Genomic DNA, 72089 nt, shown 5'->3' with positions numbered 1-72089 from the left:
GTCCGTTTCTTGACTGAATTATTTGTCCTTAGGTGTTGAGTTTGATAAGATCTTTATAAATTTGGCTACTAGCCCTTTAACTGATAGGACTTTTGCAAATATCTTCTCCCATTCTGTAGGTTGTCTTCTGGTTTTATCAACTGTTTGCTGTGCAAAAGCTTTTTATCTTGATGACATCCCAATATTTCATTTTTGCCTTTGTATCCCTTGCCTTTGGAGATGTGTCTAGCAAGAAGTTGCTGCAGTTAAGGTCAAAGAGGTTTTGCTGCCTGTGTTCTCCTCAAGGATTTTGATGGGTTTCTGTCTCACATTTCTCACTAGGTTGTTCATCCATTTTGGGTCTGTTTTTGTGTATGATGTAATAAAATGGTCCAGTTTCATTCTTCTGTATGTGGCTGTCCAATTTTAACAACACCATTTGTTGAAGAGACTCTCTTTTTTTCCTTTGGATATTCCTTCCTACTTTGTCACAGATTAGTTGACCATAGAGTTGAGGCTCTCTATTCTGTTCCACTGATGCATGTCTCTTTTTGTGCCTGTACCATACTGTCTTGATGATTATAGCTTTGTAATATAGCTTGAAGTCTGGAATTGTGATACAACCAGGTTTGTTTACTTTTTCAACATTAAAGTTTGGCTATTTGGGGTCTTTTCTGGTTCCATACAGATTTTAGGATTATTTGTTCCACCTTTGTGAAAAATGTTAATGGTATTTTGATAGGGATTGCATTGAATGTGTAGATTGCTCTAGGTAGCATAGACATTTTCACGATATTTGTTCTTCCAATCCATGAGCATGGAACGTTTTTCCATTTCTTTGTGTCTTCCTCAATTTGTATCATAAGTGTTCTATAGTTTTCAGAGTACAGATCCTTTACCTCTTTGGTTAGGTTTATTCCTAGGTATCTTATGGCTTAGGGGCAATTGTAAATAGGATTGAGTCCTTAAGTTCTCTTCCTTCTCTCTCATTCTTAGTGTATAGAAATGCAACTGATTTCTGTGCATTGATTTTATATCCTGCAACTTTTCTGAATTGCTATATGAGTTCTAGCAATTTTTGGGTGGAGTCTTTTGGGTTTTCCACATAGACTATCATGTCATCTGTGAAGAGTGAGAGTTTGACTTCTTCTTTGTCACTTAGGATGCCTTTTATTTCCTTTTGTTGTCTCATTGCTGAGGCTAGGGCTTCTAGTATTATGTTGAACAACAGTGGTGAGAGTGGACATCCCTGTTGTGTTCCTGACCTTAGGAAAAAGCACTCACTTTTTCCCCATTGAAAATGATACCGCTGTTGGCTTTTCATAAATGGCTTTTAGGATATTGAGGTATGTTCCCTCTATCCCTACCCTGTGGAGAGTTTTAATCCAGAAAGAATGCTGTATTTTATCAAATGCTTTTTCTGCATCAATTGAGAGGATCATATGGTTTTTGTCCTTTCTTTTATTTATGCAGTGTATTTCATTGATTGATTTGCAGATTTTGAGCCACACTTGCAGCCCAGGAATAAAACCCACTTGGTCATGGTGAATAATCCTTTAAATATACTGTTGTATCCTATTGGTGAGAATCTTGGTGAGAATTTTGGCATCCAAGTTCATCAGGAATATTAGTCTGTAATTCCTACTATTTGGTGGGGTCTTTGCCTGGTTTGGGGATCAGTGTAATACTGGTCCCATAGAATGAGTTTGGAAGTTTTCCTTCCATTTCTATTTTTTGATACAGCTTCAGAAAAATAGGTATTAATTCTTTGTTCAGTGTTTGGTAGAATTCCCCTGGGAAGCCATCTGGCCCTGGACTCTTGTTTTTTGGGAGTTTTTTGATTACTGCTTCAATTTCCTTGCTGGTTATGGGTCTGTTCAGGTTTTCTATTTCTTCCTGGTTCAGTTTTGGTAGTTTATACTTTTCTAGGAATGCATCCATTTCTTCTAGATTGCCCAATTTGTTGGCATATAGTTGCTCATAATATGTTCTTATAATTTTCTGTATTTCTTCTGTTCATTGTGATCTCTCTACTTTCATTCATGATTTTATTTATTTGGATCTTTTCTCTTTTCTTTTTGATAAGTCTGGTTAGGGGTTTATCAATCTTATTAATTCCTTCAAGAAAACAGCTCCTAGTTTCGTTGATCTGTTCTACTGTTCTTTTGGTTTCTATTTCATTGATTTCTACTCTGATCTTTATTATGTCTCTTCTCCTGCTGGGTTTAGTCTTTGTTTGCTGTTCTTTCTCCAGTTTCTTTAGGTGTAAGGTTAGGTTGTGTATTTGAGACCTTCTTGTTTCTTGAGAAAATCTTGTATTGCTACATACTTCCCTCTTAGGACCATCTTTGCTGCATCCCAAAGGTTTTGAACAGTAGCGTTTTCATGTTCATTTGTTTCCATGAATTTTTTAAATTCTTCTTTAATTTCCTGGTTAACCTATTCATTCTTTAGTAGGATGCTTTTTAACCTCCATGTGTTTGGGTTCCCTCCAAATTTCCACTTGTGAAATTTGTTCAAGTTTCAAAACATTGTGGTATGAAAATATGCAGGGAATAATCCCAATTTTTGGTACTGGTGGAGACCTGACTGTGACCCAGTATGTGATCTCTTCTGGAGAAAGTTCCATGTGCACTTAAGAAGAATGTGTATTCTGTTGCTTTAAGATGGAATGCTCTGAATATGTCTGTGAAGTCCATCTGGTCCAATGTGTCATTAAAGCCATTGTTTCCTTGTTGATCATCTTAGATGATCTGTCCATTGCAGTGAATGGGGTGTTAAATTCCTTTACTATTATTGTATTATTATCAATGTCTTTCTTTAATTTTGTTATTAATTGGTTTACATAATTGCCTGCTTCCATGTTAGGGGCTTAAATATTTACAATTGTTAGATCTTCTTGTTGGATGGACCCTTTAATTGTGATATAGTGCCCTTCTTCATCTCTTATTACAGTCTTTGGTTCAAAATCTAATTTGTCTGACATAAAGATTGTTACCCCAGCTTTTTTTGATGTCCATTAGCATGATAAATATTTCATCACCCCTCACTTTCAATCTGTAGTTGTCTTTGGGTCTAAAATGAGTCTCTTGCAGACAGCATATCGATGAGTCTTCCTTTTTTTAATCCAATCTGATACCCTGTGTCTTTTGATTGGAGCATTTGTCCCATTTACATTCAGAGTAACTATTTAAAGGTATGAATTTAGTGAAATTGTATTATGAAGTCACTGTTTCTGTATATTTTCTCTGTTCCTTTCTGGTCTAAGTTACTTTTGGGCTCTCTCTTTGCTTATAGGATCCCCTTTAATATATCTGGCAGGGCTGATTTAGTGATCACAAATTCTTTTAGTTTCTCTTTGTCCTGGAAGCTCTTTATCTCTCCTTCCATTCTGAATGACAGCCTTGCTGGTTAAAGTATTCTTGGCTGCATACTTTTCTCATTTAGTACCCTGAATATATCATGCTAGTCCTTTCTGGCCTGGCAGGTCTCTGTGAATAGATCTGTTGCCAGCCTTATGTCTCTACCCTTGTAGGTTAAGGACCTCCTGTCCTGAACTGCTTTCAGGATTTTCACTTTGTCTCTGAAATTTGCAAACTTCACTATTCTGTGCCTCCTGGACTTGAATGCCTGTTTCCTGTCGCAGATTAGGGAAGTTCTCAGCTATGATTTGTTCAAATGTACCTTCTGCCTCTCTATCTTTTCTCTTCTTCTGGGACCCTAATTATTCTAATATTGTTTTGCTTTATGATATCACTTATCTCAAATTCTCCCCTTGTGATTCAGTAGTTGTTTATCTCTCTTTTTCTCAGCTTCTAACTCTCCACCATTTTGTCTTTTATATCACTAATTCTCTCTTTTGCCTCTTTATCCTAGCAGTTAGAAACTCCATTTTTGTTTGCATCTCATTTATAGCCTGTTTGATTTCAACCTGATTAGATTTTAGTTCTTTTATTTCCCCAGAAAAGGATTCTCTAGTGTCTTCTATGCATTTTTTCAAGCCCAGCTAGTGTTTTTATAATTGTCATTCTGAACTCTAGTTCTGACATCATAGTGATTAAGTCCCTGACAGTCAGTACTTCCTCTTGTTCTCTTTTTTGGGTGAGTTATTCCATCTGTCATTCTGTCCAAAGAAGAATAGATGAACAAAAGAACAAAAGACTAAAGTAGCAACAATGACCCCAGAGAAATATACACTAAGCATATCAGAAGAGACCAGAAACCAAAGAGGAAAAAAAAAAAGAGAGAATATAATCAGACAGGTGAACAGAACGGTGCAATACTCTAGATCCTGAGTGTATTTTGGTCTGTTTGTTAGAAGAAACTAGATTCCAAAATTGTGAAGAAAGAAAAACTTACACACACACACACACACACACACACACACACACACACACACACACACACATAAATAAAACTAAATACAATGAAAGGATAAAATGTAACTGTAAAAATGAAAAATTAAAAAAGAGTTGAGTAACTATGAAATTAGTTGAAAAGGAAAAAAAATTGAAAGATTAAAGAATCATGGGAAAAAGCCATAAATTCTATATACTATTTTCCCCTAGAGCTGGTGTTTTGCAGTTCTGTGTGATTGGTGAACTTGGTATTAGCAGGATGTTCTTGCTGATCTTTTGGGGGAGTGGTCTTTTGCACTAATTCTCTGGTGCCTTTCCCCAGGCAGAATTGCACCCTCCTGGCCAGGGGGTGGAGCTTAATGGAGGAGGGTCTGGATTGCTCTAGGTAGCTTTTCTTTTCTTTTTTTTTTAATTTTATTATGTTATGTTAGTCACCATACAATATATCATTAAAAGAAGGGCCATATGCACCCCAATGTTCATAGCAGCAGTGTCCACAGTAGACAAACTGTGGAAAGAGTGGAGATGCCCTTCAACAGATGAGTGGATGAAGAAGGTATGGTCCATATATACAATGGAATATTACTCAACCTTTAGAAAGGATGAATACCCAACTTTTACATCAACATGGATGGGACTAGAGGAGATTATGCTAAGTGAAATAAGTCAAGCAGAGAAAGTCAATTATACGGTTTCGCTTATTTGTGGAACATAAGGAATAGCATGGAGGACATTAGGAGAAGGAAGGGAAAAATGAAGGGGAAGAAATCGGAGGGAGAGATGAACCATGAGAGACGATGGACTCTGAGAAACAAACAGAGGGTTTTAGAGGGGAAGGGTGTGGGGGGATGGTTTAGACCACATCAGAAACTAATGATGCTCTATGTAGCTTTTGTTCCCTGAAAGCTTTCATTGACGCTTTGGGTGATGGAAATGAAAATGAAAATTGTGGCCTCCCAATATCCAGCCCTGCCTCTTGCTGGGCCTGTGCTCAGAAAGAGGTTGCCAGACTGTGCTATAGTTCAGTTTATGGCAACACCAAGCTGAAATCCCTCTCCTTGTCTCTCTGTTTGTGTCTGGCTTCCCTGTTTTGATGCTTGGGAACTTTGTTGCACTCAGCCATCCCTGTTCTTTCTGTGACCCCAGGGATCCTGAGACCTCACTCTCCCACCTGGGATTCTGCTCCACTTTGACACCCGAACACATTTTAGGCAGGGACATCCCTCACTGGAGCAGACTTTTAAAAGTCCTGATTTTCCACTCTGCTGCTATATCTCTTTCTGGTAGCTAGCTTATGGAGGCTCCCTCCCCCCATGGTTTATCTTCGGATATATTGTCTCAGATTCACTTCTCTGCACCTCCTATCTAGCAAAATTGGTCGCTTTTCCATTTATAGAATTGGAGCAATTCTTTTCTTAGATGTCAGCTTGGGTTCACAGGTGAATGATTTGGTAGCTATCTAGCTGAATTCCAGGGACCACATGAAACTAGGGTCCCCTATTCTGCCATCTTTCTCCTACCATGTGTATTACCCTTTTCAACATTCCACAAAGGGCCCTTTTGGGAGTTACTTTGGCAATACTCTAATATCTCCTTTCTCTTTTAAAGTAGTCAGGAGTTTACATTTAGGTCCATGTTTTATCTCAAAAATTTTCATGGCATTTTCAGGTATAAAACGGCACTACAATCAGAGAAAAGAAATTTGATATGGCCCTTTTTTTGCACTCCAAGTAATAAATGTTGATATTTTAACTAATTAATTTAGTATTTTAACCTTAACTCTTCAAAATCCTGAAACTTTGGACATTGTTCCAGTTGTGACTCATCCATTTTTCCCCATTTTATACTTAAAGGGTGAAACAATATTTTTAGAAAGTCACTAGCACCATCTACTGTTTGGATTTGGAACTATTTTTAAATATTTAAAACTATTGTTCCAAAAATATATGCAAGAAAAAAAAAAGTTTCACTATAATTGCTAGAGATTTGGAATTTACAATGATCAAAAGTGATTTGGAATTTAAACAAATAGAAAATTTAAATGGTAAGTGGAATATAAAGTTTAGAGTCTGGATTCATCAACACACACACACACACACACACACACACACACACACACACACGAAAACATTTATTTGGATATAAGGGATTACACAAAAATAAACCACTAATAAAATGTAATTGCTTTCTTTTTTTAAGTGATTATTTTCAGGGATCCAAAGGAAAAAGAGAAAATCATATCAACCAAAACCATGTGTATATAGTTTTCTGGAATGGTTTTGAGATTCTGGGATTTCATGGTTCAGTAAAAATTTTTTCCTTAATTATACTAATATAAGGTTTTCAACTTTTAACTTTGCTTATTAAAATCATTATAATTATAATTGACTATTATTATCATATTACACACATAAGAAGTGATAGAATTTTAAAATAAAAAACAGTCCATTTAAAAATGTAATCTGGTTAGCATTAGGAAATTATCCATATATTGTCCTTATTTTTCTCATTTTGTTGGACTGGCACTGGTCAAATAATAAACTTTTATTTGGAAGCAACCATTTTACAGCATCCCAGACAAATATCAAATAATAAATTGCAAGAAGAGAGAAGAGTTAGGCTATGACATTTTATAGACATTGTAAGAGAACTTTCACCTTCTGGGATTGGGAAGAGCAATTCCTTTCCTTTCATGATATTTTCCCCCTGTTACTTAGTAAGTTTGGCATCAAACAGATCTAGAAGTACATAATAAAAATAAATGTTAAACAATCAATAACATTAAAATTCAACATATTGAAGAGGAGAAAATATTTGCAAATCATATATCTGATATGGGGTTAATATCGAAAATATATTTAAAACTCATACAGCTGAAGAGCAAAAATATAAAAATATATATAATTTAAAAATGGGCAGAGGATTTAAATACATACTTTTCCAAAGAAGACACTCAGGTGACCAATATGTATATAAGATGCTCAACATCACTAATCATCAGGGAAATGCACATCAAAACCACAATGAGATATCATTTCACACCTGTTTGAATGGCTATTACCAAAAAGACAAAAAATAATAAGCATTGGTAAGAATGGAGAAAAAGGAATCCTTGTGCATTGTTGGTAGGAAGGTAAATTGGTGAAGCCACTATAGAAAACAATATGAAGTTTCCTTAAAAAATTAAAAATAGAACTACCATCTGATCCAGCAATTTCACCTCTGGGTATTTATTGCCCCCACCACCAAAAAAAAAATGATGACACTAACTCAAAAAGATATTTACACCCTCATGTTCACTGCAACATTGTTTACAATAGCCAAGATATGGTCATAAGTGTCTGTGATGGATGAATAAAGAAACTGTTGCATGTATATGCAATGGAAAATTATTCAGCCATAAAAAGAATATACTTGCCATTTGCAACTACATAGATAGACCTTGAGGGCATTATGCTACGTGAAATAAATCAGAGAAAGGCAATACCATATAATCTCACTTATATGAAGAATCTAAAAATTAAAAAAAAAAGTCCATAGATACAGAGAACAGTTAAGTGATTGCCAGAGGTGGGAGGTGGGGGATGAGCCAAATGGGTGAAGAGAGTTAAAAAGGTACAAACTTCCAGTAATAAAGTAAGTTCTGGGGATGTAATGAAGAGCATGGCAACTATAGTTAATAACACTCTATTGCATATGTGAAAGTTGCTAAGAGAATAGATCTTAAAAGTTCTCATCACAAGAAATATATATATATATATATTTGTATGGTGATGGATGTTAACTAGACCTATTGTGGTCTTCATTTTGCAATGTATACAAATATCAAATTATTATGTTGTACACCTGAAACAGATACAATGTTGTATGTCAATTATACCTGCATAAAAGTTACATTAAAAATAACAAACCAACAACTGAGAACAATAAAAAAAGAAAAGTACAGGCATCTAGAGCTCATTAGCTATCAGAAATATTAATATTGCAAAACAGAAAGTATATTAATAAAGTGATTTATTGGAAAAATATTAAGCGAAGTAGCAGCAGTTAAATATATGTTCAATGATCAAAAATATTCTGAGCTAAACAAGTGCTTCCTTGTTTTTTATTGACACAACTAAAATTTTTGTTAAAAGAAATGACCATTTTTATGTGGTTCAATGTGTGACCCAAGTGGATTTTCACTAAATCTTCTGGCCTTGAAGGTATATTTTCATCAGATTCTACCATGTTATAAATTAAATCTGTGGTTTTTAGTGTCCTAGAAAAATGTGATAGTATTCCAAAAACAAAGATAAACTGAATAAAGAAGAAAGGCAGCTACTCTAGAGAAAAGTGGTTATGAAAAAGGCACAGAATAAAAATCTTTGCCAGTAAGTTTAATTACCTAAATGATCTGTAACAGATATTTTCAAATGGACTAACCTGATTCTTGTAATATACCAATATAAGTTCTCATAGTAAACAGTTTTGGGGCACCTGGGTGGCTCAGTCATTTGAGCATCCAGTTCTTGGTTTCAGTTCAGGTCATGATCTCATGAGTCAGGGGATTGAGCTTTGTGTTGTTCTTGTCACTCAGCAGGGGGTCTGCTTGAAGATTCTCTCCTTCTGCCCCTTCCCCCATTTGCTCTCTCTCTCTCTCTCTCTCTCAAATACATAAATAAATATTTTTTAAAAGTCTGAGTTTTGGGTTTGGTACTATTAATTATTTCCTTACCATGATTAATAGTTACTACAGAATGGCTAAAATTAACAACACAAGAAACAACAGGTGTTGGCAAGGAAGCAAAGAAAGGAGACCCCTCTTGCACTGTTGGTAGGGATGCCAACTGGTACAGCCACTCTGGAGAAGACTATGGAGGTTCCTCAAAAAGTTAAATATAGAACTACCCTATAATCCACCAATTGCACTACTAGGTTTTTACTTAAAGGATACAAAAATACTGATTCAAAGGGGTACATGCCCCCTGATGTTTATAGCAACATTATGAACAATAACCAAACTATGGAGATAGCCCAAATCCCATTGATTGATGAATGGATAAAGAACAGGTGGTATATATACACAATGGAATATTATTCAGCCATCAAAAAGAATGAAATCTTGCCATTTACAATGATGTTGATAGAGCTACAGTGTATTATGCTAAACAAAATAAGTCAATCAGAGAAATACAAATACTATATGATCTCACTCATATGTGGAATTGAAGAAAAAAAAGACGAACATATGGGAAGGGGAAAAAGGAGAGAGGGGAAACAATCCATAAGAGACTCTTAATGATAGAGAACAAACTGAGGATTGATGGGGGAAGTGGTATGGGGGATAGGATCAATGGGTGATGGGTATTAAGGAGGGCACTTGTTGTAAATGATGAATCACTAAATTCTCTTGAAACAAACAAAAAACCTTAAAAATTTTAAAACAATAAAAAATCATAAAAATATAATGTGAGAGACATGTGACTCTTCTTTTCACTTGAACACTTAGAGGCCATTGTAGGGTTATTTATTGGTTTAATTTTCAATATTGTTTTATCTTAGTAAATAGGGAGGCCTAAGTTGAAGGAGAAAGATGAAGGGATGGCCAGTGAGTAAAGCAGTCAGAACACACACAACCTTTTTTTTTTTTTTTTATTACAGTTGACACACAATGTTGTATTAGTTTCAGGTGTACAACATAATGATTTAACAAGTTTATACATTATGCTATGTTCACCACAAGTGTAGCTATCATCTGTCCCCATATTGCTATTATAATATTATTTACTGTATTCCCTATTCTGTGCCTTTTATTCCCATGCCTTACTCATTCCATAAATGGAAGCCTGTATCCCCTTATTCCCCTTCACCTGTTTTGCCCTTATCCCATCTCCCCTCCCCTTTGGAAGTTACCAGTTTGTTCTATTTATAAGTCTGATTCTGCTTTTTGTTTGTTTGTTTGTTCATTTTTTTGAATTTTGGATTCCCCTTATGAGTGAAATCATATGGAATTTTTTTCTCAATCTTATTTCACTTAGCATAATACCCTCTAGGTCCATCCATGTTGTCTCAAGTGGCACAATCCTGTCCTGTCCTTTTTATGGCTGTGTAATATTTCATTGTGTGTATATACCATTTCTTCCTCATCCATTTGTCTATTGTTGGACACTTGGGTTGCTTCCATTTCTTGGTTATTCTAAATAATGCTGCAATAAAGCAGAGGTCCATATATTTTTTAAATTAGAGTTTTCATTTTCTTTGGGTAAATACCCAATAGTGGAATCATTGGATCGTATGGTATTTCTATTTTAAATTTTTGGAGGAAACTGCCTCCAAAACACTGTTTTCCACAGTGACTATACCAGTTTACATTGACTTAATGTAACTGGTAAGTGTAGGAGTGTTCCTTTTTATACACATCTTTGTCAACACTTCTTATTTCTTTTCTTTTTGATTTTAGCAATTTTAACAGGTGCAAGGTGGTACCTGATTGAATTTTTTATTTACATTTTCCTGATGATTATTTATGTTGATTATCTTTTCATGAGAAGACAATATTATGTTTGCTGTTTTATATGGGTGCAGTTCATGGAGCCCCAAAACAATTAAAATAGTAATAGCAAAGATCACAGATCACATATCACCATAACATATACAATAATAATGAAAATGTTTGAAATATCAAGAGAATTGACAAAATGTGACACAAAGACATGAAATGAGCAAATGTTGGAAAAATTTTGCTGATAGACTTGCTCGACACATGGTTGCACAAACTCCAATTTATAAAATCTGCAATATCTGCAAAGTGCAAAAAAGTGAAGCACAATAAAACAATGCATGTCTGTACCTAGAGTAGTCAAATTCATAGAGACAGAAAGTAAAATGGTGGTTTCCAGGGAAAAGAGGTAAGGGGATATGGAATTAATGTTTTTTTTTATGATCCCATTTTTACTTTATTTTTTATTTTTATTTTTTATTAATTTTATTTTGTTATGTTAGTCACCATACATTGACTCATTAGTTTTTGATGTAGTGTTCCATGATTCATTGTTTGGATACAACACCCAGTGCTCCATTCAGTACGCGTCCTCTTTAATACCCATCACCAGGCTAACACATACCCCCGCTCCCCTCCCCTCTAAAACCTTCAGGTTGTTTCTCAGAGTCCACAGTGTCTCATGGCTCTCCCTCTCCGATTTCCCCCCCTTCATTTTTCCCTTCCTACATTCTTCTTTATTTTTTTTTAAACATATAAGGTATTATTTGTTTCAGAGGTACAGGTCTGTGATTTTTCAGTCTTACACAATTCACAGTATTCAACATAGCACATACCCTCCCCAATGTCCATCACCCAGCACCCCCAACCATCCCACACCCCACCACTCCAGCAACCCTCAGTTTGTTTCCCGAGATTGAGTCTCTTATGGTTTTTCTCCCTCTCTGGTTTAATTTGTTTCATTTTTCCCTCCCTTCCCCTATGATCCTCTGTCTTGTTTTTCAAATTCCTCATATCAGTGAGATCATATGATATTTGTCTTTCTCTGATTGACTTATTTCTCTTAGCATAATACACTCTACTTCTATCCACGTCATTGCAAATGGCAAGATTTTGGTTTTTTGATGGCTGCATAATATTCCATTGTATATATACCACATCTTCTTTATCCATTCATCTGTCGATGGACATCTTGGCACTTTCCATATTTTGGCTATTGTGGACATTGCTGCTATAAATATTGGGGTACCCGTACCCCTTCAGGTCACTACATTTGTATCTTTGGGGATATATACCCAGTAGCGCAATTGCTGGGTCATAGGGTAGCTCTATTTTCAACTTTTTGAGGAACCTCCATACTGTTTTCCAGAGTGGCTGCACCAGCTTGCATTCCCACCAAAGGTGTAGGACGGTTCCCCTTTCTCCACATCCTCGCCAACATCTGTCGTTTCCTGAGCAATTAATTTTAGTCATTCAGACTGGTGTGAGGTGGTATCTCATTGAAGTTTGCTTTGGATTTCCCTGATGCCGAGTGATGTTGAGCAATTTTTCATGTGTCTGTTGGCCATTTGGATGTCTTCTCTGGAAAAATGTCTGTTCCTGTCTTCTGCCCATTTCTTCATTGGATTATTTGTTCTTTGGGTGATGAGTTTGATAAGTTCTTTATAGATTTTGGATACTAGCCCTTTATCTGATATGTCATTTGCAAATATCTTCTCCCATTCTGTCAGTTGTCTTTTGGTTTTATTGACTGTTTCCTTTGCTGTGCAAAAGCTTTTTATCTTGATGAATAGTTCATTTTTGCCCGTGCTTCCATTGCCTTTGGCAATGTGTCTAGGAAGAAGTTCCTGTGGCTGAGGTCGAAGAGGTTGCTGCCTGTGATCTCCTCAAGGATTTTGATGGATTCCTCTCTCACATTTAGGCCTTTCTTCCATTTTGAGTATCTTTTTGTGTGTGGTATAAGGAAATGGTCCAGTTTCATTCTTCTGCATGTGGCTGTCCAATTTTCCCAACACCATTTGTTGAAGAGACTGTCTTTTTTTCCATTGGACATTCTTTCCTGCTTTGTCAAAGATTAGTTGACCATAGAGTTGACGGTCCATTTCTGGGCTCTCTATCCTGTTCCACTGATCTATGTGTCTGTTTTGTGCCAGTACCTTACTGTCTTGATGATGACAGCTTTGTAATAGAGCTGGAAGTCTGGAATTGTGATGCCACCAGCTTCGTTTTTCTTTTTCAACATTCCTCTGGCTATTCAGGGTCTTTTCTGGTTTCATACAAATTTTAGGATTATTTGTTCCATTTCTTTGAAAAAAGTGGGTGGTATTTTGATAGGGATTGCATTAAATGTGTAGATTGCTCTAGGTAGCATAGACATTTTCACAAAATTTTTTCTTCCAATCCATGAGCATGGAACGTTTTTCCATTCATTTGTGTCCTCCTCAAATTCTTTCATGAGTATTCTATAGTTTTATGAGTACAAATTCTTTGCCTCTTTGGTTAGATTTATTCCTAGGTACCTTACGATTTTGGGTGCAATTGTAAATGGGATCGACTCCTTAATATCTCTTTCTTCAGTCTTGTTGTTGGTGTATAGGAATGCCACGGATTTCTGTGCATTGATTTTATATCCTGCCACTTTACTGAATTCCTGTATGAGTTCTAGCAGTTTTGGGGTAGAATCTGTTGGGTTTTCCACATAAAGTACCCTATCATCTGCAAAGAGTGAGTTTCACTTCTTTGCTGATTCGATGCCTTTGATTTCTTTTTGTTGTCTGATTGCTGAGGCTAGGACTTCTAGTACTATGTTGAATAACAGTGGTGATAGTGGACATCCCTGCTGTGTTCCTGACCTTAGGGGGGAAACCTCTCAGTTTTTCCCCATTGAGAATGATATTTGCTGCCGGTTTTTCAAAAATGGACTTTATGATATTGAGGTATGTACCCTCTATCCCTACACTCTGCAGAGATTTAATCTAGAAAGGATGCTGTACTTTGTCAAATGCTTTTTCTGCATCTATTGAGAGGATCATATGGTTCTTGTTCTTTTATTAATGTATTGTATCACATTGTTTGATTTGTGGATGTTGAATGAACCTTGCAGCCCAGGGATAAATCCCACTTGGTCGTGGTGAATAATCCTTGTAATGTACCCTTAGATTCTATTGGTTAGTATTTTGGTGAGAATTTTTGCAGCCATATTCATCAAGGATAATGGTCTGTAATTCTCCTTTTGATGGGGTCTTTGTCTGATTTTGGGATCAAGGTAATGGTGGCCTCATAAAATGAGTTTGGAAGTTTTCTTTCCATTTCTATTTTTTGGAACAGTTTCAGAAGAATAGGTATTAATTCTTCTTTAAATGTTTGGTAAAATCCCGTGGGAAGTCATCTGGCCCTGGACTTTTGTTTGTTGGGAGATTTTAATGACTGCTTCTATTTCCTTTGATTATAGGTCTGTTCAGATGTTCTATTTCTTCCTGGTCCAGTTTTGGTAGTTGATACATCTCTAGGAATGCATCCATTTCTTCCAGATTATCTAATTTGCTGGCGTATAATTTCTCATAATATGTTCTTATAAGTCTTTGTATTTCTTTAGTGTTGGTTGTGATCTCTGCTCTTTCATTCATGATTTTATTTATTTGGGTCATTTCTCTTTTCTTTTTGATAAGTCTGGCCAGGGGTTTATCAATCTTATTAATTCTTTCAAAGAACCAGCTCCTGCTTTCGTTGATCTGTTCTACTGTTCTTTTGATTTCTATTTCATTGATTTCTGTTCTGATCTTTATTATTTCTCTTCTCCTGCTTGGTTTAGGCTTTATTTGCTGTTTTTTTCTCCAGCTTCTTTAGGTGTAGGGTTAGGTTGTGTATTTGAGATATTCTTGTTTCTTGAGAAAGTCTTATATTGTTATATACTTTCCTCTTAGGACTGCCTTTGCTGTATCCCAAAGATTTTCAATGGTTATGTTTTCATTTTCATTTGTTTCCCTGAATTTTTTAAATTCTTCTTTAATTTCCTGGTTGACCCATTCATTCTTTAGTAGGATGCTCTTTAGCCTCCATGTATTTGAGTTCTTTCCGACTTTCCTCTTGTGACTGAGTTCTAGTTTCAAAGCATTGTGGTCTGAAAATATGTAGGGAATGATCCCAATTTTTGGTACTGGCTGAGACGTGATTTGTTGACCTAGGATGTGATCTATTCTGGAAAATGTTCCATGGGCACTAGAGAAGAATGTGTATTCCGTTGCTTTGGGATGGAATGTTCTGAATATATCTGTGAAGTCCATTTGGTCCAGTGTGTCATTGAAAGTCTTTATTTCCTTATTGATCTTTTATTTAGATGATCTGTCCATTTCAGTGACAGGGGTTTTAAAGTCTCCCACTATTATTGTATTGTTGTCGATGTGTTTCTGTGCTTTTGTTATTAATTGGCTTATATACTTGACTGCTCCCATGTTAGGGGCATAGATATTTACAATTTTAGATCTTCTTGTTGGATAGACCTTTAAGTAAGATAGAGTGTCCTTCCTCATCTCTTATTATAGTCTTTGGTTTAAAATCTATTTTGTCTGATATAAGGATTGCCACCCCAGCTTTATTTTGATGTCCATTAGTATGGTAAATTGTTTTCCATCCCCTCACTTTCAATCTGGGGGTGTCCTGTGTCTAAAATGAGTCTCTTGCAGACAGCATATCGACCGGTCTTGTTTTTTTTTTATCCAATCTGATAGCCTGTGTCTCTTGATTGGGGCATTTAGCCCATTTACATTCAGGGTACCTATTGAAAGATAAGAACTTAGTGCCATTATATTGCCTATAAGGTGACTGTTACTGTATATTGTCTGTGTTCCTTTCTGGTCTATGTTACTTTTTGGCTCTCTCTTTGCTTAGAGGACCCTTTTCAATATTTCTTAGTTTTGTGTTTGCTAATTCCTTTAGTTTTTGTTTGTCCTGGAAGCTTTTTCTCTCTCCTCTTTTCAATGACAGCCTAGCTGGAGATAGTATTCTTGGCTGCATATTTTTCTCATTTAGTGCTCTGAAGATATCATGCCAGTCCTTTCTGGCCTGCCAGGTCTCTGTGGATAGGTCTGTTGCCAATCTAATGTTTCTACCATTGTAGGTTAAGGATCTCTTCTCACGAGCTGCTCCCAGGATTTTCTTTTTGTCTCTGAGACTCATAAGTTTTATTATTAGATGTCGGGGTGTTGACCTATTTTTATTGATTTTAAGGGGGGTTCTCTGTGCTTCCTGGATTTTGATACCTATTTCCTTCCCCAAATTACGGAAGTTCTCTCCTATAATTTGCTCCAGTACAGCTTCTGCCCCCCTCTCTCTTCTTCTGCTGGGATCCCAATTATTCTAATATTGTTTCATCTTATGGTATTGCTTATCTCTCAGATTCTGCCCTCGTGATCCAGTAGTTGTTTATCTCTCTTTTTCTCAGTTTCTTTATTTTCCATCATTTGGTCTTCTATATCACTAATTCTCTCTTCTGCCTCATTTATCCTAGCAGTTAGAGCTTCCATTTTTGATTGCTCCTCATTAATAACCTTTTTGATTTCGACGTGGTTAGATTTTAGTTCTTTTATTTCTCCAGAAGGGGTTTCTTTAAAATCTTCCATTCTTTTTCAAGCCCAGCTAGTATCTTTAAAATCATCATTCTGAACTCTAGTTCTGACATCTTACTAATGTCCGTATTGATTGGTCCCTGGCAGTTGGTACTGCCTCTTGTTCTTTTTTTTTTTTTAGGTGATTTTTTCCGTCTTGTCATTTTGTCCAGAGGAGAATAGATGAATAAGAGAACAAAATACTAACAGGGTAACAACGTCCCCAGAAAAATATACACTAAACAAATTAAAAGAGTCCTGAAACTGGGGAAAAAGAAAGGGAAAGAAAGAAAAAAGTAAAATTAAAAGAAAAAGATAAAAACAGACCAAAAAATAAATCCAGAATATGATCAAATATGATCAGGTTGGTGCATAGATCAGTGCCACACACTAGATTTTGTGCGTATTTTGGTCTGTTAGAAGAAAGTATCTCCCAAAATTTTAAAGAAAGAAAAACTTATATATGTACAAAAATAAAGTTAAATATGATGAAGGGTTGGAATATGACTAAAAAGATGAAAATTATAAAAGATTTTAGAAAAGGAATTAATAAGGTAAGAATTTGGTTGAAAAAAGAAAGAAGAAAAAAATTTAAAAACCAAAAAAATAAAAGGGGGGGAGAGAGTGTGATCAGGGGAGACTAGAACAAAGCCTTACCCTAGAGATTTAGGGTATATTTGGGTCTGTTAGAAGAAACTGTATCCAAAAATTTTAAAGAGAGAAAAATTTATATATGTACAAAAAAATATGTTTAACTACAATGGAGGGATAGAATATGACTCTAAAAATGAAAATCAAAAATGTTTTAAAAAAGAATTGATGAGTTGTTTGAAATAGGGAAGAAGAAAAATTCAAAACAATAGAAAAAGAAAAAAATAAAGAAAATTAAAAAATTAACTTTGAAAGACTAAAGAATCTTGGGGAAAAAAACCATGAACTCTAAGTGCTGTATTCCCCTAGTGCTGGAGTTCTGCTGTTCTCCTTGATAGGTAAACTTGGTCATTGCTAGCTGTTCTTGCTGATCTTCTGGGGGAGGGGCCTGTTGCCGTGGTTCCCAAATGTCTTTGCCAGAGGTGGAATTGCCCCGCCCTTGTCAGGGGCCAGGCTAGTTAATCTGCTCGGGTTTGCTCTCGGGAGCTTTTGTTCCCTGCAAGCTTTCCCTACAGCTTTGGAGGACGAGATGAAAATGGTGGCCTCCCAATCTCTGCTCCACAGGAGCCGAGAACTCGGGGCCCCACTCCTCAGTGAGCCCACAGAGAAAAGCAGTCAATCACTCCTGTTTCCCAGGTCTCTGGCCTCACTCTGTGCTCACCCGGCCTGTGACCGAGTGTTTCTATCTCTGGCACACGACCCCATTTGGAGTCTCCAAACGAAGCAGATTCCTGCATTGTGCTCCTGTGCCACTCCTCCCGAGGGAGGAAGGGGAGTCTCCCAGATCTGCCTCTTGTTGGGCCCCTGCCTACGATCACAGTTTATGGCAACCTCGAGCTGACAGCCCACTTCTCGGCTTGGTCTTTACAGCCACCTTCCCCGCTCCAATAACTGGGAGCTCTGCCACACTCAGGCACCCCCGGTCTTTCTGTGACCCTGTGGGTCCTGAGACCACACTGTCCCAGCGAGGGTTCCACCGCCCACTTAGCCACTGGAGCAATGTCCCTCAGGGAGAAGGCTTCTAAAAGTTCCTATTTTGTGCTCCACTGCTATATCACTTGCCAGTAGTTGGCTGAGGAGGCTCCCTTCCCCTATTATTGCCTCGGATTAATTTCTCCACACGTCCTACCTTTCAGCAAGTGGTCACTTTTCTGTTCATAGAGTTGCTGCTATTCTTTTCTTCATTATCCTGTTGAGTTTGTAGGTGTTCAGAATGGTTTGATACCTATCTAGCTGAATTCCTGGGGCCAGACAAAATTTAGGTCTTCTACTGCTCTGCCATCTTGCTCCTCCTCCAGGATTATTGTTTAATGGGTATAGAATTTCAGTATAGAGAGATGGAAAATTTCTGGATGTTGATTGTGATGATGACTGCAGAACAATGTGAATATATTTAATACTACTTAAATATACACTTTAAAATTGTGAAGAAATGATAAACAAACTCCCTTGATGATTCTGAAACAAACAGGTGTTTAGGAATCACTGTTCTAAAGTTATCACTCTCAAATCCCATCTCCTCAGAAACTTAACTGCAGAGTGGAAGATCCTGAAAAGTAGCAGGAGTGAGAGTGTTAGTAGTGTAATGTGAAAGAAAGACCTCTTTTGCCACCAAAGACTCAAAGGAATACCTTCTGTCAGAGCCACTGGGTGTTCTAAAAGTCGTTGGTGAAGAGGCTATCTCAAAGGGAATGAAAATTGACATTCGATGTTCTGCAGCAGTGGTCAGATCTGACAGATGCTATTTTGGATTTCCTTATGAAAGCCATTTGCTATTTCCAACTCTATGGTTCCTGGTTTGGGCCTGAAGCATTCTCTGAAAAGGTAGTATATGGCTTGGGTACAGAATTGTCTACTAACGATTTTGAAATCCAAACAGTGACCTCTCTGCCAATAGCAAAGTATTTTCTCTAATGTTAAATACCCTCCTCTTTAAATTATTGTCTAACACACATAAACTAGAAAAGCTTTTAACTCTAATCAAAAAATTTTGCTTCAAATGTTTTGACAAAGACGTAACACAAGATAAAACAGTGAGGACAAATTTAGGTTGTTGTTGTTGTTTTTTAATTAAAACACTGCCTAGAGCATTCTAATTTAAATAATCCATCAACAAGTTTAGCTAGCACCAAGAGCTATCCTCAGGCAACTCTATAGTCATAAATGCAATTTTATTTCACCTCATCTCTTTTTCTGATTTTTCTTCTTTTTGAGTACTCCAACCCCATCTGTTTCATTAGTACCTACTATTTAGAATGCCTTCAAGTTTCATAACATTGTGGTTGGAAAATATACTATCTTTTTTATTTTATTTTATTAATTTTTTATTTGTTAAGGCCTGCTTTGTGACCCAGTATGTGATCTATGCTGGAGAATGTTCCATGTACACTCAAACAGAATGTTTATTCTGCTGCTTTAGGATGAAATGTTCTGAGTATATCTGTTAAGTCCGTCTGGGCCAGTGTATCATTCAAAGCCATTGTTTCCTTGTTGATTTTCTGCTTAAATGATCTGTCCATTGATGTAAGTGGGGTGTTAAAGTCCCCTACTGTTATTTTATTTGTACCAATTAGTTATTTTATGTTTGTTACTAATTGAGTTATATATTTGGGTGCTCCCAGGTTGCAGGCATAAATATTTGCATCTGCTAGATCTTCTTGTTGGATAGACCCCTTTATTATGATATAGTTCCCTTCTTCATCCTTTTTACAGTCTTTGGTTTAAAGTTTAGTTTATCCAATAAAAGTATGGCTACTTCAGCTCCTGTTTGATGTCCATTAGATAAACTGTTCTCCATCCCCTCACCTTCCATCTGCAGTTGTCTTTAGGTCTAAAATGAGTCACTTGTAGGCATTATATAGACGGGTCTTGTTTTTTAATCCATTCTGACACCCTATGTCTTTTCATTGGAGCACTTAGTTCATTTACATTCTGAGTGATTATTGATAGATATGAATTTAATGTCATTGTAGATATGAATTTAATGTCATTGTATTACTCGTTATATTGTTGTTTCTGGAGATTTTTTTCTTTCCTTTCTAGTCTTTGTTGCTTTTGGTCTTTCTTTCCCATTCAAAGAGTCCCCTTTGGGTGCCTGGGTGGCTCAGTTGGTTAAGCGACTGCCTTCGGCTCAGGTCATGATCCTGGAGTCCCAGGATCGAGTCCCACGTTGGGCTCCCTGCTCAGCAGGGAGTCTGCTTCTCCCTCTGACCTTCCTTCCTGTCATGCTCTTTCTCTACCATTCTCTCTCCCTCAATAAATAAATAAATAAATAAATAAATAAATAAATAAATAAAAGAGTCCCCTTTAATATATCCTGCAGGGCTGATTAGTGGTCATGACCTCCTTTAGTTTTTGTTTGTCTGGACAACTGTTTATCTCTCCTTCTATTCTCAATGACAGCCTCTCTGGATAAAATATTCTTGGCTGCATACTTTTTCCCACTCAGCACATTGAATATATCATGCCACTTTCTTTAGGCTTGCCAGGTTTCTGTGGAAAGATCTGCTGCTAACCTGATTTGTCTTCCCTTATAAGTTAGGGATTTCTTTCCCCTACTGCTTTTAAGATTTTTTTCTTATCTTTGTATTTTGCCCAATTTTACCACTATATGTCTTGGTGTTAGCCTGCTTTTGATGATATTCATAAGAGTTCTCTGTGCATATTGGATTTGGGTGTCTGTTTCTTTCCCCAGGTTAGGAAATTTTTCAGCTATAATTTCCTCAAATATGCCTTCTGCCCCTTTTTTCCTTTCTTCTTGTTCTGGGACTCCTATGATATGAATGTTATTAGTTTTGATGGAGTCACTGAGTTCCCTAAGTCTACATTCATGATCCATTATTTTTCTTTCCTCTTATATTCAGCTTTATTATTTTCCACAATTTTATCTTCTGTATCATCTATTCATTCCTCTGCTTCTTCCATACTTGTGCTCATTACAACCAGTCAGTTTTGTATCTTGGTTATAGCATTTTTTTTTTTTTGGCCTGCCTACTTTTTAGGCCTTTTATCTCTGTGGTAAGGGACTCCCTGGTGTCCTCTATGCTTTTCTCAAGTCAAGATAGTATCCTTATAATTGTTGCTTTAAATTCTGGATCAGGCATATTACTTATATGTGTTTTTATTAGATCGCTGACCATGACCTTTTCTTGTTCTTTCTTTGGGATGAATTCCTCCATCTTAGCATTTTGTCTAAGTCTCTGTCTCTTCTGTGTTAGGAAAGTCTGTTATGTTTCCTGCTCCTGAGAGTAATGGCTTTATTAAGAAGAGATCATATACTGTCTAGGGCCTAGCACTTCAGGAAGTGTCTCTGGTGTATACTGTGTGCACTCTGCTGCTGTGTTTTGGCTGCTCTTTCCCTCAGTTGTGTCCTCTGCAGTTTCTCCTTGTCTGTAATGGGAGTGTTTGGACCTTGCCCAGTGTGTGGCAAGTTTTAACTAGGTGTGTTTTGGTCTGCTTGTTAAAAGAGGCCATATCCTATTTCCACTAGAGCAGAAGCTTTGCAACACTCCATGGTCAGTAGATGGTATGTGCAGGGGGTTTGTTCTAGTCTTCTGGGATAGGGTCCCTCTGCTGCTCTTGCTGTCAGGCACACTTGCCCTAGTTAAAAATCAGCTACAGATCATGAGGGGGGCTTGGGGGCTTGGAGGATTGTCATAAGGGGCTCAAACCTCTCCAGTGTGAACACTGCACTGCTCATTGAAATGTCTCCATGCTGATGGGTGGGGGATAAAAAGACATCACTCAACTCTCTTGTCCCCGACAAGGGGAGTTTATACTGCTGCTGTCCAAAAAGCCCTCACAGAAGAGCAATCTCCTCTCACATTTTCCAGGCATCCCTCAGATCCCTGCCTTCACACTGTCTGTGTCTGGGCCATCTGTGCCCTGGTGGCACAGTGCTCCCATGTTTTATTTCAGGCACACCAGCTGAGTTTCAAACCTCCAAGTCTTAGGGACATGGGGCAGACCTGCGCTGGTCCTCTGGGGTCGGGTCTTGCTGCACTGGGGTTGGTCCCCAGTTTGTCCCAGAAGGGCAGTTGCACGAATGCACAAGCGCTCAGTTTATAGTAAAGGGCAGGAAAAAGGTGGTGTTAAGGTTGGCTTATCCCAGCAGGTGTTTCTGCCCCTATGCTAATGAGCAAGGCAGTGCAATAGTGTCTGCTAGCCCTTTTGTCCCTTGAGAGGCAGTTCTGCCTCCCCTTAATGCACTTCAAGAAGGGAACTGTTTCTCCCATTGCAACCCGTGGAATCTCCAGACTACACTGTCCATTCCTGGGTCTCTGTCCTCCTACACAGGAGCACTGCCATGCCTACCAGGCTCCATACCGGCCATGGCAAGAATTTCTAAAACTTCAGTCTTTCAGCTCTTTTGCTTGTAAAAACTCATGATAACCAGCCCCTCTCATTTTCCCAATCAATGGTTTGGGGGAAGTGTTTTTCTTGTGCAATCCCCTGTGCACTGTTCTCTCTCTCTCTTCCCCCCGCCACCCCGTGTGTGTGTGTGTGTGTGTGTGTGTGTGTGTGTGTGTGTGTGTGTGTGTGTGTGTGTGTGTGTGTCTTCTCTCCATGATCAGGGCTCCATCCCCTCCACAGCACCCAGGATTCCTTTCTCCCAGAAATCATGTCACCACACCTCCTACCTACCACAATGTGGCCTCTTTTCTCTCTCTAGTTATGCAATTTGTTCTCTTGGTCCTCAGATCAATTTCTTGGCTGTACGGAATGATTTGGTATTTCTTTAGCTGTGTTCGAGGGATGAGGGAAGCATAGGGTCCCCCTGCTACTCTGCCATCTTAACTCCTCCCCTCAAATTTTTTATTTTAATCCCAGTTAGTTAACATATTGTGCAATATTAGTTTTGGGTGTACAATACAATGATTCAACACTTCCATACATCACCCTGTGCTCATTACAAGTGCTCTCCTTAACCCCTATCATCTATTTAACCCATCCCTTCCCCCAGACTGATAACTGTCGGTCTGTTCTCTATAGTTAAGAGTCTGTTTCTTGGTTTGCTCTCTCTTTCTTTTCCTTTTCCATTTGCTTGTTTGTTTTGTTTCTTAAATTCCACATATGAGTGAAGTCATATGAAGTTTATCACTCTCTGACTGACTTACCTCACTTAGCATAATCCTCTCTATCTCCATCTATGCCTTTGCAAATGGCTAGATTTCATTCTTTTTTGTGTCTGAATAATATTCTATTGTATATATATGTCACATCTTCTTTTTTCATTCATTAGTTGAAAGACACTTGGGTTGTTTCCATAATTTGGCTACTCTAGATAATGCTGCTATACATATCCAGGTGCATGTACCCTTTTGAATTGGTATTATTGTATTCGTTAGGTAAATGCCTACTAGTAGGATTGATGGATCTTAGGGTACTTCTATTTTTAACTTTTTGAGGAACCTCCATACTGTTTTCCACAGTGGCTGTAAGAAGTCACATTCCACCAACAGTGGAATGTGACCATTCCACCAACAGTGCACATCCTCACCAACACCTGCTTTTTCTTATATTCTTGATTTTAACCATTCTAAATGGTGTGAGGTGATATCCCATTTTAGTTTTCTTTTTCATTTCCCTGATGGTAAGTGATGATAAACATATTTTCATGTGTCTGTTGGTCATCTGTATGTCTTCATTTCTTTGGAGAAATGTCTGTTCAAGTTTTCTGCCCATTTTTAAATCAGATTCTCTTTTTTTTTGCATTGAGTTTTGTAATTTCTTTACATATTTTGGATACTAACACTTTATTGGATATGTCATTTGCAAATATCTTTTCCCATTCAGTAGTTTGCCTTTTAGAAGCTTTTTACTGTGATGTAGTACCAATAGTTTTTGCTTTTCTTTCCCTTGCCTCTGGAGACATATCTGGGAAAAAAGTCACTATGGCCAGCATCAGAGAAGGTACTGCCTGTGTTCTATTATATGATTTTTATGGTTTTGGTTCTCACATAAAGGTCTTTCATCCATTTTGAATTTATTTTTGTGTATGGTGTAAAAAGGTGATCCAGTTTCATTCTTTTGCATGTGGATGTCCAGTTTTCCCAACACCATTTGTTGAAGAGACTCTATTTTTCCCATTGGATATTCTTTCCTGATTTGTTGAAGATTAATTTACCATATACTTGTGGGTTCATTTTTGGGTTTTCTATTCTGTTCTAATGATCCATGTGTCTCTTTTGGTGCCAGTACCATACTGTTTTGATCACTATAACTTTGTAATGTAACTTGAAGTCTGGAATTGTGATATCTCCACATTTGCTTTTCTTTTTCAAGATTGCTTTGGCTATTTGGGGTCTTTTGTGGTTTCATAAAGATTTTAGGATTGTTTGTTTTAACCCTTTGAAAAATGCCATTGGTATTTTGATAGGGATTGCATCAAATGTGTGGATTGATTCGTGTAGAATCAATATTTTAAAAAATATTTGTTCTTCCAATCCACAAGCATGGAATGTCTTTCCATTCTTTTGTGTCAACTTCAAGTTCTTTCATCAGTGTTTTATACTTTTCAGAGTACAAGTTTTTCTCCTTTTTTGGTGATATACTACTAAGTATTTCTGGTGAAATTGTAAATTTGATTGATTCCTTAATTTCTCTTTCTGCTGCTTCATTATTGGTGTATAGAAATGCAACAGATTTCTGTACATTGATTTTGTATCCTGCAATTTTACTGAATTCGTTTCTCAGTTTCAGCAGGTTTTATTGGAATCTTTTAGGTTTTTTATTTGTAGAGTATCATGTCATCTGCAAATAATTAAAGTTTGACTTTTTCTTTGCCAATTTAGATACCTTTTATTGCTTTTTGTTGTCCAATTTCTGTGGCTAGGACTTCCAGTACCATGTTGAATAAAAGTACTGAGAATGAACATGCTTGTCTTGTTCCTGACCTTGGGGAAATGGGAAATTTTCCCCATTGAGGATGATGTGAATTGGGGGGATTTTCATATATCACCTTTATTATGTTGAGGTATTTTTCCTCTAAACCCACTTTGTTGAGGGTTTTTATCATGAATGGATGTTTTACCTTGTCAAATGCTTTTTCTGAATCTTTTAAAAAGATCATATCGTGCTTATCCTATTTTTTTATTAATGTAGTGTATCACATTGATTTGCTAATATGGAACCACATTTGCAGCCCAGGAATAAGTCCCACTTGATCATGTGAATGTTTTTTAAAATTTATTCTTGGATTTGGATTGCTAGTATTTTGTCAAGCATTTTTGTATCTGTGTTCATCACAGATATTGGCCTGTAGTTCTGTTTTTGTTGTATCTTTATCTGATTTTAGTATCAGGGTAATGCTGGAATCATAGAAAGAGTTTGGAAGTTTTCCTTCCATTTCTATTTTTGGAATAGTTTGAGAAGAATAGGTATGAACTCTTTAAATGTTTGGTAGAATTCCCCTCTGAAGCCATCTGGCCCTGGACTTTTGTGTGTCCAGAGATTTTTTATTATGGATTCAGTTTCTTTGCCAGTAATATGTATGTTAAAATTTTCTGTTTTCAGTTTTGGTAGTTTATATTTATGTAGGAATTTATCCATTTCTTCCAGGTTTTCCAATTTGTTGGCATGTAGTTTTTCATAATATTCTCTTATAATTGTTTGTATTTCTGTGGTGTTGGTTGTTATTTCTCCTCTCTCATTTGTGATTTTATTTACTGAGTATTTTCTCTTTTTTTCTTGATAAGTCTGGCTAGAGGTTTATTAATTTTATTGATTTTTTCCAAAGAATCAGCTCCTGGTTCATTGATCTATTCTATTTCTTTTTGAGTTTCAATATCATTTATTTCTGCTGTAATCTTTATTATTTCCTTCCTTCTACTGGATTTTGGTTTTGTTTTTTGTTCTTTTCTTAGCTCCTTTTAAGTGTAAGTTTAGGTTGTTTATTTGAGATTTTTCTTTCTTCTTGCAGTAGTCCTTTAGTGCTATAAACTTCCCCCATGAGAACCACTTTTGCCTCATCCCAGAGATTTTGGACCATTATGTTTCATTTTCATTTGTTTCCATGTACTTATTTTATTTCTTCTCTGATTTCCTGGATGACCCATTCATTGTTTATTAACATGCTGTTTAATGTCCATGTGTTTGTGGTCTTTCTAGATTTTCTCTTGTGGTTGACTTCTAGTTTCATTGTGCTGTGGTCAGAAAAAGGTGCATGGTATGACTTCAATCTTTTTGTTTTTGTTGAGGCCTGTTTGTGACCTAATATGTTATGTATCTTGGAGAGTGTCCCATGCCCACTTAAAAGGAATTGTGTATTCTGTGGTTTTAGGATGGAATATTCTGAATATATCTGTTAAGTCCAACTGGTCCTGTGTGTCATTCAAAGAAATGTTTCCTTGGTTTATTTTCTGTTTAGATGATGTGACCATCATTGTAGCTGAGGTGGTAAAGTCCCCTACTATTATTGTGTTTTGGTTAATTCCTTTATGTTTGTAATAATTATTTTATATATTTGGGTGCTTTCATGCTGGGTAAATAAATATTTACAAATGTTATATCTTCTTGTTGGGTTGTCCACTTTATGGTTATATACTTCCCTTTGTCCCCTATTACAGTCTTTGTTGTCAAGTATACCTTGTATGATATTAGTGTTGCTACTCCAACTGCTTTTTGACATCCATTTTCATGATAAAGTTTTGCCCCCCCCTTTCAATCTGCAGATATCTTTAGGTCTAAAATGAGCCTCCTATATGTAGCACATACATAGGTTTTTTTTTTTTTCAATCATTTCTGACAGCCTATGTGTTTTGATTGGATAGTTTATTCCATTTACAGTCAAAGTAATTGTTGATAGCTGTGTATTTATTGCCATTTTATTACTTGTTTTGTGGTTGTTTTTGGAGATTTTCTCTGATCCTTTCTTGTCTTTCTGTTTCATGTTTTGCTGGTTTTCTTTAGTGATATTTTTGGATTTCTTTCTCATTATTTGCAAATTTATTAGTGGTATTTGATATATGATTTCCATTAGCTTTATATATAACGTCTGCTTACAGCAGTCTACATTAAGTTGATTGTTGTTGATGTTTGATTTCATTCTATACTCCTCTCATCCCCATGTCTTAGGTACATGTTGTTGTATTTTATATCGTTTTATTTTGTGAGTTTCTTGACTGATTTTTTCAGAAATATTAATTTTTACTGCTTTTGTCTGTGCTATCTTTATACTGTCACTTTTGTTCTGTCCTTTCTACTCAAAGAGTCCCCCTTTTAATATTTCTTGCAGGACTGGTTTAGTGGTCGCAAATTCCTGTAGTTTTTTTGTCAGGGAAACTCTTTATTTCTCCTTCTATTCTCAATTATAGCCTTGCTAGATATAATATTCTTGGGTATAGATTTTTCCCATTTAGCACTTTGAATATATCATGCCACTTTCTTCTAGCTTCCCAGGTTTCTGTTGAGAAATCTCCAGCTAGCCTTATGGGTTTTGTCTGGTAAGTTACTGGCTTGTTTTCATGCCCTTAAGACTTGTTTCTTTATCAGTATATTTTGCAAATTTAATTACAGTATATCTTGGTATTGGCCTGTTATGTTGATTTTGATGGGTGTTCTTTGTGCCTCCTGTATCTTGATGTCTCTTTCCTTCCCCAGATCAAGGACGTTTTCAGCTATTATTTTGTCAAATAAATTTTCTGCCCCTTTTTCGTTTTCTTCTTCTTCTGGGACTCATATAATACGAATGCTACTACATGTGATGGGGTCACTGAGTTCCCCAAGTGTATTCTTAATTTGCATAATTCTTTTCTTTCTTTTGTTAAGCTTTATTACTTTCCATTACTTTGTCTTGTAGTTCATTAATTCATTCCTCTGCTGTTCATTGCATCAAGCTTGTTTACAAGCTCGTTTATTACACTCATCATCTTTGATTGATTTTTAACATTTTATCTCCGTGATTTGGGTCTCATTTATGTCTTCTATTATTTTTCTCAAGCTCAGTAAGTATCCTTATTACTGTTGCTTTAAATTTGCCATCAGGCATGTTACTTATATCTCTTTCAGTTAATTATCTGGCTATGGCCTTATCTTGTTCTTTCATTTGAGATAAATTCCTCCATCTTGGCATTTTGTCTAAGTCTCTGCCCTCTACTGTGTGTTGGGAAAGCCAGTTTTATCTCTTGCTCCAAAAGTAATGGCCTTGTGAGGAAGTGGTCCTGTAATACCCAGGGCCTGGAGTTTCAGCTTGTGTCTCTGGTATGTGCTGCCTGCACTCTGCTATTGTGTTCTAGGTGCTCTATCCTTCAGGCCAGTCATCTGCAGAGGTTCTTTGCCTGCTGTGGGCAGTGTTTGGTCCCTGGCCTGAAAGTGGTGAGTTTTAACTATGTGTCTTCTGGTCTGCTTGTGAAATGAGAACTTTCACCACCTCCACTGGAACAGAGGTCGGGCAAAGCTTTCTGGTCAGAAGACAGAGTGTGGGTAGGAGTTTCTGCTGGTCTTTTGGAGAAGAAGCCCACCTTGCTGGGACTGAGGCAAACCTGACTGAGATGGGCATTTCCACTGGAGCACAGTAGGGTGGGGTTTGTTGTATAGAAGTTATGCAGCCAGTGTTGACTCTGTGCTGTTTCCCACAAGTGCCTCTGTGTTTATGCTGAGGTGTATAGAAGGAAAATTGTGCAGCTAGCTCATTTGTTCCTGGAGAGGTGTCTCCATGAAAGATACCTCTCACGGACATGCTTCAAGAAGAGTGGATAATCTCCCCACTCTTTGACCCAGGCTTTCTTCAGATCATTGTTTCTGTGCTGTCTGTCTCCAGGACTTTACCTGCCTTCTCTCAGGAGCAGTGCAGCACTTTCCAGGCTCTATGCCAGCCAAGCCCCACTGACCTTCAAAACTCCAGGCTTTAAGTCCCAGTGGTTGCAAGAAATCACAAAAGCTCAGCCCCTCTTGTATTTCAAGCCAATGGCTTTGGGGAAACATTCTTCTTGTACATTTCCCTGTGTGCTCCTCTCTCTCTTGTCCTTCTCCATGACGATGACTTCCTACTCTCCACAGCATCCATGATCCATGTCTCCCCTAAACTACATCTTCATACTCCATACCTTCTTTAAAGTAGCCTCTCCTCTCCCTTTAGTTGTGGAGTTTGTTCTGTCAGTCTTCAGGTCTATTTCTGTTGTATTTAGGATGATTTGATAGTTATCTAGTTGTGTTTGTGGGATGAGGCAAACCTAAGGTCCTCCTACTCCACCACCATCTTCCTACTCTTGAGATTGTTTTCTTAATTATATTTCAAATAGTCCTTTATTAGTGTAAGTAAACACACTGGTTTTTATATGTTGAATCTTTATTCAACAACTTTGCTAAGTTCATTCATTATTTTGGTGGAGTCTTTATGATTTTTTGTTCAGAAAGCCATGTCATCTGAAAACATAATTTTTTCATCTTACTTTCCAATCTGAATGCTTTTTATTTCTTTTTCATGCCTACTTGCTGTGGTTAAGACTTGCATTACTGTGATAAATAAGATAAATAGGTAAGAGTGGTCATCCTTGTCTTGTACCTGATGTTAGAAGAAAAGCTTTTAAATTTTCATTATTGAGTATGATTATACTTGTGGCCTTGTCGTATATCACTTTCATTATCTCGAGGTACACTCCTTCTAAACCTAATTTTTTAAGCATTTTTATCATCAAAGGGTGTGTATTTTGTCAAATGCTTTTTCTGCATTTATTGATATGAGACATATCACTTTTACTGATTTGTGTAATGAACCTTCCTTGCATCCCAGGGAGAAACCCCATTTGAGCATGATGTATGATTCTTTTCATGTACTCTTGAAATTAGTTTGCTAGGATTTTGTTGAGGATTTTTGAATCTGTATTCATCAAGGTTATTGGTCTGTAATTTTCTTTTTATGTCCTTTTCTGGCTTCATTGTCATGGTAATGCTGGCCTCATAAAATGAGTTTGGAAGTTTTCCTTCATCTTCAATATTTTAGAAGAATTTAAGAAGTATTGTTATTAATTCTTTATATGCTAGGTAGAATCCACCTGTGAATCTATCTGGTCTCAGGCTTTTATTTATAAGGACATTTTTTTTGGATATTAATTAAACTTTAATGAAACATTCCAATTCAAATCAGATCAAAAATCAAGAAGCAAAGAGAAAGGGGACCAGGCCTGTGAGTAAAAATAAAACACTTTGAAATTATAGTTGACCCTTGACCCACATATTTGAAATGTGTGGGTGTACTTATGTGCATATTTTTTTCAATAAGTATACATAGAGTAGTATAAATGTATTTTCTCCTCCTTATGACTTTCTTAATAACATTTTCTTTTCTCTAGCTTACTTTATTGTAAGAATAGAGTATAGAATACATATAACATAAAAATATGTGTTAGTCAAATGTTTATGTTATCGGTGAGGCTTTTAGTCAACAGTAGTCTATTAGTTAAGTTTTGGAGAGTCAAAAGCTATAAATGGATTTTTGGCTACATAGGGGGTTGGTGTCCTACCCCCTGTGTCTGTTCAAGGGTCAACTACATATCCAACATGAAGCAGACTGGTCTCAAGTCCCTTGACATGTTTAGTGTTTGATCCTTCTGGTCAAATATATTGTCCAATATTTGCTTTATTTATATTTCAATTGACTTTTTAATACTTAGAATTTTTCTTTTATTTAATTTCCTTTTAGTTAACATACAGTGTAATATTAGTTTCATGTGTACAATATAGTGATTCAACACTTCCATACAAAACCTGGTGCTCATCACATGTGCACTTCTGTAAGGAGATTTTTGGTTATTGATTCTCCTTCCTTTTAATTAGTCTTTTCAGATTTTCTGTTACTTCATGAGTCATTCTTGGTAAGTTGTATGTTTCTAGGATTTTTCCATGTCTTCTAATTTATCTAATTTTTTGGTGTATAATTGTTCATTATAGTCCGTTATGATTTTTTGTATTACTGTGATGTAAGTTGAAATGTCTTCTCTTTCATTTGTAATTTTATTAATTTGAATATTTTTGTAATTATTTTTGTTAGAGATTAGTAAATTTTGTTTATCCTTTGAAAAGCCAATTCTTAGTCTCATTGATCTTTTGTATTGTCTTTCCTTGTCTGTTTCATTTATTTCTTCTCTAGTATTTATTATTCTTCTCCTTCTGCTGACTTTGGGCTTAGTTTGTTCTTTTTCTAATTTATTGAGGTGGAAGGTAAGGTTATTTATTTGAAGCTTTCCTTTTCTCATAATGTAGGGATTTATCAATACAAAATTATCTCTCAAAATTATTTTAACTGCATCCCATAAGCTTTGGTATGTTGTTTCCATTTTCATTTGTCCAAGATATTATTTTGATCTGCTTTTTGATTTTTTTCCCTTTGGCTCATTGGTTATTCAGGAATGTGTTAATTCTACCTATCTGTGAATTTTCCAGCTTTCTGTCATTTATTGATTTATGGTTTCATACCATTGTGCATAGAAAAGATACTGGATATAATTTCAATCTTCTTAAATTCATTAAGACTTGTTTTGTGACCCAAAATATGATTTATCTTTAAGAAGAATGGGTATTCTGCTGCTGTTGTATAAAATGTTCTATATGTGTGTGTGTGTGTGTGTGTGTGTGTGTGTGTGTGTGTGTGTGTATCTGTTGGATCCATTTGGCCTAAAATGTAGTTCAAGTCTAGTGTTTCCTTATTGATTTTTTGTCTTGATGATATATCCATTACTGAAAGTGGTGTGTTGAGGTTCTCTTCCATTATTGCATTGCTGTCTGTTTTTCCCTTCAGATATATTTAATATATTTAGGTGCTCCTATATTAGATGCACATATATTTACAATTGGTATATCCTCTTCATGAATTGACCCCTTTGTTGTTATATAATGATCTCTTTGTCTCTTGCTCCAACTTTGGAGGTAAAGTCCATTTTGTATGACATAAGTATAGCTGCCTCTGCTCTCTCTTTTAGTTTCCATTTTCATGGAATATCTTTTCCCATCCCTTCACTTTCAGTTAATTAGTGTCCTTAAATCTTATTTAAATCTCTTCTATGCAGCATATAGTAGGGTCTTGCTTTTTTAGTTAACCACTCTATGTCACTGAATTGGAGAATTTAAACCATTTATATTTAGAGTTATTATTGATAGGTAAGGAGTTATTATTGCCATTTTGTTCATTTCTCTTTCATTGTTTTGTAGTTCCTTTGTTCCTTTTTTTTTTTAACTCTTGCTGGATTTCTGTGTAAATTGGTAAAATTTTTGCAGTGGTATGCTTTGATCTTTTTCTCCTTATCATTTGCATACCTATTATGTTTTACCTTTGTGATTACTGTGAGGTTTTCATAGTATATCTTACAGTTACAAGTCTTTTGCCGGTTGATAACAATTTAACTTCAATTGCATACAAAAGCTATACACCTTTACTTGCCTCTCCCCACATTTTTATGCTGTTGATGTCACAATTTACATCTGTTTATATTGTATAACCATTAACAAAATATCGTAGCTATACCTATTTTTAATACTTTTGTCTTAACTTATATGATAGAGTTCAAAGTGATTTACACACCAGCATGGCAGTATTAGAATATTTTTAATTTGACTATATACTTAACTTTATCAGTTATTTTTGTACTTTCATATTTCCATGTTACTAATGAGTGTATATATTTTTCAGCTTGAAGAAATCTCTTTAGCATTTCTTGTTAGGCAGGTCTAGTGGCTAAATCTAAATTCCCTTAATTTTTGATTGTCTGGGAGTTGTTTTTTTTTTTTTTCTATCCTTCATTTCTTAAAGACAATTTTGCTGGGTAAATTATTCTTGGTTCATTGCCCTCCCACCTTTGGTCACTTTGAATATATCTTTTTTGGCTTGCAAGTTTTCTGCTGAGAAATTTGCTGATAGCTTTATTTTGACTACCTTGTATGTAATGTCTTTTTTCTCTCACTGCTTTCAAAATGTTCTCTTTGCCTTTCATTTTTGAGATTTATTATAAGTATATTGTTGAAGATTTCTTTGGGTTGAATCTGTTTAGGGGTCTTTAAGCTTCTTGTACCTGGATGTCCATAACTTCCTCAGATTTGGAAAGTTTATTTAAATAGGTTTTCTGCCCCTTTCTCTCATTCTTCTTCTGAGACTCTCATAATACCAGTGTTAGTTTTAAAGATTTTATTTATTTATTTGAGGGGGGGAGCATGAGCAGGGAGAGGGGAAGAGGGAGAGAGGAAAGCAGACTCCCCACTGAGCAGGGAGCTTGATGTGGGGCTCAGTCCCGGGACTCTGAGATCATTACCTGAGCTGAAGGCAGTCGCTTAACCAACTGAGCCACCCAGGCACCCCAATGCTAATGTTATTTTACTTATCATGTCCTATAATTCAGGTAAGCTTTATTCATGCTTTTTCATTTTTATTTGTTCTTCTTTTCTGATTGGTTAATATCTGTTGATATTATCTGTCTTCAAGCACACAAGATTCTATTTTCTGCTTGGTTAAGCTTGCTTTTGAAGCTCTTTAATTCATTTTTCATTTAATTCATTGTATTCTGCAACTCGAGAATATCTGTTTCATTTGTTTTTATGATTTGTATCTCTTTGTTGAACTTTTCATTTTGTTTATGCATTCTTTTCCTGAATTAAATTGTCTATCTTGTTTTTTATTTTTAATCTTTATTTAATTTTATTGAAATATAATTAACATAAAGTGTTATATTAGTGGGACACCTGGGTGGCTCAGTCGGTTAAGCAGCTGCCTTCGGCCTGGGTCATGATCCTAGGGTCCTGGGATCGAGTCCCAAATCAGGCTCTTTGCTCAGCAGGGAGCCTGCTTCTCCCTCTCTCTCCCTCTGCTTGTGCTCTCTCTGTCAAATAAATAAAATCTTTAAAAAAATGTTATATTAGTTTCAAGTATACAACATATCAATTCAGTAATTTTATACCTTACTCAATGCTAACTATCATAAATGAAGTCACCATCTGTCACCATATGTTATTATAATATTATTGACTATATTCCCTATGTTGTATTTTTTATCTGTGACTAATTTATTTTATAACTGGAAGTTTGGGCCTCTTAATGCTCTTTATCTATTTCACCCATTTCCCCACCACTTCCCCTCTGGCAGCCACCAATTTATTCCATGAGATTAAGAGTCTTTGTTTGTTTGTTTTTGTTTCTCAGATTCCACATATAAATGAAATCATATGGTATTTGTCTTTCTCTGTCTGATGTATTTCACCTAGCATAGTACCCTCTAGGTCCATCCATGTTGTCATGAATGGCAAGCTCTTATTTTTTATGGTAATATTCAATTGTATTTATATACCACATTTTATTTTTATCCAGTCATCTATTGGATAATTAGGTTGCTTCCATATTTTGGCTATTTTTAAAATTTTTTTTATTTATCTATTTAGGAAGAGAGAGTGTATGTGTGCACATGAGTGGGGGAGGGGCAGAAGGAGAGAGAGAGAGAGAGAGAGAGAGAGAGAGGATCTCAAGCAGAGTCAGCACTGAGCACAGAACTTGACACAGGGCTCAATCTTACCACCCCAAGAGCATGACCTAAGCTGAAATCAAGAGTCAGATGCATAATCAACAGAGCCATCCAAGTGTTCCCATATCTTGGCTATTGTAAATAATGCTGCAATAAACATTAAGGTGTATATATCTTTTCAAATTAGTGTTTTCATTTTCTTTGGATAAATGTCCAGTAGAGAAATTATTGGGTCATATGGTATTTCTACCTTTAATTTTTTCACAACTACATGGAAAATAATAAAATTGGGCCACTTTCATACACCATACAATGCACAAAAATTAAAATGGATTAAAGTCCTAAATGTGTGACCTGAAACCATAAAACTCCTAGAAGAAAACATAGGCAGTAATCTATTTGAAATCAGCCTTAACATTTTTCTAGATATGTCTCCTCAGGCAGGGGAAACAAAAGAAAAAATAAGCTATTAGAGATCACCAAAATATAAAGTTTTTTCACAGTGAAGGAAACCATCATCAAAGTGAAAAGGCAGTCCACAAATTGGGAGAAGATATTTACAAATGATATATCTGATAAGGGATTAATATCCAAAATATATAAAAAATGTATACAACTTAACACCAAAAAAAAAAACACACAGATAACCTAATTAAAATGGGCAGAGTACCTAAATAGACATTTTTCCAAAAATGACATAGAAATGGCCAAAGACATATGAAAAGATGCTTAACATGATTAATCATCAGGGAAATGCAAATCAAAACCACAATGAGATATCACCTCACACTTGTCAGAATGGCTAGAATCTAAAAGACAAGAAATAACAAGTGTTGGCAAAGATGTGAAGAAGAAGGAACCCTAGTGCACTGTTGGTAGGAATGTAAGTTGGTGCAGCCATTGTGAAACCCTATGGATTTTCCTCTATCTGTGTTCTATTGCATCTCACTGAACTTCCTTAAAATAATTATTTTAAATTATTTTTCGTGTAACTCTCAGATTTCCATTTCTTTGGGGTCAATTACTGAGAAATTACTGTGTCCCTTTGGTGGTGTCACATTTCCTTGCTTTTTCATGTTTCTAACGGCTTTGAATTGATGTCTGAACATTTGAGTGATCAGATACTTCTTTCAGCCTCTCAAACTGGTTTTGGTGGACAAAGACCTCCACTTGAACATGGCTGCAGGACACTGGCTGTGTAATGCAGTCTTTGGTTCCTGGGAGGGCATGGTGATGTAGTCTCTGTGAATCTCCATCAGCTGAGGTCAACTCAGTGAAGACTGCAGAGACTCTGCTTGTGGCAATGGTGCCTAGGCTTACTGAGGTCTCAGAAGCAAAGGCTACTGGGGTCTTCCTGTTTTCCTTTTTAGCCTGTGGGAGGAAGTTCTAGTTGAGGAGATATCTCTTGACACCAGATCTTGTGTGCTTGCATTCTAAGTGACTATGGACCTGCAGTCTGGGAATCAGATACACATGGAACTACCACAACCCCTTGGTCCTGGAGCACTTGTCCACTTGCTATAGCAATGATACCATTGTCTGAGGTGCAAGCATGTACAGATCTCCCATGGAACTGGTGCCTGGGTCTCTGGGTCTCACCAAAGTAACTCAGCCTGGGGGGTGGGGTGGTGAGAATGCAACAGTGACAAAGACCATGTGATGACAAGGTGGAGTGGTGACTTGGGCTCAGGGTGCAATAGAAGTACACCCTGGGGATGGTGGGTCAAAGTCTGACTCTGACCCCAAGGGGCAGCCATAGAACAGCAGCAGCTTGGCCCTAGTGATGATAGGTCAAAGCTGGGACTTATAACCCTAGGGACAGGGCATAGAGTTGCAGTAGAGCAGTCTAGTGATGGTAGGTCAAAGCTATGATTTAGGACCCAGGGGGCAGTCACAGAACAACAGCAATTTGGCCCAATGATGACTCATTAAAGTTGCATGTTGACAGCACACTGGGGATGGGGTGAAAAACAATAGCTGTGTGGCTCCAGTAATGGCAGGTCATAGCCCTGACTTAATATCTGGGGTTGGGATGCAATGCAGCAGTGGTACAGCCTTGTTACAGTGGATCAGAGCTACAATTTGGAACCCAGAAACAGAGTGCAGAGCTGTGGTAGCTTTGGTCCTGTAGATGGCAAGGCACTGTAGTGTCCTTATCCCAGAGAGCTGATCACAACAGCAGCTCAGGTTCCCAGAAGTAAGCTTCACTACAGCTACAGCTACAGCCCCAGGGAGAAGATAAAGCAACAGGGATTCCTGTCAACTCCATCATCTGTGTTCAGCATTGGTGAAGACATTAAGAGTCCTCAGTAGCGAAGGCTGCAAACATCCATGATAATGAGGCTTGTTGAGGCTCTATTGCTTGCCTTTTCCCAATGGGGTGAAATTTTTCCAAGGGGATCCCCCTGGTGCCAAGCTTCCCTGGACTGGGGGCTGGGATGATACAAGTCAAGTGTTTCCTATACATTTTTATGCTGTTATCTTCAGTTTTTAAGTTCCACAGTCTATCTGCTGCTTCCTCGTTGTAGTCCAGAGCTTCCTACAATTGTTTTTGTCATTCTGTAGTTTAATTTTTGTAGTTTTTGTGGGAGAGACAAGCACTGGGACTTCCTAGCCCTCCATCTTGATGATGTCTCTCTCTATTTTTATATTTAAAATTTTGTGGGGCACCTGGGTGGCTCATTCATTAAGTGTCTGCCTTCAGCTCAGGTCATGATGCCGGGGTCCTGGGATTGAGCCCCACATTGGGACCCCTGCTCAGCGGGGAGCCTGCTTCTCCCTCTCCCTCTGCTCCTCCCCCTGCTTGTACTCTCTCGCTGTCTGTCAAATAAATAAATAAAATCTTAAAAACACAAATAAAATTTTGTTAGATTTTTATTATTATTATATATCTTATTTTGTTCTTTCTCATTTTATTTTATTTACCAAGTCACTTAACCTCTCTAAGCCTCAATTCCCAGCCTGGAAAATAGGAAACAATTGTACTTACCTCAAAAATATTATTTTGAGGATAAGGCATGTAAGTTAATACTATATCAGAGCATTTTACATTTTCTTATTCATATTTGGCTATGTCTAGAGACCCTACTTACACTTTCCAAACTGGTATTTGTCCATGTTATACAATTCTTCAAATTTATTTGAATCAATTATTTTCTTTGCTTTGCTTCTCTAATTGTACAGCAATGTCCTCTTTATATGTTTCCTCAGCTGGGAAATTGGGATGATTTAATTAGACTGTTTCACAGAGCACACTGAGATAGGCATTTGTTCCTAAAGTTGTTGGAAATTAAGTCCAATGTTTCTTGGTCCCCATCTGGTGCTTACTTAACATGGTAAGAAAAGCATAGAGTAAGTGCTCAATTTCTAACCTAGAAAATAGGAACAATGGTACTTAACTCAAAAGCATTATTTTGAGAATTATATGAAATAAATCATGTAAAGTGCCTGGAACATGTTTAATCAATGTTAGTTATCATATTGAAAGACACCACTCCAACCTCAAAAGACCTGTCTTTTCCCAGAGATCAATGCCTCTCTTTTACTTCAAAACTCGAAACAAAACCATTCTTCTAGAGACTGGGACAAAACTCTCAAAGAAATTGTTGCATCAACCTATCCTGCTAAGTAGAGCAAGAATCCATTAAAAAAAAATCCCATGTTTAAGGCAATGAGGGTAGGGAGAGTAGTCCATTTCTTCGACTAAGAAGGTAAAGTAGGTCTTCAGTGAATATTTTTTAAATGAACAGCCAAATTTATTTTTTTAAGTGGGGAAAGGAGCCAAGGGCTTGACAATGTGCATCTCTGTGGAAAAAGATATGCAAATCCTATAGAAAAACATTCATAAATTTTGTAGCAAAACCCAGAATCTGAGATGGGAAGTGGATTTGAATAGCTTAATTTATTTCTTTAAAAATATGATTACTATTCTATTGTATGCATAATCCATGCTCATTATTGAAATACAGAAAATACAAATAAGCAAAAGAAATCCCCAATAGTTACTTAACCAAGAGATTATCTGTATCAGCAATTTGGTATATGTACTTCCAGATGTTTTATGTGTGTATGTGTGTGCATGTGTGTATATGCTGCACAAATAAATAGATATTTTTGAATAAAATGGGATTATATTATTAACGGTTCTCTGGGCTTTTTTCCACTTATATCTTAAATATCTTTCCATGATAAAAGTTCTAAGCATCTTTAAAGTTTATTTTTATAGAGTTGCTTTCTAACGCAATTTTTTTCATGCAATGTTTCAGTCTTGGAGGAGTCCTTTCACCATGCCTGCTGGAAACTTCACTCCTGTGTCAGCTGCAATATCTGCAATCAACCAATTATGATACTAAACTAGGGGACCACTATAGAACTGATTTTGGTCAAATGAGAAATCTAAGTATTGAGGAAATATGAACTTCCCAAGTGCAAGTGGTCTTTTTGCTGCCTTCAGCAGTTCTGAAATAATTTTCAAAAGTAAGCATAAAGAAATAGAATTTACTTCACCCCTTCAGGGGAATGACTTAGTTGGGAAACTTCACTCTTATCAGTAATTGTGTTGGAGGTGCTCATCATAATTTTCTGCTCTGTAATAAAACTTCACTTAGAAATAGCTGGAAGGATTTCTACTTCTGTGGAGATGGGGATGGGGAAAAGGCAGAACATTTGAAATGGTAGAAGTTCTGAGTGACATCCCAAAGAGGACCTAGTCTCTTATGAAGCACTCACCTACCTGTACCGACATTTTTGGGGGTTCTGGGCATACTGGCTGTGATTTGCTGAGGCTTTGCTAGAAAAACATTTTCCAAATCCTGGCCTGTCATTCTTCATATGAAATACTGCACATGTATTTTCATTCAAAAGAACTCTGGAGAAGACCTGAGGCTTCTGGAATCTGTTATTGACTTCCACAGTCTGTAAGTTTGTGGTGTCTTCATGGTTGCTAAACTTCAAAGAATCTAAATGCATATGATTAATTCATATTATTTTTAGAGATGTTTCATGCTCTGCCAAATTAGAAAAAAGCACATTCTTACTTCTTCCCAGTGGTATGGAGCTGTGCTATTGAAAACAGAAAAAGTCTGGAAAATTTTTCGGTGGCAGACCTTAATTTTATGGTTTTGGGATGATTTTTAAATTTGGGGTTTCTAATTACCATGCCAAAAATGAGACTATTATTTTTCTTCTGCTAGTTTCCCTAAAATCTACAAAATGTTCACACTGCCTTTTTGGGGTCTCTGTATCTTACTATTTTTACAAATAGTATTTATTTTGCTTTCTGAACACTAGAGTATTAGTGACTCTACAAAGGATTAGGTTTGATATTAATCCACTCATAACTTTTTTTGATATTAATGTTTTATTGGAAAAGGTACATGAAAACCACCTATGTACACAACCCCAGGTGAACATAACATGTAAGCTGCCACACAACTTTTGTCTTATAAAAGCTTGACTTCTTTGGAATAATGGCTTGCCCATTCCAGCAACAGTGTCCCAGTTAACTTGGCTCCCTTTCTTCCAGGCCCAAAATAAAATCAAACTCTTCTGGAGTCAGGGGCTGAATTGAGAGTCTCTGGTGAGTGAAGACAGCCATATTTTTTAAGGGGCCTCCAGTGGTTTTGTGAGTTTGGTAATGGGTTTTGAGCTCAGCCAGGGTAATGTAATGCTTCATCATCCAAACAAACTCTACATCCACCATGGACCATTTGGGGTTGTCTTCTTTGCTGGATGGGCCATAATGGGGATTGTTTTACTCAAACTGTTTGTGGTCTGGGTAAGTCTCCTTCACAATCTTCACAAGTCCTGCGATGCCTGGCTCTTTGCAGTTGCTATGGTAGAAGAATGCTTCTTGCTCCAGCTGCATGGCTCAAAGGAAGTTCCGTGCCTGGTAGTTGCAAACACCATCCCAGCATGCTGTCTGCTTGGGCTGTGCTTTAAGATCCTCAATGTTGAACTTCACATCTACACCTTTATCTAGCCAGCTTTCTGGCTCAGACTTACTCAGCCAGTAACTGTTTAGATTCTTCCCACAGTTTTTAGAGGCTGAAGTCTCCTCAGGGCTGGAGTTATCCATTGTAGCTGATGCCCCTACTGTGTTCTTAGTCTTGGTACATTTTCTGGCTGGCCGCTTATTGTCTGGCCCAGCAGGCTCAGCAGCCCCGGCGAGCCTCTTCCGGGGTTTCGGCATGGTTTCCCTGTGGGGACTGAGCTAAAGTCTCCTCGGTTCTCTCCCTGATCCTTCTCTCATTCATTCACCATTCTCGCGAGCCACTGATTTCACGACTCCACAGACAGAACCCCACCCAGGCGCCGGACAATCCACTCATAATTTATTGAAAACTTTGTTTTATTTCAACTCTTAGACACACCCACCTATCCTTTTTAGTACTGATAAGAGGAAGGGGAAAATGAACCATCATTTTCTGGATGATTATTAAACATTAGACACTATAGGGGGGCCTGGGTGGCTCAGTCGTTAAGCGTCTGCCTTCGGCTCAGGTCATGATCCAAGGGTCCTGGGATTGAACCCCGCATCGGGCTCCTTGCTCCGCGGGAAGCCTGCTTCTCCCTTTCCCACTCCCCTTGCTTGTGTTCCCTCTCTCACTGTGTCTCTCTCTGTCAAAAAATAAATAAAATCTTAAAAAAAAATTAGACACTATACTGGGCAATTTACATATGCTATCCAGATGTCAACTGATATTACCCTGTGCTTTGAGATTTCCTTAATTTTGGCACTAGTCCTCTAGCACTCATTTTGAAGAATTCCAGTGCTCCTTCTGTAATTTCCATGAATCCGCTGGGAATTATGGTCTCATAATCACAACTGTTTCTGAGTTCCTGCTTTCACTAATCTCTCTAACAGTTTTTCTCTTTTTTCTCTGTTTGACACCCAGCCACTCATGGAACTCTGATTATTTCTTTTGACTTTCTCCCAAAGTTATCATATGAGCGATGTATAGCAAAGACATCCTTTATTAGCAATTTGGAACAAAAGAGAGATTTTACACTGGTGCAAAATGAGCAACTTGGAACTGATTTTTAGACATGCCTCCTGCTCTTGCTGCCATAACAAAATACCACAGCTTGGATAGCTTAAACAACAGAAACTTATTTTCTCATTGTTCTGGAGGCTGAAAGTCCAAGATCAAGGTATCAGCAGGGTTGGTCTCTCTCCTTGGCTTGCAGATGGCTACCTTCTTTTTGTGTCCTCAGCTGGCCTTCTCTCTGTGCTCACATGCTCCTGGTATCTCTTCCTTCTCTTATAAGGACAGTAGTCTTCTTGTATTATTATGGTCCCACCTTATGACCTAGTTTACCATAATTACCTCATTAAAAACCCCATCTCCACATACAGTTACATTAGGAGTTAGAGCTTCAGCATATGAATTTGGGTAGACCACAATTCATTCCATAACATTTATAATACCTACTATTTTGTATCCCAGGACACATTAACAGAATCTGCAAAGGGGAGGTCTACACATGCTGGGGGCTCACCCTCCCAAAGCACCTACAGATTAGTAGATGTTCTGAGCTTTCAACCTCCTGTCTCTCTCTCTCTCTCTCTCTCAATCTCTCTCTCCAATCTAGAAATGGATGATGTAGTAGACTGAATAATGGACACCCAAAATTACCAGGTCTTAATCCCTGGAACTTGTAAATGTTACCTTACTTAGAAAAATGCACTTTGCAGACTTGGTTCAGTTTATGATTTTGAGATGATGAAATTATCCTGGTGGGTGGTAAATGCAATTGCATGTATCCTTAAAGAGGGAGTCAGAATGAGAGTTGATACACATAGAGAAAAAAGTGATATGAAGATGGAGCAGAGAGAGATTTGAATATTAGAGTGATATAGCCACAAAGCAAAGAATACCAGCAACTATCAGAAAATTAAAGGGACAGGAAATTGAGAATAAAGACAAATTTTCTTATTGGTGGAAATTAGTGCTACCACCAAATTCCCTCTCCCACCACATACACCTTTGAAGGCAAAAGAAGCTATATTTAGGGTGAGATTTAAATATTTTTTTACCCTGATACACATACATTATCTCATTCATTTTTACAAAAATCATTTGAGGTAGGAATTATGATTCCACTTCCATTGATAAGGAAACAGATTTGAATAGCTTAAGTAATTTGCCATAAGGCACACAACCAATAGGTAGTAGAACCAGGACTTAAATTTAGAGGAAGAAAAAATTAAATAAATAAATTTAGAGGAATAAAACTCAAGGTATTAAATCAATGTGCAAGGACATATGAAGGTAACACCATGAGGTAGAAACTGAAATAAGAACTTTCTTAGAGCTTAAAAAAACTGGCCTTTTATTTAATGGTACGATGAGAAGATTGTAGACATTGCTACTAATACAGAAGACGTAGTAGTGAATCTTCCAAACTGAAAACTTGCACCAGGTATTTTTTTTAATGTAAGTTTTAAGAATCACTTAGAAATTAGGCTTTCATGGAAGCATGTTCAGAAACGAAGAAATTTAATTCCACAACAGTGATAATGACACAGTCTTGGAACTCAAGCCACACATATTCTAGTGTATTGTAAGGTGGTGGGGTGTGTAATTAACATAACTTTACAGTAATACAAAGCAGCTTATATGATATATGATATAATATTATAATCCAAATGATAGATTTCTCTATTCTCTTCCCTTCCGTATTAACTTCCTGTGACTGCTATAACAAATTATCACAAACCTGATGGCTTAAAACAATACACATTTATTCTCTTACAGTTCTGAATATCTGTAGTCCAAAATTAGTATCACTGGGCTGAAATCAAGGGGCCAGCAGGGCCTTGCTCCCTGAGGAAGCTCTAGAGGAGAATCAATTTCCTGTCCAATAACATTAACAAGTGGAGAAAGGGAAATAGTTTAAACAGAGGGAACAGTATGAGAAAAGACATACATGTGAGACCTTGCTGAGAAAACATAATTTTCCCTGTGTCTAGAAATAGAAGAGAGGGATGGATTGGAAGTGGAGTGTGGAAGGGAATGGAGGCTCTAGGAAAGATGATCAATTTAGAGGTCAGTTTAGCCTTATTTCCTTTTTTGATAAGGTCACTTGACAGAATAGATGATGGGAATGCTATAGATTTTTTTTAATCTGGATTTTGGCAAGGTATTTGATAAGGTCCTGCGAGAACTTGATCTGGGTAATAGCATTGTCCAGGAGGTTAATAACTGGGATATGTTCAATCAAAGATTGGTAATAAATGGATTGATGTTAAACATAGAACGAGGGTCTCTTGTAATGACATACTACTAAAAGGTATGTAGATCAGTGTCAAAGGTTATACAAAATTAGAAAGGAAGCTAAAATGCAGTATGAAAGAATTAGGATTCATAAAGCTCTTTACAGGGTAAAAGCTGAATGAGATTAAGCAAAGCATGCTTTCCTTAATTCATTCCTGTTGTCAAATATTTATTGAGTACCTACTATGTATTAGGCACTAAGGTAAGTGGGTGGGGATACAAAGACAAATAAGACATAGTTCCTCAAGGAACTCACAGTCTCACTGGGAAAGACAGATAAATTAATTTTATCAGTACAGTATGATAAGTAATATGGTAGAGGTAATCTCAGAGTGCCATGGGAAGACAGAAAAGGTATTTAAATAAGAAAAGTATTCATGAGGATGTGATGTTTGGGTTGAATTTTAAAGAAGTTAAGCAGGATCTGAAGAAACAAGGATATTTTAGGTAAAAAAAAAGCAAAGAACTTTGAAGCAGTACGACATATTTCAGGAATCCTAAGTGGCAAGGTATGACTTCTAGGTAATTGTAGTTATTAAAGAGTGATACAGAAATAAAATTGGATAGACTGTAAGCTCATGGAAACTGAAATCTGGATGCAACTACTTTGGTGTTACCGGTAAATAACATGGAGTTCAGAATAAAATAGGCCCCCAGAAAATATTTTTTTGAAGGAACAAATGAATGAACAACATGAGTCATATCTTGAAGGGCCTTAGATGTTAAACTTGAGATTTGGCTTTATCATATTGATGATTAGGAGGGGGCACTGAGGTCTTTTAAATAGAGTGATGTACTCACATTTGTGTTTTAGAAGGCCCACTCTGGAAGGAGTGGGATAAATGTATTATACAGGAGACAGTCTAAAGGCAGGTGGACTAGTGTTATAATACAGATAATAAATTACGGTGAACTAAATCATTAAAGAGATGAGAGTGAGGTTGTACTGGTAGAACCAACAATATTTGGTAACTGATTACTTGTGCAGACTCAGTAAAGTGAGGAGTATGGATTGGGGAGGTTGAGAAAAGAAGTAAAATTTTATAATGGGAGTAAAAACCATTTAGGATGTGTAAAAAAGATGCCTTGAAGTATTTGGGCTCCAGCTAAAGTTGAAGACCATGAATATCTGGTGGTATCAGTCAGCATAACTGTGTGGGTTTTTTTCTACCGGATCCAGCAGCTCAGATATAGAAACAGTGTTCGAACGGTTTTGATTATTCTAAGATTTTAGTTTATGGGTGAGTGTCAATGGAAAGGCCTGTAAGTAGAAAGGAATTATCTCATTTCTCTGCTCCCTTTTACAACAAAAATCCTTGAATAAATTTTCTATACTCACTATCTTCATTTCCTCTCCTTCATTTCTCTCTTAAAACCTCTCCAATAAGGCTTTGTCTTACTTACCCATTAAAACTGCTCTTGTCAAAGTCACCATATTGTTAAACCCAAATCAATTTTCAGTCTTCATTTTACCTAAAAATTGGCAGCATTTGATATATTTGTCTGCTCCATCCTCCTTGAAATGGTTTTTTCACTTGGCTTCCAGGTTTATACAATCTCCTGCTTTTCCTCTGATTTCTTCACCCAGTTATTTATGACCTTGGCCTCTAAATAATGCACAGTACCAGTTATTGGATGCCTTTTCTCTATATATCTATTCCCTTGGAGAGTGCATCCAGTTAGTTGCATGGTTTTACATATCATCTAAATCCTTATGATTCTCAGATTTATACCTGTAGTCTAGACCTCTTACTTGAACTCCAGACTTAAAAATCCAGCTTACTACTAAACATTTCCACTTGGATATATTATAGGCATCTTAAACTTAACATGTCTTAAAACAGCCCCAGATCCCCTCAATACTTTACTTTTACCTTCCCTCAAATTCCTGCTGCTTTTAAGCAGTTTTTCTCATCTCAGCTAATGGCAATTTTATTCTTCCAATTGCAGAACAAAACCTCAGTATCATTTTTGACTACCATCTCTCACTCTCCAATTTCAAATTTATCCTCCTTCTCTGTCTCTCTCTCTCCCTCTCAGAATCAGAGAGTATAATGACAGTTGCCAGGAGCTGGAGGTCTGGAAAGATGGGGAGATGATGTTCAGAGTGCAAACTTTTAGCTATAAAATGAATAAGTTCTGGGAATTTAATGTACAACATAATGAGTACAGTTAATAATAATGTATTGTAAACTTGAAATTTGCTAAGAGAGTAAATATTAAGTGTTCCTACCACACACACCTAAAAAGATAACCAAGAGAAGTGATAAATGTGTTAATTAACTTGATTGTGGTAATCATTTCACATTGTACACATATATTAAATCATCATATCACACACCTTAAAAAAATCATGTTGTACTACTTAAATATATACAATTTGTTTTGTCAAACATACCTCAATAAAGCTGGAAAATGTTATTTATTTAAATTTATTTTAAGAATGTTATCTTTGAAAGAGTAAATTTTTGTGACAGCTTTCAAGTTTTCAAGTGATTCATATTGGGCATTTTTGAGTTAATATTACTTCCTTTTAATATTTTCCATTATCAATCATCTGTATCAGGGAGAGATAATTTTTACATATAATTGAAATATATAATTTTTTATGATATACTGTTTCATGATAATAAACACTGTATGTATTATTATATTGGATTTTATTTTACAGGTATCAGAGAAAAATGATTTACTGTTTATTATGAAAAATCATAGTTAGAAACATGCAAGTAAATGTTATGAAAAATACTTAGTATCTTATGATTTTTTTTGCTAAATGCTTCACTTTATTTATTTTTTATTATGTTATGTTAATCACTATACATTACATCACTAGTTTTTGAAGTAGTGTTCCATGATTCATTGTTTGCTTATAACATCCAGTGCTCCATGCAGAAGGTGCCCTCTTTGATACCCATCACCAGGCTAAGCCATCCCCCCACCTCCTCCCCTCTAGAACCCTCAGTTTGTTTCTCAGAGTCCATATCTCTCATGGTTCATCTCCCGCTCTGATTTCCTCCCTTTCATTCTTCCCTTCCTGCTATCTTCTTCTTTTTTTTTAACATATAATGTACTATTTGTTTCAGAGGTACAGGTCTGTGATTCAACAGTCTTACACAATTCACAGCACTCACCACAGAACATACCCTCCCCAATGTCCATCACTGAGCCACCCCATCCCTCCCACCCCCTACACTACAGCAACCCTGTTTGTTTACTGTAAAGTTATGTTAATTACACACCCCACCACCTTACAATACACTAGAATATGTGTGGCTTGAGTTCCAAGACTGTGTCATTATCACTGTTGTGGAATTAAATTTCTTCGTTTCTGAACATGCTTCCATGAAAGCCTAATTTCTAAGTGATTCTTAAAACTTACATTAAAAAAAATACCTGGTGCAAGTTTTCAGTTTGGAAGATTCACTACTACGTCTTCTGTATTAGTAGCAATGTCTACAATCTTCTCATCGTACCATTAAATAAAAGGCCAGTTTTTTTAAGCTCTAAGAAAGTTCTTATTTCAGTTTCTACCTCATGGTGTTACCTTCATATGTCCTTGCACATTGATTTAATACCTTGAGTTTTATTCCTCTAAATTTATTTATTTAATTTTTTCTTCCTCTAAATTTAAGTCCTGGTTCTACTACCTATTGGTTGTGTGCCTTATGGCAAATTACTTAAGCTATTCAAATCTGTTTCCTTATCAATGGAAGTGGAATCATAATTCCTACCTCAAATGATTTTTGTAAAAATGAATGAGATAATGTATGTGTATCAGGGTAAAAAAATATTTAAATCTCACCCTAAATATAGCTTCTTTTGCCTTCAAAGGTGTATGTGGTGGGAGAGGGAATTTGGTGGTAGCACTAATTTCCACCAATAAGAAAATTTGTCTTTATTCTCAATTTCCTGTCCCTTTAATTTTCTGATAGTTGCTGGTATTCTTTGCTTTGTGGCTATATCACTCTAATATTCAAATCTCTCTCTGCTCCATCTTCATATCACTTTTTTCTCTATGTGTATCAACTCTCATTCTGACTCCCTCTTTAAGGATACATGCAATTGCATTTACCACCCACCAGGATAATTTCATCATCTCAAAATCATAAACTGAACCAAGTCTGCAAAGTGCATTTTTCTAAGTAAGGTAACATTTACAAGTTCCAGGGATTAAGACCTGGTAATTTTGGGTGTCCATTATTCAGTCTACTACATCATCCATTTCTAGATTGGAGAGAGAGATTGAGAGAGAGAGAGAGAGAGAGACAGGAGGTTGAAAGCTCAGAACATCTACTAATCTGTAAGTGCTTTGGGAGGGTGAGCCCCCAGCATGTGTAGACCTCCCCTTTGCAGATTCTGTTAATGTGTCCTGGGATACAAAATAGTAGGTATTATAAATGTTATGGAATGAATTGTGGTCTACCCAAATTCATATGCTGAAGCTCTAACTCCTAATGTAACTGTATGTGGAGATGGGGTTTTTAATGAGGTAATTATGGTAAACTAGGTCATAAGGTGGGACCATAATAATACAAGAAGACTACTGTCCTTATAAGAGAAGGAAGAGATACCAGGAGCATGTGAGCACAGAGAGAAGGCCAGCTGAGGACACAAAAAGAAGGTAGCCATCTGCAAGCCAAGGAGAGAGACCAACCCTGCTGATACCTTGATCTTGGACTTTCAGCCTCCAGAACAATGAGAAAATAAGTTTCTGTTGATTTCTTTCCGACTTTCTTCTTGTGTTTGAGTTCTAGTTTCAAAGCATTATGGTCTGAAAATATGCAGGGAATAATCCCAATCTTTTGGTACCGGTTGAGACCTGATTTGTGACCTACGATGTGATCAATTCTGGAGAATGTTCCATGGGCACTAGAGAAGAATGTGTATTCTGTTGCTTTGGGATGGAATGTTCTGAATATATCTGTGAAGTCCATTTGGTCCAGTGTGTCATTTATAGTCTTTACTTCCTTGTTAATCTTTTGCTTAGATGATCTGTCCATTTCAGTGAGGGGGGTGTTAAAGTCCCCCACTATTATTGTATTGTTGTTGGTGTGTTTCTTTGCTTTTGTTATTAATTGGCTTATATACTTGGCTGCTCCCATGTTAGGGGCATAGATATTTACAATTGTCAGATCTTCTTGTTGGATAGACCCTTTAAGTAAGATATGGTGTCCTTCCTCATGTCTTATTACAGTCCTTGTTATATAATCTAATTTGTCTGATATAAGGATTGCCACCCCAGCTTTCTTTTGGTGCCCATTAGCATGGTAAATGGTTTTCTACCCCCTCACTTTCAATCTGGGACTGTCTTTGGGTCTAAAATGAGTCTCTTGCAGACAACGTATCGACCAGTCTTGTTTTTTTATCCAATCTGATATCCTGTGTCTTTTGATTGGGGCATTTAGCCCATTTACATTCAGGGTAACTATTGAAAGATATGAACTTAGTGCCATTGTATTGCCTGTACGGTGACTGTTACTGTATATTGTCTGTGTTCCTTTCTGGTCTATGTTACTTTTAGGCTCTCTCTTTGCTTAGAGGACCCTTTCAATATTTCTTGTCAGGCTGGTTTCGTGTTTGCAAATTACTTTAGTTTTTGTTTGTCTTGGAAGCTTTTTCTCTCTCCTTCTCTTTTCAATGACAGCCTAGCTGGATATAGTATTCTTGGCTGCATATTTTTCTCATTTAGTGCTCTGAAGATATCATGCCAGTCCTTTCTGGCCTGCCAGGTCTCTGTGGATAGGTCTGTTGCCAATCTAATGTTTCTACTATTGTAGGTTACAGATCTCTTCTCCTGAGCTGCTCTCAGGATTTTCTCTTTGTCTCTGAGGTTCATAAGTTTTATTATTAGATGTTGGGGTGTTGACCTATTTTTATTGATTTTGAGGGGGGTTCTCTGTGCCTCCTGGATTTTGATGCTTTTTTTCCTTCCCCAAATTAGGGAAGTTCTCTGCTATAATTTGCACCATTATACCTTCTGTCCCTCTCTCTCTTTCTTCTTCTTCTGGGATCCCAATTATTCTAATATTGTTTCATCTTATGGTATCGCTTATCTCTCAAATTCTGCCCTTGTGTTCCAGTAGTTTTTTATCTCTCTTTTTCTCAGCATCTTTATTTTCCAACATTTGGTCTTCTATATCACTAATTCTCTCTTCTGCCTCATTTATTCTAGCAGTTAGAGCTTCCATTTTTTATTGCACTTCATTAATAGCCTTTTTGATTTTGACTTGGTTAGATTTTAGTTCTTTTATTTCTCCAGAAGGGGTTTCTCTAAAATCTTCCATGCTTTTTTCAAGCCCAGCTAGTATCTTTAAAATCATCATTCTGAACTCTAGTTCTGACATCTTACTTATGTCCGTATTGAATAGGTCCCTGGCAGTTGGTAGTGCCTCTTGTCTTTTTTTTTTTTTTTTGAGGTGATTTTTTCTGTCTTGTCATTTTGTCCAGAGGAGAATAGATGAATGAGAGAACAAAATGCTAACAGGGTAACAACGTCCCCAGAAAAATATACACTAAACAAATTAGAAGAGACCTGAAACCAGGGGAAAAGAAAGGGAGAGAAATAAAAAAGAAAAGAAAAAGAAAAAGAAAATGATAACAGACCAAAAAATACTCAGAATATGATCAAATATGATCAGGCTGGTGCATAGATCTGTGCCACACACTAGATTTTGGGTACATTTTGGTCTGTTAGAAGAAAGTGCCTCCCAAAATTTTAAAGAAAGAAAAACTTATATATGTGCAAAAATAAGGGTTAATACGATGAAGGGATGGAATATGACTGTAAAGATGAAAATTATAAAAGATTTTATAAAAGGAATTGATAAGAAGTTGGTTGAAAAAAGGAAGAAGAGGATTAGAAAAAAAAAGGAGAGAATGTAATCTGGCTAGAGACTAGAACAAAGCCATACAGGGTTTATTTAAGGTATATACAGGATTTAGGGTATATTTTGGTCTGTTAGTAGAAAGTGTAGAAAGTGTATCCCAAAATTTTAAAGAGAGAACAACTTATATATATATATATATATATATATATATATATATATATATATATATATACCAAAAATAAGTTTAACTATTATGAAGGGATAGAATATGACTCTAAAAATGAAAAATAAAAAAGATTTTTTAAAAAAGGAATTGATAAGATGTTGGTTGAAAAAGGGAAAAAGAAAAATTAAAAAAAAAAAAGAATCAGAAAGTTAAAAAAAATTAACCTGAAAGACTAAAGAATCCTGGTAAAAAAGCCATGAATTTTATGTGCAGTATTCCCCTAGCACTGGAGTTCTGCAGTTCTCACTGATCAATAAAATTGGTCTTGGCCAGCTGTTCTTGCTGATCTTCTGGGTGAGGGGCCTGTTGCCGTGATTCCCAAATGTCTTTGCTGGAGGCGGAATTGCCCTGCCCTTGCCGGGTCCGGGCAAAGTAATCTGCTCAGGTTTGCTCTCGGGAGCTTTTGTTCCCTGCAAGCTTTCCGTACAGGTTTGGAGGATGAGAGTAAAATGGCGGCCTCCCAATCTCCACCTGGAGGAGCCGAGAACTCGGGGCCCCACTCCTCAGTGAGCCTGCAGAGAAACGCAGTCAATCACTCCCGTCTTCCCGGTCTCTGGCCGCACTCCGTGCTCACCCGGCCAGTGACCGAGCGTTTCTATCTCTGGCACACAACCCCATTTGGAGTCTCCAAAACCAGCAGATCCCTACAGTGCTCTCCCACACCACTCCTCCCGGTGGAGGAGGGGGAGTCTCCCTAGATCTGCGGCTTCTTGGGTCCCTGCTGGAAGAGTAGTGGCCCGAGTATGCTGCAGATCACAGCTTATGGCAACCCCAAGCTGAGAGCCCACTCCTCAGCTCTGTCTCTGCAGCTGGCTTCCCTGGTCTGATACCTGGGAGCTCTGCCACACTCAGGCACCCCCGATCTTTCTGTGACCCCGAGGGTCCTGAGACCACACTGTCCCAAGCAATGGTTCCACCCCCCCCCCCTTAGCCACTGAAGTGACGTCCCTCAGCAGAGCCGACTTCTAAAAGTTCCGATTTTGTGCTCTGCTGCTCTATCACTTGCCAGTACTGGCTGATGGAGGCCCCATCCCCCACCGTCTCTCTTCCTGAATATCACATCGGATTCAGTTCTCTGCATGTCCTACCTTCTAGAAAGTGGTCGCTTTTCTGTTTAGAGAGTTGCTGCTATTCTTTTCTTTGATCTCCTGTTGAGTTTGTAGGTGTTCAGAATGGTTTGATCCCTATCTAGCTGAATTTCTGAGACCAGACGAAATTTAGATCTGCTACTCCTCCACCATCTTGCTCCTCCCCCAGTATCTTATGATTTCAGAAATTTCTGAGAATTTGCAGGAGTTTCAATTTATTGACCCTGGATTACAAAGACTAATATGTCAGGAATTTGGAACCACTACTCCTTCATTTCCTTTAATTTACCTTCAAATGTTACCTTACCATATTCCATATTAACCATCTCTATTTGATTTTATCCATAGCACTTATTTCCTGATTTAATACATTATCATTTTGTTGTTGTTGTTTCCTTTCTCTCAATAGGATGCAAGCTCTACAAGGCTGTGGATTTTTACTGCTATATCCAAAGTTCTTAGAAAAGAGCTTGTCATATGGTAAGCACCTTTAAAATGTTTGTTTAGTGAATTAATAAATGACAGATTATGGGATTTAGACTGGATAGAGATGGAAGTATCTCTGGAAGTGAGCTGATCAATGGGGGCCCAAGTCCTGGGAAAGGAAGGTCAAGTGGAAGCTTAGATGAAGTAGTAATAAAGGAATGAGATGACTGGAAGAATAAAAGATTGTGGTCAGAATATGAGGTACTAGAGTTTAAATTTTCAGAGATGAAACAATATCAGGTTACAAGATTTAAGTTATAGTTATGGAAATGGGTGAATGAAGAGTGGTGATGAAAGTCTTTGGTGTTGAATTGACCAAGGCTAGGAGTAAGGCTAAAAAGCTGATTGGAATAATCCTACATAGGTATTGACTTGCCCTGGATGACATCAAGAAAAGGTATGGAGAGAAAATTGATGTCCTCAGTGAATGTTGGGATTGGCATAGAAATCTGAGGATGACAGTATCAAGAACTCCCATGTTCATTGCAGGGAATATACACAAAATATTCACAATAACCAAGATATTTACAAAATATTCACAAAAGCCAAGAGAGGGAAGCAACTTAAATGTTTATCAATGGATGAATGGATAATGAAATGTGGTAGAGAAGGGGAGCTAAGATGGTGGCATTATACGAGGACCTGAGGGTTATCTCATCCTTTGAAAACAACTAGATAACTATCAAATCATTTTGAATACCCAGAAAGTCAACCTGAGGACTGACAGAACAAACTTCACAACTAGAGGGAGAGAAGAGACCACACTGAAGAAGGTAGGGAGTCCAGAAACCTGGTTTGGAGGAGAAATGTCTCACAGGTGCTGCAGAAGGGAGGGAGCCCATAAAAGAGTGAGAAAGGAGCACACAGGGGTACACACAAGCAGAACACTTGCCCAAAGCCATTGACTGGGAAAATAGCAGGGGCTGATTTTCATGAGTATTTGCAACCAGTGGGGCTTGAAGACTGGAGCTTTAAAGGTCTGCAGGCTTGGCTGAGATAGAGCCTTAGGGCACACCCCTACTCCTGCAGAGAAGGCAGGCAAATAACCTAGGGGCATATGGCATGGAGGCACAGATCTGAAGAACATCTGGAGCACACAGTGGGGAGATTGTTCCTCTTCTTGGAGTTCACAGAACCGCCTCTCTCAGGGCAAAGGAGCTAGTGAGTGCTATTCCCCTCACCTGCCCTTCAGCATAAGTTCAGAGCCACCTGGGAAGAGCAATTCACCTGACACTGGCTGTCTAGCTTACTTGCTTCAGGTCCCACACCCCTGCACTCTGCAGTGGCTATCCTTCTTGGTCAAACCTCCCTCAGTCCCAGCATGGTGAGACCTTCACCAGGAAGACCAGCCCAGGCCCCTGACCACACCATGTAACTAAGGCCTAGAATTTTAAAAGTGTGCAGGCTTGGCTGAGATAGGGCCTGGAGGGCATGGTGCTGCTCCTGAAGTGAAGGTGGGCAGGCAACTTGGAGGCAGACAGTGTGGAAATGGTGATCTGAAAAACACCCGGAACACACAGTGGGGAAATTGTTCTTTCTTCTCTGAGCGCTTCCCTGAGACTAACATGAACAGAGACCACTCTCTGGGGACAAAGGAGCTGCCTGACACCATTTCTTTCCCCTGCACCTCAGCACAAGCACAGAGCCACCTACCTACAGAAAACAAAACAATGCCAAAACTGGCTGCTCAACCTACTTACATCAGATCCCACAGCTCTGTGCTCTGCTGGTTCTGCTCTTCCTGGTTAAGTTTGTCTCAGTCCCAGCATGCCAGGCCCCCTCCCAGAAGACCAGCAGAAACCACTGCCCACATCACATCACCTGACCAGAGAGCCTGCAAAACTTCAGTCCTAGTTGAAGTAGTATCAGGTCTCATTTAACAAGCAGAATCACATCACACCTAGCTAAAACTCGCCACACTTTGGCCAAGGACCAAACATTGCCCACTGCAAGCAAAGAGAACCTCTGCAGATGACTGACCTAAGAGTTGAAGCAACCAAACACAGCAGCAGAGTGAAAACCAGCACACACCAGAGATACTCCCTGAAGCACCAGTCACTGGACAATATGTGACCTCTTCTCCAAAGAAACCATTACTCTTGGGAGCAGGAACATAACAGGCTTTTCTAACATACAGAAGAAAACAGAGACAAAATGCTAAAGCAGAGGAAATCATCCTAAATGAAACAACAATGTAAAGTCGCAGCCAGGGATCTAAGCAAAACAGATATAAGAAATGGCTGATGGAGAACTTAAAGAAACAATCATAAGGATACATGCTGGGCTTGAGAAAAGAATGGAAGACTTCAGGGAGTCCCTTACCACAGAGATAGGAGTTAAAAAACAATCAGTGAGAAATGAAAAATGCAATAATGAGGAGTTGAAACACAGCAATGAACACAAGAATGGAAGAAACGGAGGAATGGATAAGTGATAGAGAAGACAAACTAATGGAAAATAATGAAACTGAAAAAAGAGAGAAAGAAGAATTATGCAACATGAGAATAGACTTAGGTAACTCAGGGACTCCATCAAACATAATAATATTTGTATTATACAAGTCCCTGAAGAAGAAGAAGATAGAGAAAAGGGGCAGAAAATTTATTTGAGGGAATAATAGCTGAAAATTTCCCTAAACTGGGGAAGGAAACAGACATTCAAGTCCAAGAGGCACAGAGAACTCCCATCAAAATCAACAAGAGCAGTACAACACCAAGACATACTGTAATAAAACTTGCAAAATATAGCAATAGAAATAAAATCCTAAGAGCAGTAAAACGGAAGAAGTCCCTAATGTACAAGGAAAGACCAATAAAGTTGGCAGCAGATCTCTCCACAGACTGTTGGCAAACAAGAAGGGAGTGGCATATATTCAATATACTGAATGGGAAAAATCTGCAGCCAGAAATATTCTATCCAGCAAGGCCATTATTCAGAATAAGAGAGATAAAGAGTTTTACAGAAAAACAAAAACTAAAGGAGTTTGTGACCATGAAGCGAGCCTTGGAAGAAATATTAAAGAGGACTCTTTGAAGAGAAAGGAAAGATGAAAAGTGACAAAGACAAAGAAGGAACAGAAAAAATCTACAGAAACAACAACAAAACAAGTAATAAAATGGCAATAAGTACATATCTATCAATAATTAATCTCAATATCAGTGGACTAAATGTTCCAATCAAAAGACATAGGGTGACAGAATGGGTAAAAAAAAAAAAAAGACCCATGTGTATGCTGCCTACAAGAAACTCATTTTAGACCTAAAGACACCTGCTACCTGAAAGTGAAGGGATGGAGAAAAATATATCACATTAATGGACATCAAAAGAAAGCTAAAGAAGCAATACTTATATCAGATGAAGTGGATTTTAAACCAAAAACTGTAACAAGAAATGAAGGGCACTATATCATAATAAAGGGGACTATCCAACCTGAAGATCTAACAATTGTAAATATTTATGCACCCAACATGGGAACTCCAAATACATAAAACAATTAATCACAAATATAAAGGAACTTATTGATAATAATACAATAATAGTAGGGGACTTTAACACCCAATTTACATCAATGGACAGATCATCCAGGCAGAAAGTCAACAAGGAAACAATGGCTTTGAATAACACACTGGACCATATGGACTTAACAGATATATTCACAATATTGAATCCTAAAGTAGAAAAGCATACATTCTTTTCAAGTGTACATAGGGCATTCTCCAGAATAGATTACATACTAGGTCACAAAACAGGCCTCAACAAAAGGATTGATATAATACCATACATCTTTTCAGACTACAATGCTATGAAACTTGAATTCAACCACAAAAAAAAAATTTGGAAAGTACACAAATACATGGCAGTTAAACAACATGCTACTAAGCAATGAATGGGTCAATGATAAAATTAAAGAAGAAATTTAAAAATACATGGAAACAAATGAGAATGTAAACACAATGGTCCAAAACCTTTGGGATGTAGCAAAAGCAGTCCTGAGAAGGAAGTATATAGCAATACAAGCCTACCTCAAGAAACAAGAAAAATATCAAATAAAAAACATAACTTTACATGGAAAAGAGTTAGAAAAATAACAAATGAAACCTAAAGCCACCAGAAGGAAGGAAATAATAAAGATTAGAGCAGAAATAAATGATATAGAAACAAACAAACTACAACAACAGAAACAGTAGAACAGATCAATGAAACCAGGAGCTGGTTCTTTGAAAATATTGATAAACCCCAGCCAGATTTAGCAAAAAGAAAAGAGAAAGGACTCAAATAAATAAAATCACGAATGAAAGAAGAGAAATTAAAACCAACAGTACAGAAATACAAACAATTATAAGAGAATATTATGAAAAAACTATATGCCAAAAATTGGACAATCTGGAAGAAATGGGTAAATTACTAGAAACATATAGATTACCAAAAGTGAGGCAGGAAGAAACAGAAAACTTGAACAGACCCAGAACCAGCAAAGAAGGTGAATCAGCAATCAAAAATTCCCCAACAAAAATCCAGGGCCAGATGGCTTCTTAGGGGAATTCTACCAAACATTGAAGGAAGAGTTAATAGCTATTCTTTTCAAACTATTCCAAAAAAAAGGAAAGAAAACTTCCAAATTCATTCTATGAAACCAGAATTACCCTTATTCTAAAACCACACAAAGACTCTATGAAAAAAGAGTACTACAGGCCAATATCATGATGAACATGTATGCAAAAATTCTCAACAAAATACTAGCAAATTGAATCCAACAGTACATTAAAGGAATCATTCCCTATGATCAAGTAGGATTTCTTCCTGGGCTGTAAGTGTGGTTCAGTATTGCAAATCAATCGATGTGATACACCACATTAATAAAAGATAAGAACCATATGATTATTTCAATAGATGCAGAAAAGCATTTGACAACATTCGTTCATGATAAAAAAAAAACTCTCAACAAAGTAGGCTTAGAGAGAACATACATTTTTTTAAAGATTTTATTTATTTATTTGACAGAGAAAGACACAGAGAGAGAGGGAACACAAGCAGGGGGAGTGGGAGAGGGAGAAGCAGACTTCCTGCAGAGCAGCGAGCCTGATGCAGGGCTTGATCCCAGGACCCTGGGACCATAACCTGAGCCGAAGGCAGACGCTTAACGACTGAGCCACCCAGGCGCCCCAAGGGAACATACTTAAGCACAATAAAGTCCATATATGAAAAATCTACAGCAAATATCCTCAATGAGGAAAAATTGAGAACTTTTCTTCTACAGTCAGGAACAAGACAGGGATGTCCACTCTCAGCACTGTTATTTAACATAGTACTGGAAGTCCTAGGCATTGCAATCAGAAAACACAAAGAAATAAGTCATCCAAATTAGTAAGGAATAAGTCAGACTTTCACTATTTGCAGATGACATGATACTCTATATAGAAAACCCAAAAGACCACCAAAAAATTACTAGAACTGATACACAAATTCAGTCAAGTTGCAGGATACAAAATCAATGTACAGAAATCTGCATTTTTATACACCAATAATGAAGCAGTAGAAAGAGAAATCGAAGAATCAATTCCAGTTACAACTGCACCAAAAACCATAAGATACTTGGGAATAAACAAAACCAAAGTGGTAAAAGATCTATACTCTAAAAACTACAAAAAACTAACAAAACTACAAAAGGAATATTTCTAATGTACCAGCTTGTTACACTGTATTTTGGCATAGGTCCATTGGAAATGAGTGGACATTATGTTTACTTGGATTTTAGAAACTTGAACAGTGCCCTGCAGAAGTAGAGTACAAATTAGAAACGGTGGTCAGATATTAAGTAGGTGGCAATGGAAAAGATACTGAAAAGGACACAAAGAAATGGAAAAACATTCCATGCTCATGGATTGAAGGAAAAAATCCTGTTAAAATATCTATATTACCCAAAGCAATCCACTCATTTAATGCAATCCCTATCAAAATACCAACAGCATTTTTCACAGAGCTAGAACAAACAGTTCTAAAATTTCTACAGAACCACAAAAGACCCCAAAAAGCCAAAGCAATCTCTAAAAAGCAAAGCAAAGCTGGAGGCGCCACAATTCCAGGCTTCAAGTTATATTGATGTATTGATGAAGACACTAAGGTACTGGCACAGAAATAGACACATAGACCAATGGACCAGAGTAGAAAACCCAGAAATGAGCCCACAGCTATATGGTCAGTTAATCTTCAACAAAGCAAGAATGAATATCCAATGGAAAAAAGACAGTCTCTTTGACAATTGGTGTTGGCAAAACTGGACAGAAACGTGCAAAGGAATGAAATTGAACCACTTTCTTACACCATATACAAAAATAAATTCAAAATGGCCAAAAGACCTAAATGTGAGACAGAAAACTATTAAAATCCTGGAGGAGAACACAGATCGTAATAACTTCTTACCAGATGTGTCTCCTGAAGCAAGGGAAACAAAAGCAAAAATAAACTACTGGGACTTCATGAAAATAAAAACTTCTGTACAACAAAGGAAATAATCAATAAAACTAGAAGGCAACCTATGGAATGAGAGATGATATTTGCAAATAACATATCTGATAAAGGGTTAGTATCCAAAATATATAAAGAATTTCTAAAACTCAGCACCCAAAAAAGCAAATAACCCAGTTTAAAAAATGGGAAGAAAATATGAATAGACATTTTTTCCAAGAAGGCATACAGATAGCCAACCGACACATGAAAAGATGCTCAACATCACTCATTATCAGGACAATACAAATCAAAACTACAATGAGATATCACCTCACATCTGTCAGAATAGCTAAAATTACAACACAGGAAACAATCGGTGTTGTCAAGGATGTGGAGAAAGGGGAACCCTCTTGCACTTTTGGTGGGAATGCAAGGTGGTGCAGCCACTGTGGAAAATAGTATGGACATTCCTCAAAAAGTTAAAAATAGACTTATCCTAAGATCCAGCATTTATACTACTAGGGATTTAGTCAAAGGATACAAAAATAGTCCTTCAAAGGGATATATGCACCCTGATGTTTTTAGCAGCATTATCAACAATAACCAAATTATGGAAAGAGCCCAAATGTCCATCAACTTATGAATGAATATATATATATATATATATATATATGGAAAATATATATAATGGAATATTACTCAGCCATCAAAAGGAATGATTCTTGCCATTTGCAAGGATGTGGATGGAGCTAGAGTGTATTATGCTAAGTGAAATAAGTCAGCGAAAGACACATACCATATGATTTCACTCATATGTGGAGTTTAAGAAACAAAACAAAACATAAGGTGGAAAAAAGAGAACAAAACCAAGAAACAGACTCTTAACTATAGAGACTATACTGATGGTTACCAGAGGGGAGGTGGGTGTGAGGATGGAGTTAAATAGATGATAATTATTAAGGAGGGCACTTGTGATGAGGTAGTGATATACAGACAATTCTTGTAAATACATTTTTTCTCTTATTAGAGACATTAGCTGTTTTTTCATCAGGAGATGATATGTAAGGAATATTTCTAATGTACCAGCTTGTTACACTGTATTTTGGCATAGGTCCATTGGAAATGAGTGGACATTATGTTTACTTGGATTTTAGAAACTTGAACAGTGCCCTGCAAAAGTAGAGTGCAAATTGGAAATGGTGGTCAAATATTAAGTAGGTGGCAATGGTAATAACCAGTAAGATAGTGATGGTTAATGTAGACCAGAAGTCAGTGTAAGGGATGAAGTCTGTCATTTGGGTAAGTGTATCCATGAGCCTTAGATGAGGGTTTCAGGGAAGGTATGCATGTGTGTGTGTAAAGGGGATAGATGATGAGGGGAGTGAGCAAAGTCAGAGATGAAATATAGACCCAGAATATGTCCCAAGAACACTGAGAGTCTGGGTGATAAAGAAGTCAACCTTCTGGTATATCAAATCAAGTTGTATACCTTATGATGGGGATTAAGGAGTGCACTTGTGATGAGCACTAGGCATTGTATGGAAGTGTTGTATGACTATATTGTACATCTGAAACTAATATTACACTATATGTTCACTAGCTGGAATTTCAATAAAACTTTTAAAAAATCAAGTTGTACACCTTAAATACATACATTTTATTTTTTTTAAGATTTTATTTATTTATTTGACAGAGTGAGACACAGCGAGAGAAGGAACACAAGCAGGGGGAGTGGAAGAGGGAGAAGCAGGCTCCCTGTTGAGCAGGGAACCCCATGCAAGGCTCAATCCCAGGACCCTGGGATCATGATCTGAGCCAAAGGCAGATGCTTAATGACTGAGCCACCCAGGCACCCCAATACATACATTTATGATTGTCAATTATACCTCAGTAAAGCTGGGGGGAAAAAAAGCCAAGCTTCTGTTGCAAATGGTCTCTTATTGGAGGTGACTTGTTTGATGTAGGGTATTATAGGTTCATTTGTGTCTCCCCACAAAGGATACGTTGAATTCCTAAACCTTAGTACCTCAGAATATGACCTTATTTGAAAATAAAAATATTACAGATGTAATTAGTTAAGATGGGGTCATACTGGAATATGGTTTACCTTTAATCCAATATAACTGACATCCTTATAAGAAAAAAAGAAGACACAGAGAAAGACAGAGACATGGGCAGAATATCATGTGATGACAAAAGTAGAGATTGGAGCAATGCAGCTGCAAGCCAAGAAACACAAAGGATGATGCCACTGCCAGATCTAGGAAGATGTAAGAAAGGATTCTACCGAGAGTCTCAGAGGAAACATGGCTTTGCTGACACATTAATTTTAGACGCTAGCCTCTTGAAATGAGAAAATAAATTTTTGTTCCTTTAAGCCACCAAGTTTGTGGTATTCTTATGGTAGACCTACAAAGCTAATAAATTCCATCAAAAGTCCCTGTGAAATGAATTCAATTTTTTGAATGAGGTGCAGTGTCCAACAAGAGACCTGTGCATTAGTGGATGCACTCAGCTGCAAATCTGGCTTGGACACAGAAGTTCCTTAATATAAAGCACACATCTTCTCAGTGCTGGCCTCTGGTGGCCCTGGATCTCAGCTAGCTAGTCTTACATAGATTTATTGGTCTCCTGCTCTCTCCAGAGCTGTCAGAGGGAGCCAGAGAACTTCTCCTGAGTTGGTGATGGGTCAGTGGTGGTCCAATATGCAGAAGTGAGTGAGTGGTGAAAAGCAGCAGAGCTGATGGGTAATAAGGATATAAGTGCATTTGCAGACTTTCACACCCTTACTCCAGGGGTGCATCTTGATTGGGTCGTCATTGATATTTTGGACTTTGCTCATTCACTCAACAATCCCTCGACAGAATGACTAGGAGGAAAAACTCTCAACAAAGAAAAGAAACACAGACAATGTCATCTGCCACAGAACTGATGGATATGGATATAAACAAAATGTCAGAGATAGAATTCAGGATAGCAATCATGAAGTCAATAGCTAGGCTTGAAAAAAGCATTACTGACAATATAGAATCTCTAAGAACAGAAATGAGATCTAATCAGGCCAGAATAAAAAGTGCTATGAATGAAATGCAGTCTAAATTGGATACTCTAACAGTCAGGGTAAATGAGGCAGAAGAGAGAATTAGTGATTTGAAACACAAGCTGATGGAAAAGAAGGAAGTGGAGGAAAACAGAGATAGGCTGCTAGTAGCACATGAGGAAAGGATTGCAGAGATTAATGATGCCATGAAACGTTTCAATGTCAGAATTATTGGGATGCCCGAGGGGGTAGAGAAAGATAGAGGGCTAGAAGGTATATTTGAGCAAATCATAGCTGAGAACTTCCCTAATTTGGGGTAGGAAACAAGCATTCGTGTCCAAGAGGCAGAGATGACGCCTCCCAAAATCAGTAAAAATAGATCAACACCCTGACATAATAGTGAAGCTTATAAATTATACAGCCAAGGAAACAATCCTGACAATAGCCAAGGAGAGGAGGTTCTTTATATATAGAGGGAGGAAAATCAGAATAACATCAGACTTATCCACAGAAACCTGGCAAGCCAGAAAGGGCTGGCAAGACATATTCAGGGTACCAAATGAAAAGAACATGCAGCCAAGAATATTTAATCCAACAAGGCTGTCATTCAGAATGGATGGAGAGATAAAGAGCTTTCAGGACAGGCAGAAACGGAAAGAATATGTAACCACAAAGCCAGCCCTGAAATATTAAGGGGGAGTCTGTAAATTAAGAGAGACTCCAAGAGTCACACAGACCAGAAAGAAACAAAATCTATAGAAACAGGGACTTTACAGGCAATACAATGGCAGTAAATTCATATCTTTCAATAGTTACTCTGAATGTAAATGGGCTGAATGCTCCCATCAAAAGAAACAGGATTTCAGATTGATTAAAAAGCAGGACCCATCCATATGCTGTATAAAAGCGACTCATTTTGAACCTAAAGTCACCTCCAGATTGAAAGTGAAGGGATGGAGACCATCTACCATGCTAATGGACCTCAAAAGAAAGCTGGGGTAGCAATCCTTATATCAGAGAAATTAGATTTTAAACCAAAAACTATAATAAGAGACACAGAGGGACACTATATTATACTTAAAGGGTCTATCGAACAAGAAGATCTAACAGTTGTAAATATCTATGCCCTAAACATGGGAGCAGCCAATTATATAAACCAATTAATAATCAAAATAAAGAAACATATTGATAATAATACACTAATAGTAGGAGACATCAACACTCCACTCACAGCAATGGACAGATCTTCTAAAAAGAAGATCAAAAAAGAAACAAGAGCTTTGAAGGACACATTGGGCCAGATGGACTTCATAGATATATACAGAACATTCCATCCTAAAACCACATAATACTTATTCTTCTCTAGAGCACGTGGAACTTTCTCCAGAATTGACCACATACTGGGTCACAAATCAGGTCTCAACTGATACCAAAAGATTAAGATTATTCCCTGGCACATTATCAGACTACAACGCTTTGAAACTGGAACTCAATCACAAGAAAAAATTTGTAAGGAATTCAAACACTTGGAAGTTAAAGAGCATCATGCTAAAGAATGATTGGGTCAACCAGGAAATTAAAGAATAACTTAAACAATTCATGGAAACTGATGAAAATGAAAACACATCAGACCAAAACCTATGGGACACTGAAAAGGCGGTTCTAAGGGGGAAATACATAGCCATTCAAGCCTCTCTCAAAAAAGTAGAAAAATCCCAAATGCACAAGCTAACCTTACATCTAAAGGAGCAAGAGAAAGAACCGCAAATAAAGCCTAAACCAAGCAGGAGAAGAGAAATAATAAAGATTCGAGTAGATATCAATGACATAGAAATCAGAAAAACAGTAGAACAGACCAACAAAACCAGAAGCTGGTTCTTTGAAAGAATTAATAAGATCGACAAACCTCTGGACAGATTTATCCAAAAGAAAAGGGAAAGGACCTAAATCAATAAAATCATGAATGAAAGGGAAGAGATCATGACCAACACCAAGGAAATAGAAACAATTATTAGAAATTATTAGCGGCAACCATATGCCAACAAATTAAGCAAACTGGAAGAAATGGATGCCTTCCTGGAAACTTATAAACTACCAAAACTGAACCAGGAAGAAATAGACAATCTGAATAGACCAGTAACCAGTAACGAAATTTAAGCAGTAATCAAAACCCTCCCAAAAAAACAAGAGTCCAGGGTCAGATGGCTTCCCAGGGGAATTCTACCATTGAAAGAAGAAATCATACCTACTCTACTAAAGCTGTTTCAAAAAAGTAGAAACAGAAGGAAAACTTCCAAACTCGTTCTTTGATGTATTACCCTGATCCCAAAACTAGGCAAGGAGCCCATTAAAAAAGAGAATTACAGACCAATATCCCTGATGAATATGGATGCCAAAATTCTCAACAAGATCCCAGCCAATAGGATCCAACAGTACATTAAAAGGATTATCCATCAGGACCAGGTGGGATTTATTCCTGGGCTGCAAGGGTGGTTCAACATTCACAAATCAATCAACGTGATAGAGCACATTAATAAAAGAAAAGACAAGAACCATATGATCCTCTCAATTGATGCAAAAAAAGCATTTGACAAAATATAGCGTTCTTTGCTGATTAAAACTCTTAAAAGTGTAGGGATAGAAGGAGCATACTTCAATATCATTAAGGCTATCAATGAACCCACAGCTGGGGAAAAGCTGGGAGATTTTCCCTTAAGGTCAGGAACATGGCAGGATGTCCACTACCACCACTGATGTCCACCATCACTGTTGAACTGAACTGTTCAACATAGTACTAGAAATCCTAGCCTCAGTAATCAGACACAAAAAGAAATAAAAGTCATTCAAATTGGCAAAGAAGAAGTCAAACTCTCACTCATCACAGATGACATGATGATTTATGTGGAAAACCCAAAAGTCTCCACCCCCAAATTACTAGAAATCTCACAGAAATTCAGTAATGTGGCAGGATAAAAAATCAATGCACAGAAATCTGTTGCATTTATTCACAGTAACAATGTAACTGAAGAAAGAGAAATTAAGGAATCTGTTCCATTTACAATAGCACCAAAAACCGTAAGATACCTAGGAATAAACCTAGCCAAAGAGGTAAAGGATCTATACCCTAGAAACTACAGAACACGTATGAGAGTAATTGAGGAGACACAAAGAGATGGAAAAATATTTCATGCCCATGTATTGGAAGAATAAATATTATTAAAATATGTATGCTGCCCAGAGCAATCTACACTTTCAATACCATCCCGATCAAAATACCATTGGCATTTTTCACAGAGCTGGAACAAACAATCCTAAACTTTGTATGGAACCAGAAAAGACCCTGAATCACCAGGGGAATGTTGAAAACTAAAGCTGGGGGCATAATGATGCCTGACTTCAAGCTATATTACAAAGCTGTGATCATCAAGACAGCATGGTATTGGCACCAAAACAGACACATTGACCAATGGAACAGGATAGAGACTCCAGAAATGGACCCTCAACTCTATGGTCAACTAATCTTTGACAAAGCAGGAAAAAATATCCAATGGAAAAAGACAGTCTCTTCAGTAAATGGTACTGGGAAAACTGGACAGCCAAATGCAGAAAAATGAAACTGGACCATTCTCTTACACCATACACAAAGCTAAATTCAAAATGGATGAAAAATCTCAATGTGAGACAGGAACCCATCAAAATCCATAGGCAGTAACCTCTTCGACATTGGCCACAGCAACTTCTTTCAAGACACGTCTCCAAAGGCAAGGGAAACAAAAGCAAATATGAACTGTTGGCACTTTCAAGATAAAAGCTTCTGCACAGCAAAGGAAACAGTCAAAAAACAAAGAGGCAACCCATGAAATGGGAGAAGGTATTTGCGAATGACATTGCAGATAAAAGGCTGGTAAGCCGGATAATGGGTATTAAGGAGGGCACCTGTTGTGATGAGTACTGGGTGTTTATGCAACTAATGAATGTTGAACACTACATCAAAAACTAATGATGTACTATATGTTGGCTAAAAGAACATAATAAAAATAAAGATTTATTGGTCTCCTGTCCATGTTATATAGTAGGGTTGGATAGTTGTAAAGGTTTTGGGTATGATGACTTTAAAAACAAGGCATTATCCATTATTCGCAGCATTCTGGTATCTTTTTCCCTTCACATTCATGCTTCATTAAATGATAATTGTTTGTACTCACAATCTTGACTCCTCTAACCCCTGCAACTAGCTCATTATGGTCATCTCCCTCTCCAACACCCCATGTCCGTGTACTTTGAACCAGTCTTGTCCTGCTGACTCTCGGACTTCACAGTCCAATGTCCCAACTCCATTAGAAACCTGCTTTTTTAAGGAAATGATAAATAATCTCAAATTAAGGTTTTGGTTAATGATAAAGTTTTCATGTCCATGTTAGCAAGCATGTTTTATCAGCGTCCAACAGTGTTTCAACCCACAGGTTTCTTTTTTTTAAAGATTTTATTTATTCATTTGTGAGAGAGACAGAGAACAAGCAGGGGGAGAGGCAGAGGGAGAGGAAGAAGCAGACTCCCCGCCGAGCAAGGACCCCGATGCGGGACTTGATCCCAGGACCCTGGGATCATGACCTGAGCAGAAGGCAGATGCTTCACCATCTGAGCCACCCAGGAGCCCTCAACCCACAGGTTTCTTAGATCTGTGACCCCCCATATTTTGCCTCCTACTTGGCTATTAACATACAAACTGACCTGTGTTTAGATAGTAGCACTGGGGCTTCTGATACTAGAATGCAACAAAAAAAGGGTACTAACAACTAAAAAGAATCTGAACACTTGTATTTGACATAAGACATAATCACAGTCAAATTTCATACATACAGCCATTATTATCAATATCTTTTCTTTCAATAGCAGTTATGGACAAACCTACATGTGTCATTTACCCCACCTCAGTAAGACTTTGCTGCAACACTACTTCCATAACTCAACAGCCAGACTGTGAAAGGAGCCAAGATGCCCTTCAACAGATGAATGGTTAAGGAAGATGTAGTTCATATATACAATGGAATATCACTCAGCCATCAGAAAGGATGAATACCCACCATTTGCATCGACAGGGAAGGGACTGGATATGATTAATCACAATGTCATCCTTGACCTTTCATAAAATTACAGAATGTGAGATCCTGTAATGAACTTAAAGATCACCTAGTTCCACTCTTATTTTATATTTTGTAGAAACTGTGGCCCAGAAAGAGGACTTGGCTTGTACAGGACTATACAGCTGTTAAGATTAGACCTAGAATCGCAGTCTCCTGACTCCTAGTCTTGACATTCTTCTACTTTGTCACATTGCTAAGGATCATCATCTGAAAACAAGTCCCAAGAGGATGAATATTTAGTTTCCCATTTTCAATGAGTTTTTTCCCTCTAATGATCCTCAAAGGAAATTATCTACCAGAGATTTTAGCTGCATCAGGTTTGATAATATGTAAAATTACATTTATCTTACTAGGCTTATAACCAGCTGAAATTGCTATAGAAAAAAAAAGCTTAATCTTTATCGGCCATTTTCATTTAAAATGCCTGTGTTGATTTCACTGCCCAAGGATGAAATCACGAGGCACTCTAGAAAATCTGCATGTTTATTGCCCAGTGTTTGCTCAGAGTGTAATCTAAAAGAAGAGACACTGGGGAGATCAAAACCAACACGTAGACCCTGATATCTGCTAACAAGCCACCAGCCAGAAAAATAGTATTATATAAATTGAGAAGTTGTTCAAGACCAGAGACATCCAGGAGATGGCAGTATAAGGCAGGTCTGGAGTCAAAGGAAATTGAAAATTGATAAAAGAAAAAAAAAGCTAGTTTTCATTGCCTAAGAATAGTTTTAAGGTGGGATCATGCCACCAAATAAAACCTGTGTACAAGAAAAATGCACTGATGTTACAAGGTCATGTAGATCACCAGTGTGAGATCTACCAGGCAATGACCACAGAGCATTTTAAAGGAAATACTGGGAATAAATACATCCCAAAAACTTTGTTCTAAATAATACTAAGATCTCAACACTGTGTGGGGTTAGCAGGAAGGTTACTTACATTTTCAAAGGATGGTTCTAATCATTATGTGTAAGAAGACTTGCACAGAGTTGTAATATTCACCTTTTATTGATTGTCTGACATATATCAAGCACTGTGTGCTGGTTATTATTACAAATTATTTCATTTAATCTCCATCCTGGGAAGTTACTATCATTAACCAAATTTTACATATGAGGAAACAGGTTTGAGAGTTTAAGTAACTTGCCCAGTAGATAATATTTATGCATAAGACACAAAATCCCATATAACATTTTTAAAATATTTTTTTTACCTTTTCCCTTGGTACTTTTGTCCTTCTTTTGTGATTACTTGAAAGTATGTTTACTTAAGAAAATGTAATAGAGACAGCATAGAGCTTTGCAGAATAGCCAAGAGAAAGATGTCCTCTTCGTTCTCAGATGAAAGGAAAAACAATTCTCAGCTACCCAACTCACCAATTAACAATGGTGTTTTTTTCCTGAGTTTCAATCAAATTGTGATTTACCTTTCTCTGACTTGGGCTCCTGGCCTTTCGATTTGATTGGGTGCCTCATTGGCAGATGTTAAAAAGCAAACACAAACTGCATGTATAAATATACTGGATTTGCTTTTTGTCCAACACACATAAATGGCTCTAAATGCAGTATTTCTAATGTTAATCTGTGCCAAACAATTTGCTCTATTTATTGAAATGAAGCCTGGGTTTCTCCTCATCTTGTGTACAGCTGGTGAGCAGGATCACTGCATGCAATTGGTTCCACACATAGAAAGCATCACTTGTATCTCTTTTATTCAGTTTACATTTTTTCCCTTTTTCCACCTTCTACAGTTTGAAGCGCAGAAGAAAATTATGTCTAGGCAGCCAAAAGACCAGAAGTCTTTTGGCTGCCTAGAAACCTCAGCGGATAGCATTTTGTATTGATAGTTATCACAGTATAGGGTCTGGCAATCTGCATTTCAAGACCAAATGTTCAATTGTGTCTGTATTTCTTTTTTTTAACTTTTTATTTTTATTTATTTATTTTTAATTTAAATTCAGTTTAATTAACATATAGTGGATTGGTTTCAGAGGTAGAATTTAGTGATTCATCCTGTCTGTATTTCTAACGGTGGTTAGTCTCCAAAGAGCTGACTTAAACTCACCAGCTTCTCCAAAGACTGGCATCTAAACCAAAACATTGGCTCATCATTTAAAATGATAGTTATATTTGTCAAAGAGATCAAATTACTCATCCTCTGATCAGCATATTCTTTCCCAGTAGCTTATATAGGAAATCAAAACATAATAAGAAACTTATTTATTGAGCACAGATATAGAACAAATACAGTGAGCTACATGATTTGACTGGTTAATGACATCAATACCTGTCTCTTCTACTTCCTAACTATGGGACTTTGGGTAAATTACTCAACATCTCAGTACCTCAGTTTTCTCCTCTGTAAAATGGGGGTAACAAATAATGCTTACTACCTTGTGGGATTACAGTTTAGAATTAAATAAATTCAAAGTGCTCAGAACAATGCCTGCCACATACTAAGTGCTCAAAAATGCTAACTATTGTTATTTTTATTATTTAATGTACCATTTACACAGCAGAATTACCTTGAATTCACTCCATTGGACCTCTCTGAATGGTCATTTGTAGACTCTTTCTTGTGCATCTCTTTACCTTAGCACTTCCCTGGTTTTAAATAGCATCTGTGTGTGGATGATACCAAATCTATATCTCCATCATTGATAGCTCTTCTGAGTTTCATATTTATGTATTCAACAGCCAACTGGGCACCATCCCTTAAACTGGTGCTTCCCAAATTTTCTTATGGTATGATACACATAGAAAACAGAAATAATTATACAACACACTGGGGTTAATGCATGAGGTAGTGCACATCCTGAGGTGTGCAGCCTGATCACTGGGGACTCTAGCTGCTCTAGAAAAAGCCCAACCATGCTGAAGGATGAAAGGATCAATGTTTCCATATCTTGTAACCTATTTGGGTCAGACAGAGCTTCAACCTAGATGTCTCACCAGGTACCTCACACTCAATATGTCCAACATAAAGTGATTATCTTTTCCTTAAACCAGATCACCCACCTATCTACCTGGGTACACATCTACCCAGATATTCAAGGCAGAAACTGGAGTATTTTCTAGATTCTCCCTCTTCTTAACCTCCAATATTCATCATTAAATTTTGCCAATTTTACCTATAAAATCTTTCTGGTCTTTGTACCCTCAGGTCCATTCACCATGACCCTAGCTTAACCCCTTATCTCCACTTTTGTAATAGCTTTCTAAGCTATTGTCCTACCCTGCTCTCCCATCCCTGGCCAAATCTATCCTTCACACAACTTCCATGGTAATCTAAAACACAGGTCTCATCTTGCCATTCCTTTGCATAAAATCCTTCAATGGCTGCCCATATTTTAGAATTGTGGTTCCAAAACTTTTCCTCTGAAATATCATGCAAGAGAGAAAACCCTTTACACAAACCCTAAAAGAGAGTAAGGGTGGAGGGTAATGACAAGGACCAGAAGTTTGAAAATTCTTTGAAGTCTTGTGTTTTATCTTTAACTTGTTCACTGGCAATTTTGAACTTCAAATGATAATATGTTTATTTTAATAGAGAAATAATGTTTTAAATTATATATCAAAAATAAAATGGATGCCTTATAAAAACACACCATATTTGTCCTGTGCTTTGGCATATGTGTTAACTTGTCTTGAAAACCCCCAGTGTAAGAAATTGCCAAAGGGTAAGATCCAAGCTTCATAACCCGGCCTCTAAGGTCTTCATGATCTAGCCTCTGCTTATCTCTCCTTATCCCTCTTTTTGCTCCAGTGGAACAGACCCCAGTGTACTTCTATGCCTATACCATACTATTTCTGAACTCTCTACCTACTAAGAAACCTGCCATCTACTCCTATCATCACACATTCCATTTAATTCCTGGACAGTGCTAACTCTTCCTTTGATATCCAGTGCACATGTCTGATCTCTCAAATCCATCAAGATATCTCCCATGCTATGTTCCAGGCTAGTTTAGGTGTTGTGCCTCTGTACTCCCTTAATGCTGTGGGCTTATATTAATCAAAACATTTAACCCACTGCATTGACATTCTTTTTTGTTAACTTTACTTTTTTTGATTCCTCACTAAAATATAAGCTCCTCAAGAACAGATTCTGTATGTAAATCATCTTCTAGGTGCTCAGTAAAATTGTTTGTTTACTTCTTGAAGTATCATTGACATACAATGTTATATTACTTTCAGGTTTGTAAAAATGTAACTGAATTCTTTTTTTTATGTTATGTTAATCACCGTACGCTACATCATTAGTTTTTGATGTAGTGTTCCATGATTCATTGTTTGTGTATAACACCCAGTGCTCCATGCAGTATATGCCCTCTTTAATATCCATCACCAGGCTAAGCCATCCCCCCACCCCCTCCCCTCTAGAACCCAGTGTTTGTTTCTCAGAGTCCATAGTCTCTCATGGTTCATCTACCCGTCTGATTCCCCCCCTTCATTTTTCCCTTCCTGCTATCTTTTATTTTTTAACATATAATGTATTATTTGTTTCAGAGGTACAAGTCTGTGATTCAACAGTCCTACAAAATTCACAGGCCTCACCATACCACATACCCTCGCCAATGCCTATCACTCAGCCACCCCATCCCTCCCACACCCCACCACTCCAGGAACCCTCAGTTTGTTTCCTGAGATTAAGAATTCCTCGTATCAGTGAGATCATATGATACATGTCTTTCTCTGATTGACTTATTTCGCTCAGCATAATATCCTCCAGTTCCATCCAGGTCATTGCAAATGGCAAGATTTCATTCCTTTTGATAGATGCATAATATTCCATTGTGTGTGTGTGTGTGTGTGTATATATATATATATATATATATATATATATATATATATATATACCACATCTTCTTTATCCATTCATTTGTCAATGGACATCTTGGCTATTTCCATAGATTGGCTTTTGTAGACATTGCTGCTATAAACATTGGGGTGCATGCACCCCTTTAGATCCCTCCATTTCTATCTTTGGGGTAAATACCCGGTAGTGCAATTGCTGGGTCATATGGTACCTCTATTTTCA

General features: G+C 37.2%; 1 pseudogene; it reads right to left on the bottom strand.

The window, feature by feature from the left end:
* Positions 1–40010: 40010 nt before the first annotated feature.
* On the bottom strand, positions 40011–40700 carry LOC113930251 (annotated as a pseudogene).
* Positions 40701–72089: the final 31389 nt, after the last annotated feature.

The sequence above is a fragment of the Zalophus californianus genome, chromosome X (genome assembly GCF_009762305.2).
Source record: "Zalophus californianus isolate mZalCal1 chromosome X, mZalCal1.pri.v2, whole genome shotgun sequence".
NCBI classification, from domain to species: domain Eukaryota; kingdom Metazoa; phylum Chordata; class Mammalia; order Carnivora; family Otariidae; genus Zalophus; species Zalophus californianus.
This window is presented reverse-complemented; position numbering and strand designations above follow the sequence as displayed.